At 38.9% G+C, this 54,657-nt stretch overlaps 1 long non-coding RNA gene across 1 annotated transcript; it reads right to left on the minus strand.

Annotated features, from left to right (window-relative positions):
• Window positions 1-10,005: 10,005 nt before the first annotated feature.
• On the minus strand, window positions 10,006-38,568 carry LOC120099626 (uncharacterized). The gene is made up of 3 exons (XR_015634458.1): window positions 38,363-38,568; window positions 37,077-37,125; window positions 10,006-10,347 (listed from the first exon to the last, which is right to left on the minus strand). It is a non-coding gene; the product is annotated as an uncharacterized LOC120099626 (long non-coding RNA).
• Between the last annotated feature and the right edge of the window lie 16,089 nt (window positions 38,569-54,657).

Here is a 54,657-nt window from a genome sequence, read left to right on the forward strand (position 1 = left end):
CAGAAAGATAAAATATTTGACTGGGTTTATCAATATGAAATTTCAACTTAAAAGTAAGTCACAACAGTTATGTATTTCAACGTTCAATGAACCTATGTTATAGGTAATGAATATCTAGTCCTTATGGAGACATCTGTTAACATCTTTGTATATATTAGTCTTTTTATTTGTTTACATTTTAAATGACATCCCCATAATTCGTCTCTCCACCGTGAACTCCCATGCCATCCTCATCCTCTTGTTTGTAAGAGAGTGCTTCTCCATCTACCTACCTATTTCCACTTCACTGCTCTAGCATTGCCCTTCTGTGGGACGTCAAGTTTCTACAGGACCAATTTCCATCCTTCCCAGAGATGGCAGATGAGTCAGTTATTTCTACACATGCTCTACTCTTTATTTAGCACGAGCTATGATCAGGAACATATATACTCTTTAGTTGGTAGTTTAATCCCTAGGAGCTCTGAGGGCTCTTGTTAATTGATACTGTTGATTTTCATATTGGGTTCCAATCCACTTCACCTGCTTCAGGCTTTTCCATAACTCTTTCAGTGAGATCCCCAGGCTTTGTCCAATGGTTGCCTGTGAATATCTGCATCTACGTCATGAAAAGGGGATCACGGGAGGCTTGAAGGAAGCCTTGGACTTAGAAGGTAGTAGGATGTAGTTCTTTATTTGTCCAGTAGATGGGAACATAGGACCGCATCCACACAACATTCTTTCCTCACTAACCTCTGTCCTGGCCCATAGTTCTGTGATCAGATAAGTACTGAGATGTGCCTTTGTGCCTCTCTGAACTAGAACCCCTGATTGGATTCCTATGGATTGGTGGGTCTGGGTTGGTGGATTCAATGACTCTGGGAAAATTCCTTCTCAGAGTGAAGGTATCCCCATAGGACTCTGGAATTGTATTTTGTCATGGACAGACCAGGGTTTTTAAGATACTTTTGGCCAATCATATTTGGTGTGCATACATTACTCCTTTGTGGAACATTCTTATCAGGTTCACACACAGAGAGCAATACCTTATACAAGGCATTTCTTAAATGTTACATTTTATATTTCATTGTATTCCTTACATTAGGGCTTATCCTTAGCTATTGTGGTCATACACACACACACACACACACACACACACACACACACACACTCACACACACACACACACACAAACACACACACACACACTTATACCTGTCCCTTATACAGGGCGCTTACTAAACGTTAAATATTATTTTTCAATGTATTACATACAATCCATACTCTGGAGCTTTGGTAAAACCAGAGCAATAATAGGTCTGGTTATTCCCAAAGGTTCCACAGGCCTATAAGGTGGGGATATGATAAAAGCAATGATGAAACAAAGTAAATAATCTGACTTCTAAATCAAATCTCAAAAAAAAACCAAACAAATAGAATATGGCCTTATACAAAACACACAGTCACTTGACTCATACAACTTAATTGTTGTTAATCTATCAAATCAAATTTCAAATAATAAAGCATTTGTAAAGAGTATATTTCTAATGAAATTATTGGTTTTGGCTACAGTTCCAAGATCATATTTCTGTCTGGAGCCTTTTCCTCTTGATTTTCTTCTATGTTCAATAATTGCTTTTAAAACAAACTAAAATATCTTTAGTAGTATAAAGAAAAAAATCATAAATACAAAGAACCAAAATGTTCTTTTTTTTAACCCAATATTCCCATGAGTACACTGGGGTACAAACAAAGTCTAGATGTGCTAATCTGCAGATGGTGTCCCACAGGTTACACTAGGTTTTGTTTGTTTCCATTTTTATTGATTATACTATTTCCTTCCAATAAGCCAGCTAGATTGTATACTATGCTCTGGTCCTTGCCCAGAACAATGAGCTCCTTCCTAATTTTGACTTCTAGAGATTTCAGGTTTTTTTCTCATTTTAAGTTTTAATCTCTAGGATTTAGTTCATCTTTTACATGAAATTGTTCCATTTTTAATTCAAAAGCAACTGGTCTGTCTGAAAGAAAATAATGTGTTTTCTATAAATCAAATAAATAGGGTCATAATACTGGTGTTATCCTTTGTAACTTGTGAGTCATACTTCATTAGGTAGCATCCCCCTGTTATGTTGAATTATGCCTAAGAAGTGTTCAAATCGGATTCATTTAGCCATCTGCATCTAGTTATCTTTGGTGTTGGTGCATAACATGAAATTATAGTTCCCCATGTCTTGTTGATTACCTGAACATGGCAAAAGATGTGTGTTGCATTTTGATGTCTTGTAAGTATGGGTAGACATATGTGTTTTCTCCTAGTTTTATGGTATCCTCAAGTGTTATGTAAATTAAGCCATTTGTAGTGCTGACAGCTGACCATAAAAAGTGGTTGACAGATATTATGAATTTATTGCATAGTTTTTGAGGTATAGCTTTGTTATGGTAATCTGGGTATACACTACCCAGCATTACATGTATTAAATGTACATCACATATGCATTCTGAGCAAAATGTTCCTTTTTCCTGGACTTACAGTGTTTGAAGTCTGTGGTTCTTCTCACAAGTCATGTGCTTTATAGTATGTCCAACTCTATTTCTTCAATCACAAGATTACTATGTACATTTGACACATTATCAGATTACGGTTTTATGTTATAAGATTTCGAGCTCAGTTATATTCTTGTTTAAATTGATTTCTGAAAACTTGCATTTCTGTATTCATGGTGTTTACTATAGTGTGGAGTGGGTCCAGGCTTCTTGAAAGTGTGTGGAGTGCCTGAACTGATGTATTATTATTTTTCTTTATATTAATCATTCTTGCTTTGATAGGGGCTGTGACTGTTTCTGCTACAGGTCCACCCATTAAACCTTGTATAATGGTGCCTTCCATAAATTCTCCTACTGCAAGTGCTTGTAAGGACTTTCTACTAAATTTATTTAGGCTGCTTTACTGATAATTAATATTATCTATTGCTCCACAATATAATTTTGGTGATTTAAATGCTTGTAATCATATAGAACTCCAGATTTTCTGAATTCTATTTCATAGTGTAATTTCTACTGGTAAAGTTGTATCTGGCACTACAAAAGGGGCTTCTTTTATTGTGGCTGATCCAAGTATTAGATTTAACCTTCCCAGTGGGTAATATGCTGTCATGATTATACTATTTTTATAGATTCCAGCATAATTTGTGGTAATATTAAATCCTTTATGTCAACTAAGCAAGGAGTGTTATGTGAGTGTTCTGATTTGTGGCAATCTTGTAATGGCATGTGTAGATATATGATCCTATTCCAGTCATCTGGTCATAACATCGGACTTGTTTTGTGTTTCTGTACTGTCCAGTCCTGTTATTGACATTTGCCAATCCTGGTATTGAAGATATGGCACTATGTAACTAACGTAATATGTTAGGCCTGAATGATGTATTGTCCTTGCACTATTTCCTGTAATTGCCCATGTGTTTCTCCATCACACCATAATTTCCAGTGCTTTGATGCAGTGTTTGGGTGACAGCCTGTCCAAAATATATGGGCAGAGTACTGCCATTGTTTGAGTTGCTGTCAGGTTGTGTTTTTCATATCTAATATTATTTAGCCCTGTGTAATTAAGCTAGGTATATTTATCCAATCACTCATGCAAGGGATACATGGTGGCATGGAGCTGAATCTTGCAGATATGTTCCTTGCTGGAAAGCTGACAGTGGTTTAATTTCCTGTTATCCAAGGGTACAGGGAATTCCATTCATGTGCCATTTACTGCTGTATCTCAAATGTATCTAATAGTTTAAATTCTACATTACATATCTTCTTGTAATGATGCTCATTATATTAAGTTATATTTTGCAATTTTAATGTAAAATATATTCCTATTGGTTCTAAGGTTATACTTTCTCTCTTAGATCCAAAGTTATTTGGTGACTGTTTTGCTAACATGGATATGTTTCTTCTAAATATTGTAATATTTAGAATTATGCATGCACTTATTAAACATAGCTCTAACACTTGAAATGTTGGGCCATACTTAATAACAGTGGCATTTCCTTGGGTTCTTTCATACATATTTGTATTATATCCATTCTTTTCATCTTACCTGTATGTCTCACTGGGGTGATAACATGCTAGTTGTTGTCTCCCATGTCTGTATCCTTTGTACCAATAGTAATTGAAGGAATGAGCATACTTCGTCCATAAGTTCTTAATTCTCAATTGAAATGTTGCCCATAATCTATCATCCATCCACCATCAAGGTATCCTATACAGTGGGTCTAAAATATTAGGTCTATTGGGAGGCCATGATAATTGTGGTCTAGGGATAATGGTGGTGGATTTTGAACCATGTGTAGCGGGGTTAATGATATTCCCAGTGCTGATGGCTATCACTAGTGACCCTGGGTGTACCAGCAGGAGTGTGATTGGAAACATGAGCATGAGTGTTGGCACTCCTGGTTGTACTGCTATTCTTTTCCCCATTACTGGAATTTTGAAACAGGTAATTCCGGATAAGTAAATACATAATATGTACTTATTTCATAAATTCAGCAATATAATATAACCAACAATTCACAATTTAACAAGCAAAAAGATAGTAGAAATTACTAATAAATGTAGAAGCAGAAGAGTAATGATAAACTCTTGATCTGTACCTCTGTATGTAACCAGCAAATTATATAATTGGCAATAAGCCTCGTAGCATCATTAATGTTATATAATTTTGCAAAAATTTTAATTCCAGATTGATTACTGGAACAATTCCTAGGAAAATGATGGCATTCAGGGTTTTTCTATAAAAAAGTGCTCTCTCTCTCTCTCTTTCAACCCCCCCACACTCATACACACACACACACACACATACATACATACATGTACAGACACACACACACAAACACACATGCATGCCACCAACACTCTTTGCCTACTAGCATGTATTAAGTCCTCCAGTTTGGTTAGCTGTAATCTTCCCTTGGTGTCTGTGGTCCACACAGTGTTTCCAGTTCTGGGGGCTATGATTTCTGTGTGATTCAATTTGTTCTTTTGCCTGCAGATGCAAGTATAAGTTTGACTTATATTCCTGTGTTCTTCTGTTTAGGTAATCTATATCTGTTTGCATGCTGAGGACTTCTTCTTTTGGGCTTTTATTATCTATTCTAGGTATGTTGTTGAGTTCAAAGATAGCCTTTGTTAATGCTTCTGTCAATGGTCTGTCTTTATGCATCATTATTTTACCTTTAGTAATCCATTGAATCTCAATGCTGCCCGCTGCTGTGGGTTTGTATGTTAGGTTTTTAACTAGTCTCTGTACAATCTTAAATGTAAAACGGGTTCGCTGATCACTTTGGATTAGTTAAGGTATTCTACAGACTGAGATCCATGACCACAAAATTAAAATAATTCATTTTTGTTCTGGCTTGGATCCCGATTTGGCCGTACCTAATCCTGTGCAGATATCTACTATGGTGCAAACATATTGCTGTTTGAATTAATTAAATGGTCCTATGAAATCACTTTTCAGTGTGTGATGGACATGTAATCTGTGTGTTTCTATCCTTTTGTAGTTGTATGTAAAACTGGTTTTAGTACCAGGGCTTCCTTCACTTTCCTATATGGCATTTTTGATCTTATTCCAAATTACTGCAATGTTGATTTGAATGAACCACTGGTATGGTGCAGAGGTGCCTGTGTGTCCAAACAATTACTGTATCTGCCCTATTTCTTCTTTTGTAATGTTCTTTTGTGTATGAGAATGTTGTTTAACCAACTGTCTTTTGACCTTAAGTTCTGTGGGTCCTATATTTTCTCTTTGATATTGGGATTTGAGTTTCAGTACCAAGTTTGCTAAACCATCTACCTCATTTTTTATTTGGTTTGCAGGTCATCTCCATTTTGATCAGCATCTACCTAATATAGTGTTATTTTAATGTCTTTGACTATATGTGGTAATTCTTTTCTGGCATCTTTAGACCAAAGGTCTTTACCATGATTTTTCCAATTAGACAGTCTCCATTTCCCTGACCAAATTGTTATACCACTAGATAGACACTAAGGATCTGTGGAAAGGTGTATATCCTTTCCATGATCAAGGGGCTGTCCAGCTGTCAGAAAGGCTATTAATCCCATATGCTGGGCTGATATGCTTTTTCCTTCCTCTATTTTCACCATTTGTCTTCTAGCCTGAAAGATGCTACTTTTCAGCACACCAGGTTCTTTTTATTAGTGGCTGAGCCATCAACAAACAAGGCAATAACCAGGGAGGGGATGTATTGACCTGACACCTATTATCCTATGAATATCTGTTGCTGGGGAGAGGGGTTGTTGAGTGTGATGGGTATTCGGCTCTCATTGAGTGATGCCAGTATGTGCTCTGACACCATTGCTACCATCCCTTCTGCAGTCAGGTTTGCTCCTCGAAGGATCTCTGAAAGGTACCATTTCCACTGAAGGGTACCCTTCCATGGGTAGACATGTCCATCCTTTTTCTAGTGCCTTTCCCCATTCTAGAACGTGTACAGTGGATCAGAGAAATACTGGGTTTCCTCTTAGGATACTGCAGGAGCTTTGGAGTGCTTGATACACAGTGTTTACAAACAGTGAATACTTGGTATCTGACCAAGGGAAGGATTTGCAATAAAATCCAACTGGTTTGATTTGAGGCTGCTTTACAAAAACATTCCAATTTCCATGCCTTTCATAAACTGGATATGTATTACTACTGTATCACCTGTATTAATAGTTTAAATTACTATACTGCTCTATGTATTCTAATATGGTCTTTACTGTGGTGGTCCCCAAGTGAAGCCAGATGTATTTTTCACTATGTTATATAGTGGCTGGAGCAACAATTATAAATAGTTTGTGTATTGTCTCCAATATCCAAATAGGACTATGAGATGTTGTGTTTCTGTTTTATTTAGTGGTCTTTGTAAATGTTTTATTTTATTAATTACTTCAGGTGGTAGGATTGTCCCTTAGTGGATCCTGAGGTATTTTACTTCCTCTGCTGTTTCCTTCACCTTATCCTTATTAATGGTCCATCCTTCATTTGTTAAGTCTGCTATTAAGTCAGCCATTGTTTTCTATAGTATCTGTATCTCATTTGATATTAGTAAGAGGTTATCTACATACGAAAAGATGCTGACTTACTGTGGTGTTCGAAATGACTCTAATGCCATCAAATTGCATTCATTATGTGCTATCATTGGATGGTTCTTATATCCTTATAGAACCCTTGTAAATTGGTATTATTTTCCTGCCCATGAAAATGTAGTTATTTCCCTAGAATTAGGGTGTAAAGGAATTCCAAAGTATTTGTCTGTTAAATCTACAGTGGCTAGTCATTTATGTTGCCTCTTATCTTATTCTTAGAAATATGTCTCCTACATCTGTTAATTGTCCTTGCATTTGTTGTGTAGGATTATTTATGTTTCTGTAGTCTATTCTTAATCTCCATTTGCCGTTTGGTTTTTTAACTGCCCAAATAGGGCTAGTATACTTGAAGCTATGTGTGGTTCTGTGAGATTTTCGTTCAGTAAAGATACTATGGTCTCTTCTACTCCCTCCATCTCCCCTTTTATGGGGTATTGTGATGTGAAGGAGGGTGGTGTTTTGGGAAATTCTATCTTTGAGATTTTAACTGTGGCTATCCTTGGTATTCTCTTGTAATCTAAAAAATTTGGTAACAATTTCTGTATTCCTAAAATACACAAATAATAATATGGTGTCAGCTCCCTTCTCTCACAGTTTTGCTATATAAGACACATCCTTCCTTACATTTTGTGCATAATATTTCCTTAGCTCATTTAATTCCTGTGAGTTGTATGCTCTAATTTTCATGTATTGCATCTTTAGGTTTGGTCTGCCCTGCTCCCCATATTGGTGTTTAGAATAGGGAAGTTGTTACTGGTAATGAGGTGACTATTCCTAAAATAGTAGTCCTAAAATATTCTTGGGGGAACTAGATAAAGTGAAGTCCAATTCATAATTTTTATCTTAAACTTGTAATGTTAATTTGGTTATGAAGGTTGTAACTCTTCCTCCAATTGTTTCTACTTCTATATGGCCTAACACTTTTCCTGTGCTTAAAATTTGTGCTTCACCTTAGGTATAAACATGTATTTCACTAACAGTGTCCAGTAGCCCATTTACCATCTTAGTGGCGCCATTGGTAAGCAGAATTGGTAGTGCTATTTTGGGTTTTGGATGTGGCAACCCTGAGACCTGAAGGGTTTGAATGTGGGATGGCATCTCAGCCTGTTCCTGAATGGGAGCTTGTTCCAAGGTCTTGGTCCTGTGTTCAGCTCTCGGTTTTTCTTTGTTTGTTTGTTTGTTTTTTGTTTTTTGTTTTTTGTTTTTTTTAATCTTATGTTTGTAGGTACTCAGCCATTTGGCCCTGTCAGCCCTAAAAAAAGACTTCTAGGAGTTTGTTCAAAGAGGCATCTTGTGGTATTAAATGATCTGTTTGATCCTGGTCTAATCTGGAGGTAGGTATTTGTTTTTCCAAACAGTCTAATATTTTTAACTCTCCTTATTCTATCCACCGTTCTACCCTTAATAGTTAGAGATACTACTTTCTCTGAGTCTAAGTCTCTGTTTGCTTTTAAGAGGCATATGATGTTTGCCATGGTCTGCCATCCTTGCAATGATCCAGACAGTGTCATTCTGAGATGTTTTGGAACTCCTTTTAACAGGATGTTCATAAACTGGGGCAACATTGGTGCTGCTTGAGTGGAAGACACCTGGTTATAGATATAATGAAGTACTCCTAGTTTTCTTGCTAATTTTATTGCTTCCTGCAGGATATGCCACTTAACTGACACCTCAAATTGAGGTAAATCTAAAGAAGGAAATACATCTCCAAGTTGCAGTTATCCAATCGTTCAGTGAGTGCATATCTCCTAGGGAGCTTTCCAATATGTGCTCCAGTCCTTTGAACATGATGGGATTTTCCACCATATTACTAATTTTACACATTTCCTTATCTGAAAATAATATGGTGTCTCCTCCCTCTCTCACAGTTTTGCTATATAAGACACATCCTTCCTGACATTTTGTGCATAATATTTCCTTAGCTCATTTAATTCCTGTGAGTTGTATGCTCTAATTTTCAAGTATTGCATCTGTAGGTTTGGTCTGCCCTGCTCCCCATATTGGTGTTTAGAATAGGGAAGTTGTTACTGGTAATGAGGTGACTATTCCTCTATCATGAGATTCCAGGGTATCTTTAAAGTGGTTAGAGTACTTCAATTTCTTGGTAATATTTATGGCTAGCTTTTTCCCATAGGTCTGTCTTTGTCTTAATTGACTATACTTTACATAAGTATACTGAGGACTTCATTTTGTGCTGCTCTTTCATTATAGGTTCCACCTGCTGTGGTGTTGTTAGGAGTATGTCCATTTTAACCTTCTTGCACTTAGTTTTCTTTTTAATTATATGGTTAGTATACTGCCAAGCCCTTTCCACTAAGTCAGAGGTTTCCTCATCCTCTATTTTTATCTTTTTAAAAACTATTGATGAGACTTTTAATTCAATTCATTAGGTCAGTATTTTGGCAGTGTGGTACAGACTTCCTCCTTTTTCAGATATCCAATAAAATTAATTTTGGATGTGCTTTTTTATATGTTTTTGAATAATTTATCTGCCTGTCTCACTCTCCTTTCTGTAGCCACTCTTTCATCAGGCAAGGGGTTTCTACCCTTATCCTTCTGAGCTATGTTGGCACCAATGACCTCTTCTTCCCAGGACCTAGGTCTATTGGTATCATGGTGTCATTCAGCCATGGGCTGTTGGATCTAGCTCTCCACTTCTCTTCATCTCAACTTTAGAGGCTCAAGAAATTTGGCCTACTGCTGCTCTATTGACCTACTCTCTTCCCGTGACTTAGGTTCAGGTTGGCTTCGTAGCATCCCTTAGACTCAAGTAATTCAAAATTCAAGATACACAAGAAAGTGCATGATGAATGAGAGTTCTAAGTCACAAGTAAGAGAATATCCAAATTATATTGCCACTAATATGATAGACCACGTTTAGCAGTATATGTTTAGCCAGGCTCCAGTTTAATTTTCTACTTTCTGTCTTAGGAACTATGAAGACCGATCCAGCAGGCTTCCCCAACTGTCATGAGGTAGGGCACATGAGATGCCTCCTACCCAAAGTAAGGTAAAAGGATGTAGTTCTTTATTTGCCCAGTTGATGAGGACATATAATCACATTCACACAATACTCATTCCTTAGGAACCTCTGGTCTGGTCCATAGTCATTTTGGCATATTTGTTAAGTTCTGTGACCAAACTGTGCTTCTGCTTGCTGAAATTCAATCTGGTCTATGGATTCCTCTTGTTCACCAATGGGCAGCTGGGTTGGTAGACTCAGTGTCACTGTAAATGAGATGGATTCCAGGAGTTAATGTTTTGCAGTGACGAGAGGTGATTCTTTAAGGTTCTTTTGGCCAATCCTATTTAGGTCACATACATTATTTCCTAAGGGCATATTACTATCGGGCTCTCACATATACTTACAGCAGTCCTTTACACAAGGTGTTTCTTAACAGTTGAACTTCATTTTTCATTGTATTCCTTAGATTAAGGCCTATACTTACCTATCAGTCACACACAAACACACACACACACACACACACACACACACACACACACACACACACACCCTGGTCCCTTATGCAGGGCGTTTCTTAAATGTTCCATTAATTTTTTTGATTCTTATTGTTTTGTCCATCTTTATTAAATTGTATATTTCTTATTTACATTTCAAATGTTATTCCCTTTCCCAGTTTCCAGGCCAATATCCCAATAACCTCTCACCCTCCCCTTCCATGTGTGTGGTCCCCTCCCAATCGTGCCCCTATTACCGCCATCCACCCAACAATCACATTCACTGGGGGGTCCAGCATTCGCATGTCCAAGGGCTTCCCCTTCCACTGGTGCCTCTACTAGGATATTCATTGCTACCTATGAATTTGGAGGCCAGGGTCAGTCCATGGGTAGTGGATTAGTCCCTGGAAACTCTGGTTGGTTGACATTGTTGTTCATATGGGGTCTCAAGCCCCTTCATCTCTTTCAGTCCTTTCCATGATTCCTTCAACAGGGGTCCCATTCACAGTTCAGTGGTTTGTGGCTGGCATTTGCCTATGTGACAAGTTATGACTGGGTATCTCAGGAGAGATAAACATCTTGTCCCTGTCAGGCTGCACCTCTTTGATACATGCATCTTATCAGGTTTGGTGGCTGTATATATATGGGCCACATGTAGGGCAGGCTCTGAATGGGTGTTCCTTCAGTCTCTGTTCTAAACTTTGCCTCTTTATCCCCTCCTAAGGGTATTCTTGTTACCCTTTTAAAGAAGAAATTTTGTCCTCCTTCTTGAGGTTCATGTGTTCTGTGCATCTTGGGTAATTCAAGCATTTGGGCTTATATCTACTTTTCAATGAGTGCATACGATGTGTGGTTTACTATAATTGGGTTACGTCACTAAGGATGATATATCCAGAAGAAGAAGAAGAAGAAGAAGAAGAAGAAGAAGAAGAAGAAGAAGAAGAAGAAGAAGAAGAAGAAGAGGAGGAGGAGGAGGAGGAGGAGGAGGAGGAGGAGGAGGAGGAGGAGGAGGGAGGAGGAGGAGGAGGAGGAGGAGGAGGAGGAACAGGAACAGGAACAGGAAGAAGAAGAAAAAGAACAAGAAGAAAAACAAGAAGAAAAAGAAAAAGAAGGGGATAGGGGAAGGGCGAGGAAGGAGAAAAGGAAGGGGAACGGAGTAAAGATTGAGATGGAGAGTGGGAGTAATAGGAGGAAGAGGAAGAGAAGATGGAAAAGGAGGAAGGAGGAGAAGGAGAAGAAGACGAAGAAGAAAAAGAAAAGAAAAGGAAGAAGAGAAGAAGAAGAAGAAGAAGAAGAAGAAGAAGAAGAAGAAGAAGAAAAAGAACAACAACAACAGAACAAAAAGAACAAGAAAAAGAACAAAAGGATAAGAGAAAGACAAAGAAAAAGAGGAGGAGGAGGAGAAGAAGAAGTAGGAGAAGAAGGACAAGAAGGAGGAAGGGAGGAGGAGAACAAGAAGAAGAAGGAGGAAGGAGAAGGAGGAAGAGGAAGAGGAAGAAGTAGAACAACAAGAAGAAGAAGAACAAGAACAAGAAGAACAAGAAGAAGAAGAATTAAAGGAAACACAAGAAAAGAACAAGACCTAGCACAAGACCAAAACCAAGAAGAACCATAAAAAGAAGAAGAAGAAGAAGAAGAAGAAGAAGAAGAAGAAGAAGAAGAAGAAGAAGAAGAAGAAGAAGAAGAAGAAGAAGAAGAAGAAGAAGAAGAAAAGTAGAAGAAAGGGAAGAAAAGGAAGAAAAAATAGAAGAGGAAGAAATCAGGAAGGTTGAGAAAAGAAGAAAAAGAAGAACAAGAAAAGGAGGAGGAAGAAAAACAAGAAGAAGGAGGAGGAGGAAAAGAAGAAGTAGAAAAGAAGAAGCAGAAGCAGATGAAGAAGAAGAAGAAGAAGAAGAACAACAACAACAACAACAACAACATCAACAATGAGAACAAGAACAAGAAGAAGAGCAAGAACAAGAACAAGAACAATTAAAAGACACTCCACTTCTGGGGTGACTGCTTGACCCTGGGGACAAGGAGATGGGATCAAAAAGCCAAAATCTTCTGCCTGCTCCACCCCTAGCAAGGCCAACCATCATTAGGTCTGCTGTGGCCACTCTGGACTCTTCCAGGAAACACTGGTCAACACAATCCTAAATATATAAAGCCAACAGCAACCACCCTCCCCCACTTCCCAACCCATTCCTATGCACTGAATTTCCTGCTGCTTTCTAGGACAGAACGAGCATGCTTTCATCAGGACTGCCAGAGCACAGCTATTTTTCTATTACAACCCTCAGTAGTCTAAAACACTTGAATAACAACAACTACAACAATATAAAAATTAAATCTAATCTTATGAAACTAATAAAGGTTTCTAAGTGGAGAGAAATAATTTTTTAATTAAATTCAGGAAACTATAACCGAACATGGGTAGACTTTTAAAGTGAAATGAATAGATATAAGAAAGTATAATAAAAACAATCAAAGATGTAAAATAAATGAACAAAGTTATTCAAGACCTGAAAATGTAGTGAGAAGTAATAGAGAAAACAAAAACTGAGCCAATTCTGGATATAAAATGGAAAACCTATAATAAAGAAGAGCAAATACATACACAAGCAATACAAACATAGTGCAAGGGAGAAAAAGAGAGAATCTTGGGCATATGAGACATAATAGAAGAAATTGAAAAATTTGACATAGAAAATGCTGAATCTGAAATGTTTCTACCACAACTCATCCAGGAAATTGAACACTATAAGAAGACCAAACCTGCCTTTCATCCTGCATCTCTGCTGGGCTTAGATCTCATGCTCCAGCTCCCACTGTCCAAGATTGTTGGCCTTGCTAGGGGCTGAGAAGGCAGTGGATTTGGCTTCTTTATCTCATTTGGCTCTCCCTGATAACAACAGGCCTCCCGGGAGTCATCCCTGAGAGACAGGATGACTCCCAGGAGGACCATCATGATGAAGCTAACAGGTGAGATCACCCTGCCCAACACAATATCTAACCTTATTGGTACCCTCACAGAGCCCTGTAAATGCAGGACTTATTGCCCTCGCAGAAACAGATCATCCTTCCAGTCTACAACTGTGCCTGGACTCAAATTCGGTACTGTAACCACTATTCTCCCCAATAATACCCAGCAAGAGGATGACACTCTGGAGGTCATAAACAGAGGCAGACTGCCTCTGGGAGGTCCATTATACGGAGGATCACTGAATGGACAGTCAGAGCCAACATGCTAGTTATATCCAGTTGGAACCTGATGGCAAGGGGCAAGCAAAAGAACATAAACATCAGATACCAATTTCACCAGTTCCCCTATCCAGTATCCCTGGATGAGCAAAAGCATGTGGAAAGTAAGATTCTTACCTGAAATATCATTTCCTAAAGATGATAGAGGACATTAAGGAGATCATAAATGATTCCACTAAAGAAATATAGGAAAAAATAGGTGTACATGTAGAAGTCCTTATACAGGAAATGTATAAATCACTTTTAAAATGTAGGGAAATATGATCCAACAGGGTAAGAAACTGAACAAAATATCCAGGATCTAAAAATGAAAATAGAAACCATGAAGAAATAAAGAAGGGTGACAACCCACAAGATGAAAAGCATAGAAAAGAAATTAGCAGTTATAGATGCAAGCAATATTGACAGAATACAAGAGATACAGGAAAGAATCTAAGGAATAGAAGATTCCATAGAAAATATTGACACAATAGTCCAAGAAAATAGAAAGTGCAAAAAGCTCCTAATTCAAATATCCAGGATATGCAGGACACAATGAACAAAACAGTATCTAAGAATAGTAGTAATAGAAGAGAGTGAGGATTCTAAATTTAAAGAGACAGAAAACATCTGAAATAAAATCATAGAAGAAAACTTTCCTAACCTGAGAAAGCAGTGGCCATAAACTTAAAAGAAGCATAAAAAATACCAGATACATTGGACCAGAAAAGAAATTACTCCTATGTTATAATAATCAAAACACTAAATGCGCAGAACAAAGAAAGAATATTAAATGACTTAAGGGAACAAGGCCAAATAACGTATAAAGTCAACCTATAAAATGATACCAGGATTCTCAAAAAGCCAGAACTTTCACAGGTATCAGGAAGTCTATAAACAAACACAAGTGCCAGGCTATGATGCTTAGCAAATCTCTCAATTGCTATAGATGGAGAAAGCAATATATGACATTTCATAACCAATTATAAACAATTTATATCCATTAAGCCAACCCTGCAGATGATAATAGAAGAAAAACTCTAACCCAAGGCAGAAAATGTCACACAAGAAAAACCAAGAAATTAATATTCTCACAACAAACCCAAAAGAAGAGAACCACACAAACATTATTCCACCTCTCACCACAAAAATGAAAACAAAACAAAACAAAACAAAAACAATCATTGATCTTTAATATCTCTCAAAATCAGTGAACACAATTCCTCAATGAAAGGACATAGACTACCAGAGTGAATATGTAAATAGAACCCAACAGATTTCCGCATATAAGAAACACACCTCAGTGACAAAAACTCATATTACTTCACAGCTAATGTCTGAAAAATACTTCCAAGGAAGTGGTCCCAAGGAAAAAACTGGAGTAGCCACTCTAATATCAAATAAAATTGAATTTCAACCAAAAGTTTTAAAAAATGATGAAGAAATTCACTTCATACTACTCAAAGAAAAATTTTACCATGAACTCTCAATTCTGAATATCTATGACCCAAATGCAAGGGCACCCCATTCTCAGCATTTCAAAGTATTTTATCAAAAATGAACCATATAATCAGATGCAAAATAAGCCTCAATACATAAAAATATATCGAAACTATCCAATGCATTGTATTGGATCTTCACTGACTAAAGCTGGTCATATATAATAACCAAAAGAACAAGAACAACAACAACAATAACAACATCCACAACAACAGAATTAAATTTCACATATGCACAGAAGGTAAGCCTCAACTCGACGAAGAAATAAATTATTTTTTTTACAATTTATAACACAATTAAAACAAAATGTAAGCAGAGCCAAGAGGAAAACCCATCTCTGTCTGCTTCCATAAAGAAATTTGAGAAATCATACACTAGTAGCTTAAAAGCATATCTGAAAGTTCTAGAAACAAAAGAAACAAATATACTCAAGAAGAGTAGATTGCAGGAAATATTCAAACTCAGGAATGGAATCAAACAAGTAGAAACAAAGAGATTTTTTATAATCAACAAAACTAGTAGCTGGTTCTTTGAGAAAATAAAGAAGATAAAGAAACCCTTTGCTAAGCTAAATAGAGAGCACAAAGACACTATCCAAATAACATATTTAGAAAAGAAAAGAGGAAATTCAAATAAGACCTTACAACAGAAGTCTAAACTCAACAAAACTAAAAATTTAGGATGAATGCACAATTTCTAGATAAATAAAAGGTATCAAAGTTAAATCAGGATCAGATAAGCCATCTAAACTTTCCCATAACCCCTAGACAAAAAGAAGCTGTCATAAAAGTCTCTCAACCAAAAAAAAAAAAAAAAATCCTAGGGCCAGAAGGTTTTAGTGCAGGATTCTCAAAGACTTTCAAAGAACATCTTATATCAATACTTCTGAAATCATTCCACAAAATAGAAAGGAAGGAACACTGCCCAGAAGCTAATGCCTAAACCACACCAAGATCCAAGAAAGACAACTTCACACTAATTTCCCTTATGAGTATTGATGTGAAAATAATTATTTTTTTTCAATCAAATCTAAAAACACATCAAAACAATCATTCACCCTGTAAACTTCATCCCAGGGATCAATAGTTGTTTCAATATGTGGAAATATGGCAAATTAATTTGCTTTATAAAGAAATACAAAGAAAAATATATGAACAACTCATTAGATTCTGAAAAAGCCTTTGACAAAAATGCCTTTTCATATTAAAATTCTTCAAAAGATAAGAAATTAAAGGTTTATACCTAAGTAAAACCAATATGCAGCCAACAAAGAGTCAACATTAAATTAAATGGATAAAATTTGTAACAATCCCACTGCAATCAGAAACAAGAAAGGATGCTCATTCTTTTCCTATTTATTCAATATTGTACTCAAAAGTCTAGCCTTACCAAGTATATAACAAAAGGCAGTCACAGCAATACAAGTTGTAAAGCTCGAAGACACAATATTAATATTTGTGGTTGATATAATAATATGTGACTACAAAAATTCCACCTGAAAACTCCAACTGCTGATAAACAGCTTCAGCAAACTGTCTGGATATAAAATTAACTCAAACAAGTCAGCAGCCTTCTTCTCTTCAAAAGAAAAATGTGCAGAGAAAGAAGTTAGGGAAATAACACACAGACCAAAATAGTCATACATAATATAAACTGTTTTGGTGTAACTCTAGCCAAGAAAGTGAAAGATCTGTATGACAAGAACTTCAAGTCTCTAAAAGAGAAATCAAAGAAGTTTTGAGAAGAAAGATCGATCACCCATGTCCATGAATTGGCATAATTAACATATTAAAAGTGGACAATTTAACAAAAACAATCAACAGATTAAATATAATCCCCATCAAAATGCCAACTCAATTCTTCACAGAGATAGAAAGCCAATTATTGAAATTAATTGGTAATCCAAAAAACCCAGCACAGCTAAAACCATTCTCAACAATAAAAAAAAAAAGAAAAAGAAAAAGGCTGGAGAGATGGCTCAGCGGCTAAGAGCACCCAACTACTCTTCCAGAGGTCCTGAGTTCAATTCCCAGCAACCACATGGTGGCTCACAACCATCTGTAAAGAGATCCGATGCCCTCTTCTGGTGTATCTGAAGACAGCTACAGTGTACTTATATATAATAAATGAATAAATCTTAAAAAAAAATCTGTGGGAATTGCTATCTCTGACTTCAAGCTCTACTACAGAACTATAGTGAGGGAAACCAAATGGCACTGGTACAGAAAAAAGCAGTTAAATTACATGGAATAGAATTGAAGACACAGAAATGAACCCACACACCTATGGTCACTTGATTTTGATAAAGAAGCTAAAACCGTCCAGTGGAAAAAAGAAATAATTTTCAACAAATAGTGCTGTTTCAACTGGTGGTCATCATCTAGAAGAATGCAAACTGATCTACATATCACCTTGTACAAAGCACAAATACAACTGAATCAAGGACCTCCACATAAAACCAGATACAGCCAGACTACTAAAAGAGAAAGTGGAGAACAGCCTAGAACACATGGGCACTGGGGAATTTTTCCCAAAGAGAAGAGCAATGGCTTATACTCTAAGATCAAGAATGTACAAAGGGAACCTCATAAAAATGAAAACTAAAACTAAAGACACATTCAAGAGCTCAAAACAGCAGCCAACAAATTGGGAAATGATCTTCACCAATCCTACATCCAATATAATGCTAATTTCTAATATATACAAAGAACTCAAGAATTTTTTTCTGGAGAAACAATTAACCCAATTAAAATTGGATTTCAGAGCTATACAGAGAATGCTCAAATGATGTATATTTGAGAAGGGCCTAAAGAAATGTTCAACATCGTTATTCATCAGGGAAATGCAAATCAAAACAACCTTGTGATTCCACTTCACACCTGTCTGAATGGCTAAGACCAAAAACTCAGGTAACAGTAGCTGCTCTACAGGATGTGCAGAAAAAGAAACACTCCTCCATGTTTTTGTGGAATTGCAAGCTGCTACAGCTCATTTAAAAATCAGTCTGGATTTTCCTCAGAAAATTGTACCTAGTTCTACCTGAGGACCCAACTGTACTAGTTCTGGGCATATACCCAAAAGATGTTCTATTGTATAACAAGGACACATGCACCACTATGTTCATAGCAGCCTTATTTATAATAGTCAGAAGCTGGAAAGAACTGAGATGTCCTGAGCAAAGGAATGGATATAGAAAATGTTGTATATTTACACAAATGAGTACTACTCAGCTAATAAAAGCAATGACTACATAAAAATTTTAGATCAATCAACGAAACTAGAAAATATCATGCTAAGTGAGGTAACAAAGTCACAAAAGAGCACACATGGGGATGCATTCACTTATAAGGGGATATTAACCCAAAAGCTCAAATTATCCAAGATACAATCCACAGACCACATGAAGCTAAAGAAAAAATACCACAATGTGGATGCTTCAGTTCTTCTTAGAAGGGTGACCAAATTACTCATGGGAAAATTTACATTGACACAGACTGTAGCAGGGGCTGAAATAAAGTTCCTTCGGAGATTGCCCCACTTGGGGATCCATGCCATACGCAGTCACTATATTCAGTCACTATTGCTGATGCCTAGAAGTGTTTGCTGAAAGGAGCCTGATATGGCTATCTCCTGAGAGGCTCTGCCAGAGCCTTACTGATACATATGAGTGTAAACGATGGGTATTGGGTGTACCTGGAAGAGAATGAGGGACAAAAGACGCGAAGAAGGATGCCAAGGCAAGAGTCTGATCAAGGCGACAACTTTATTTTTCCCCAAGGCTGAATTTATACCATAACATGGGTAACAGAGGGAAGGTGGAAGTAAGAACATTTATGCAGGCCAAGGACACAGTATTCGTGTGGTCAGGGAATTGGCTGATGTTGACAGGATGTCAGAAAGGTCACAGGTTTATCATATTATTAGTCAGCAGGACAACTTTATCATATGATTATTTTTCTTGACCACCAGATTTGTATTAGTCTTCTGGAGCTGGCTGGGGATTTTCCATGAACCTAGTCATACTTAATTCTAACATCAACAATGGAGGGCTTCAAGGGCATCGCAATCAACAGACGAGGATGCTCAGAGCTAAACTTTGTACTGGACATGGCGACTACAATGGAAGAGTTAGAGAAAGAACTGATTAGCTGAAAGGGTTTGCAACTCCTTATGAATAATAAAACTATCAACCAACAGACCCTCTTCAGACGTCCCATGGTGAAAATTACCAACAAATGAGTACAAAATGATAAACCAAGGACTCCTTCTGCATATGTAGTAGAGCATGGCCTTGTCTTCAATGAATAGAAGGAAAAACCCTTGGTTCTGCGAAGGCTTCATTTCCTCATGTATTGGAATGCTAGAGCATTGAGTTGGGAGTGGGTGGTGGATAGTGGGAACATCTTGATAAAAGCAGGCCAAAAGGGGTGAGGAGGTTTGGGGGAGGCTGAAAACAGAATTATACTTGGAAGGTAAATACATAAAATATTCAATAAAAAAGAAATATTCAAATCCCGTGGGAGGGAGAGGTAAACCTTTAGAGAGGCAGACACGCCCGGGAAACCAGAAGAGACTGCACTCTGCACACACATCTCGGACGCCAGAGGAAAACACCAAACGCCATCTGGAACCCTGGTGCACTGAAGCTCCTGGAAACGGCAGCGCAGATCTTTCTGCTTGCTGCCTCCGCAGACAGCTCATGGGCAGCACCCCGAGAGCGAACTTGAGCCTCGGGACCACAGGTAAGACCAACTTTTCTGCTGCCAGTGACCTGCCTGGTGAACTCAAAACACAGGCCCACAGGAAGAGCTGAAGACCTGTAGAGAGGAAAAACTACACGCCCGAAAGCAGAACACTCTGTCCCCATAACAGGCTGAAAGAAAACAGGAAAACAGGTCTACAGCACTCCTGCCACACAGGCTTATAGGGCAGTCTAGCCACTGTCAGAAATAGCAGAACAAAGTAACACTAGAGATAATCTGATGGCGAGAGGCAAGCGCAGGCATCCAAGCAACAGAAACCAAGACTACATGGCACCATTGGAGCCCAAATCTCCCAACAAAACAAACATGGAATATCCAAACACACCAGAAAAGCAAGATCTAGTTTCAGAATCATATTTGATCATGATGCTGGAGGACTTCAAGAAAGACGTGAAGAACTCCCTTAGAGAACAAGTAGAAGCCTACAGAGAGGAATCGCAAAAATGCCTGAAAGAATTCCAGGAAAACATAAATAAACAAGTAGAAGCCCATAGAAAGGAGACACAAAAATCCCTGAAAGAATTCCAGGAAAACATAAATAAACAAGTAGAAGCCCATAGAGAGGGGACACAAAAATCCCTGAAAGAATTCCAGCAAAACACAATCAAACAGTTGAAGGAATTAAAAATGGAAATAGAAGCAATCAAGAAAGAACACATGGAAACAACCCTGGATATAGAAAACCAAAAGAAGAGACAAGGAGCTGTAGATACGAGCTTCACCAACAGAATACAAGAGATGGAAGAGAGAATCTCAGGAGCAGAAGATTCCATAGAAATCATTGACTCAACTGTCAAAGATAATGTAAAGCAGAAAAAGCTACTGGTCCAAAACATACAGGAAATCCAGGACTCAATGAGAAGATCAAACCTAAGGATAATAGGTATAGAAGAGAGTGAAGACTCCCAGCTCAAAGGACCAGTAAATATCTTCAACAAAATCATAGAAGAAAACTTCCCTAACCTAAAAAAAGAGATACCCATAGGCATACAAGAAGCCTACAGAACTCCAAATAGATTGGACCAGAAAAGAAACACCTCCCGTCACATAATAGTCAAAACACCAAACGCACAAAATAAAGAAAGAATATTAAAAGCAGTAAGGGAAAAAGGTCAAGTACCATATAAAGGCAGACCTTTCAGAATCACACCAGACTTCTCGCCAGAAACTATGAAGGACAGAAGATCCTGGACTGATGTCATACAGACCCTAAGACAACACAAATGCCAGCCCAGGTTACTATTTCCTGCAAAACTCTCAATTAACATAGATGGAGAAACCAAGATATTCCATGACAAAACCAAATTTACACAATATCTTTCTACAAATCCAGCACTACAAAAGATAATAAATGGTAAAGCCAAACATAAGGAGGCAAGCTATACCCTAGAAGCAGCAAGAAACTAATCATCTTGGCAACAAAACAAAGAGAAGAAAAGCACAGAAACATAACCTCACATCCAAATATGAATATAACAGGAAGCAATAATCACTATTCCTTAATATCTCTCAACATCAATGGCCTCAACTCCCCAATACAAAGACATAGATTAACAAACTGGATACGCAACGAGGACCATGTATTCTGCTGCCTACAGGAAACACACCTCAGAGAAAAAGACAGACACTACCTCAGAGTGAAAGGCTGGAAAACAATTTTCCAAGCAAATGGTCAGAAGAAGCAAGCTGGAGTAGCCATTCTAATATCAAATAAAATCAATTTTGAACTAAAAGTCATCAAAAAAGATAAGGAAGGACACTTCTTATTCATCAAAGGAAAAATCCACCAAGATGAACTCTCAATCCTAAATATCTATGCCCCAAATGGAAGGGCACCTACATATGTAAAAGAAACCTTACTAAAGCTCAAAACACACATTGCACCTCACACAATAATAGTAGGAGATTTCAACACCCCATTCTCATCAATGGACAGATCATCGAAACAGAAATTAAACAGAGACGTAGACAGACTAAGAGAAGTCATGAGCCAAATGGACTTAACGGATATTTATAGATCATTTATCCTAAAGCAAAAGGATATACCTTCTTCTCAGCTCCTCATGGTACTTTCTCCAAAATTGACCATATAATTGGTCCAAAAACGGGCCTCAACAGGAGCAGAAAAATAGAAATAATCCCACGCGTGCTATCAGACCACCACGGCCTAAAACTGGTCTTCAATAACAATAAGGGAAGAATGCCCACATACACATGGAAATTGAACAATACCCTACTCAATGATAACCTGGTCAAGGAAGAAATAAAGAAAGAAATTAAAAACTGCTTAGAATTTAATGAAAATGAAGGTACAACATACCCAAACTTATGGGACACAATGAAAGCTGTGCTAAGAGGAAAACCCATAGCGCTGAGTGCTTGCAGAAAGAAACAGGAAAGAGCATATGTCAGCAGCTTGCCAGCACACCTAAAAGCTCTAGAACAAAAAGAAGCAAATAAACCCAGGAGGAGCAGAAGGCAGGAAATAATCAAACTCAGAGTTGAAATCAACCAAGTAGAAACAAAAAGGACCATAGAAAGAATCAACAGAACCAAAAGTTGGTTCTTTGAGAAAATCAACAAGATAGATAAACCCTTAGCCAGACTAACGAGAGGACACAGAGAGTGTGTCCAAATAAACAAAATCAGAAATGAAAAGGGAGACATAACTACAGAATCAGAGGAAATTCAAAAAATCATCAGATCTTACTATAAAAGCCTATATTCAACAAAACTTGAAAATCTGGAGGAAATGGACAATTTCCTAGACAGATACCAGGTACCGAAGTTAAATCAGGAACAGATAAACCAGTTAAACAACCCCATAACTCCTAAGGAAATAGAAGCAGTCATTAAATGTCTCCCAACCAAAAAGGGCCAGGTCCAGACGGGTTCAGTGCAGAATTCTATCAGTCCTTCATAGAAGACCTCATACCAATACTATCCAAACTATTCCACAAAATTGAAACAGATGGAGCACTACCAAATTCCTTCTATGAAGCCACAATTACTCTTATACCTAAACCACAAAAAGACACAACAAAGAAAGAGAACTTCAGACCAATTTCCCTTATGAATATCGATGCAAATATACTCAATAAAATTCTGTCAAACTGAATCCAAGAGAACATCAAAACAATCATCCACCATGATCAAGTAGGCTTCATCCAAGGCATGCAGGGATGGTTTAATATATGGAAAACCATCAACGTAATCCATTATATAAACAAACTGAAAGAACAAAACCACATGATCATTTCATTAGATGCTGAGAAAGCATTTGACAAAATTCAACACCCCTTCATGACAAAAGTCCTAGAAAGAATAGGAATTCAAGGGCCATACCTAAACATAGTAAAAGCCATATATAGCAAACCAGTCGCTAACATTAAACTAAATGGAGAGAAACTTGAAGCAATACCACTAAAATCAGGAACTAGACAAGGCTGCCTACTCTCTCCCTACTTAATCAATATAGTTTTAAGTTCTAGGCAGAACAATCAAACAACACAAGGAGATCAAGGGGATACAGATTGGAAAAGAAGAAGTCAAAATATCAGTATTTGCAGATGATATGATAGTATATTTAAGTGAACCCAAAAGTTCCACCAGACAACTACTAAAACTGATAAACAACTTCAGCAGAGTGGCTGGGTATAAAATTAACTCAAATAAATCTGTAGCCTTCCTCTACACAAAAGAGAAACAAGCCGAGAAAGAAATTAGGGAAATGATACCCTACATAATAGTCCCAAATAATATAAAGTACCTCGGTCTGACTTTAACCCAGCAAGTAAAAGATATGTACAATAAGATCTTCAAGACTCTGAAGAAAGAAATTGAAGAAGACATCAGAAAATGGACAGATCTCCCATGCTCATAGATTGGCAGGATTAGTATAGTAAAATGGCCATTTTACCAAAAGCGATCAATAGATTCAATGCAATCCCCATCAAAATACCAATTCAATTCTTCAAAGAGTTAGACAGAACAATTTGCAAATTCATCTGGAATAACAAAAAACCCAGGATAGCTAAAACTATCCTCAACAATAAAAGGGCTTCAGGGGGAGTCACTATCCCTGAACTCAAGCAGTATTACAGAGTAATAGTGATAAAAACTGCATGGTATTGTTACAGAGACAGGAAGATAGACCAATGGAATAGAATTGAAGATGCAGAAATGAACCCACACACCTATGGACACTTGATTTTTGACAAAGGAGCCAAAACCATCCAATGGAAAAAAGATAGCATTTTCAGCAAATGGTGCTGGTTTACTGGAGGTCAACATGTAGAAGAATGCAGATCGATCCATGCTTATCACCCTGTACAAAGCTTAAGTCCAAGTGGATCAAGGACCTCCACATCAAGCCAGATACACTCAAACTAATAGAAAAAAATTTTCCTGAACAAAACACCAATGGATTATGCTCTAAGATCAAGAATCGAGAAATGGGATCTCATAAAACTGCAAAGTTTATGTAAGGCAAAGGACACTGTGGTTAGGACAAAATGGCAACCAACACATTGGGAAAAGATCTTTACCAATCCTACAACAGATAGAGGGCTTATATCCAAAATATACAAAGAACTCAAGAAGTTAGACCGCAGAGAGACAAATAACCCTATTAAAAAATGGGGTCAGAGCTACACAAAGAATTCACAGCTGAGGAATGCCAAATGGCTGAGAAACACCTAAAGAAATGTTCAACATCTTTAGTCATAAGGGAAATCCAAATCAAAACAAGCCTGAGATTTCACCTCATACCAGTGAGAATGGCTAAGATCAAAAACTCAGGTGACGGGGTTGGGGATTCAGCTCAGCGGTAGAGCACTTGCCTAGCAAGTGCAAGGCCCTGGGTTCGGTCCCCAACTCCGAAAAAAAGAAAAAAAAAAACTCAGGCGACAGCAAATGCTGGTGAGGATGTGGAGAAAGAGGAACACTCCTCCCTTGTTGGTGGGATGGCAGACTGGTACAACCATTCTGGAAATCAGTCTGGAGGTTCCTCAGAAAATTGGACATTGAACTGCCTGAGGATACAACTATACCACTCTTGGGCATATACCCAAAAGATGCCCCAACATATAAAATAGACTCATGTTCCACTATGTTCATAGCAGTCTTATTTATAATAGCCAGAAGCTGGGAAGAACCCAGATGCCCTTCAACAGAGGAATGGATACAGAAAATATGGTATATCTGCACAATGGAATATTACTCAGCTATCAAAAACAATGACTTTATGAAATTCATAGGCAAATGGAGGGAACTGGAAAATGTCACCCTGAGTGAGGTAACCCAATCACAGAAAGACATACATGGTATGCACTCATTGATAAGTGGCTATTAGCCCAAATGCTCGAATTACCCTAGATGCACAGAACACATGAAACTCAAGACAGATGATCAAAATGTGAATGCTTCACTCCTTCTTTATAAGGTGAACAAGAATACCCTTGGCAGGGAATAGGGAGGCAAAGATTAAAACAGAGACAGAAGGAACACCCATTCAGAGCCTGCCCCACATGTTGCCCATACATATACAGCCACCCAATTAGACAAGATGGATGAAGCAAAGAAGCGCAGGCTGTCAGGAACCGGATGTAGATCTCTCCTGAGAGACACAGCCAGAATACAGCAAATACAAAGGCGAATGCCAGCAAACCACTGAACTGAGAACAGGACCCCCATAGAAGGAATCAGAGAAAGGACTGGAACAGCTTGAAGGGGCTGGAGACCCCATATGAACAACAATGCCAACTTCCAGGGACTAAGCCACTACCCAAAGACTATACATGGACTGACCCTGGACTCTCACCTCATAGGTAGCAATAAATAGCCTAGTAAGAGCATCAGTGGAAGAAGAAGCCCTTAGTCTTGCCAAGACTGAACCCCCAGTGAACTAGACTGTTGGGGGGAGGGCGGTAATTGGGGGGAGGATGGGGAGCGGGAGGGGTTAGGGTGATGTTGGCCCAGAAACTGGGAAAGGGAATAACATTCGAAATGTAAATAAGAAATACTCAAGTTAATAAAGAAAAAAACGGAAAAAAATGTTCCACCATATAACATGAGCATACAGTACATTATGTTCATAGCAGCCTTATTTTTAATAGCCAGAATGTAAAAAGAGCCCAGATGCCCTTCAACAGAGAAATGGATACAGAAAGTGTTGTCCTTTTATACCACACAGTTCTTTTCAGCTATTATAAACAGACTTCTTGAAATTCTTGTGCAAATGGATGGAACTAGAAAATATCATAAGCAAGGAAACCAGTCACCAAAGAACATACATGGTATGTACTACGGATAAGTGGTTATTGGCCTAAAAGCTCTGTAATACCCATTATATAATCCACAGACCACATGAAGCTCAAGAGGAGGAAGACCACAGTGTGGATGTTTCTGTTCTTCTTTGCAAATGGAGCAACATCTTTACAGAAGATAGAGGGTAGAAAGGATTTGGGAGAAAGAAAGGAGGGAATGGGGAAAAATGGGGCCAGAATCAGGTATGTGAATAGATGAGAATAATATACAGAGGGTTAGGAATTTAAACAAATGTGTGTAGCAATGGGTGAAGAGTAATGGGCAGTGGCCACCAACAAGTCCCAGATTTCACGAAAGCAATTGGCTCTGAGGACCCGAAGCAGATCAAATTTGTTAAAATGCTCAACAAATATAAGGAAAAACTTCTAGAAACCATAAAAAGAGGTTAGGCAAGGCCCCAAGTTGGGGGATTGGGACACCTCTCATCTCCAAATTTTTAGCTTAGAATGGCTCCTATTGAAAAGAAGTATGGCTACAAAGAGTGGAGCACATACTGAAGAACACATCATCCAAAGTCTGCCCCCCCCCTTGGGTCCTTCTTCCATTTAAAGAAACCAAATGCAAACACTATTGCTGATGCCAAGAAATGCTTGCAGATAGGAGCCTAGTATAACTGTCTCCTGAAAGGCTCTGTCAGAGGCTAACAAATACAGATGTGGGTGCTCCTCGCCAAACATTAGACTGAGCTTGGGTACCCAGCGCAGCTATTCAGGAAAGGACTGAAGGAGCTAAAGGGGTTTTCAACTACACTGGAATAACTACAATATCAACCAACCAGGCCTACTGTGGTTGTACACAAAGAAAGTGGAGGGACGCTGGGCAGGAAGCTTTTACTGGAGTTTTGGTGACTAGTGTGGCCTTTTGACTATGGGGACTTTCTCCCTGAGCTACAAACTAGGACAAAGCATCAAAAGAGGAGTTGTTGAGGAGAGAGTGTGAAAAAAATCTGAGAGTGGAGGAAATCTTTTGGCAGGAGCAGACTTGGAATTCTGTTTGGTAGCATGTATTTCGGTGACAGCAGGGTTTATCTGTAATCTGAGTTGGAAACTTGGACATGAGTGAAGAAGAGGGAGGGAAGAATGTCTTTAGGGCTGAGGAACTAGAGAAAAAATAGATTACCTTAAGCAAAGAAGACTCCATGTCTTCTGGTAGACATAGTCAAGCTTGTGCCATAGGTTTCCGCTTGAGATGTATGGAGAATTTAGCAGCAAGGTGGGAAGGCAAGCTAACTATTGTATTAGTTAGAGAGTGAGGAAAGTACACAAGCATGCAGTCTACCTTGCTTTCTGGCAGGCATATTCTGCATTTTGGCTGCTGTTGTCTGCTAGAAGGAACCTAGAAACAGGAAAGGAGACATTTTTCTCACCTTTCTTCGCTACAATACTCTAAAAAAAGGTTTAGTTTTTCTGTGCAATATATCAATACCTGTTATGAATTTCTTTACATTTCTTAGAAGAACGATTGCTCCTAGTTTTTGATAAATTTCTCTAGATTTTATATTGATCATAGGAATTTACATTTGTACCAAACATGTTTATGTGCAAAAGTTCTTCGAATCACATCAAAATTATGTGTGTATACCTATAGCAACCATAACTGCAAACATCAACTAGCAATCAACATACAAAATGTTTTTGATCAAGTAAGACCATGTTATTGGTGTATTGCGGTTCTAGACCTTGTCCCATAACCGCACGCATATGATCCAAAGTGCTGAGAAAAAAATAACTTTCCTTGTTGTATGTTATACACTTTAATTTAGAATTTCAATCAACTAATCAAACAAACTTTGTGGTACCTTGTAAATTTCTAGGCCTCAACCACATACTCAAGATAAAAGTCATTAATACTTTGCATTATTTCTATCTCTGGTGGATAGTGTTACCCCCAGACTTCACATACTACTTTGTGTTTGTTTGATTTTTTGTTTTTGTTTTCATTGCCTTTCAAGGAATTCTTCAGTTAGGGGGATTTTGAGATACTTTTTCTAAACACTACTGACTATCCTAAAACTAACTGTTGAATCTAAAGGCCTCTAACCCTCTGGGGATTGGTCCAGGTATAATATTCTGTAGATAAAGAAAGAAAATCAGCCTAAGTTTGAAGACTCTACTGCTAGGTTTTGTAATTCCTCTTACTTATAGTGAACATTAACTTCAGTGAAAGAGCAAGACAGGGTGCATCCCATCAATAACAGGATTCCTTAACATACTGATTAGGGAAGCCATCCTTCATTATAGGAATGGTGAAACATCCATTGCATAAATAAAAAGAAACTAGAATCACATAATAATAATCCTCAGAATGTAAGATATATAAGAAAATATTTAGATCCCATGACAAATTTATATTTAAAAATAAAGAGTAGACCTACAAAAATACTTAAGGACAATATTCTAAAGTATTACACAAAATAGAAGCAAAAGGAACACTACCAAATCATTAAATGAAGCCACAATTACACTTGTACTCAAACCACAGAAACATGCAACCAAGTTAGAGAACTTCAGAACAGTTTCCCTTATGAATATTGATGTAAAAGTACTCTATATAATTTTTCAAGACTGAATTCAAGAACACATTAAAGCAATCATTCACGATGATCAAGTAGGCTTCATCTCAGGGATGCAGGGATGGTTCAGTATATGGAAATCCATCAACATAATCCCTTATTGAAACAAACTCAAAGAAAAACCACATGGTCATTTCATTAGATGCTGAGAAAGCATTTGACAAAATTCAACACCCCTTCATGATAAAAGTCCTGGAAAGAATAGGAATTCAAGGCCCATAGCTCAACATAGTAAAAGTAATGCCCAGCAAACCAGTAGCCAACATCAAACTAAATGGAGAAAACTTGAAGCAATCCCACTAAACTCAGGGACTAGACAAGGCTTCCACTCTTTCCCTACTCATTCAATATAGTCCTCGAAGTCCTAGCCAGAGCAATCAGAAAGGGAAAGGAGTTCAAACGGACACAAATTGGAATTGAAGTAGTCAAAATATCACAATTTGCAGAAGATATGATAGTATACCTAAGTGACCAAAAATATTTCACTAAAGAACAACTATATCTGACAAATAAGTTCAGCAAAGTTGTTGGATATAAAATTAATTCAAACAAACCTGCAGCCTTCCTATACTCAATGAATAACAAGACTGAGGAAGCAATTAGGGAAACAACATCCTTCACAATAGTCACAAATAATGTAAAATACTTTAGTGGGACACTAACCAAGTAAGTGAAAGTCTGTATGACAAGAATTTCAAGTCTCTGAAGAAATAAATTGAAGATCTCAGAGCTGGAAAGATCTCCCATGCTCGTGTATTTGCAGGATTAATATAGTGAAAGTGGCCATCTTTCCAAAATCAATGCACAGATTCAGTGGAATTCCCATCAAATGTCCAACTCAATTCTTTATAGAGCTAGAAAGAGCAATTTGCAAATTCATTTGGAATAACCAAAACCCAGGATACTGAAAAATATTCTCGATAATAAAAGAATTCTGCAGGAATCACCATCCCTGTCCTAGCATTGTAGAGCAATCCTGGTAAAAACTGCATGGCGTTGGTATAGAAAGGAGATGGTAGATCAATGGAATATACATGAAGACCCAGAAATGAACCCACAAACCTATGGTCACTTAAACTTTGACAAATAAGCTAAAACCATCCAGTGGAAAAAAGACATAGTTTCAAAAAGTGGTGCTGATTTAACAGTAGGTCAGCCTGTAGAAGAATACAATTTGACACATTCTTATCTCTTTATACAAAGCCCGACATAAGTGGATCAAAGACCTCCATCTAAAACCAGATAAACTGATACTAACAGAAGAGAAAGTGGCAAGACTCTTGAACACATATGTAAAGGGGAAATTTTTCTGAACAAACACAAATGGCTCACGCCCTTAGATTAAGAATCAAAAGTGGGACCTCATAAAACTGCCAAGTTCTGTAAGGCAAAGGACACTGTAATAGAACCAAACAGGAACCAGCAGATTAGGAAAAGATCTTTACCATCCCTGCATTTAATAGACGGTAATATCCAGTATACATAAATTTGTCAAGAAGGTACACTCCATAGAATCATATAACCCTATTACAAAATGGTGTACAGAGCTAAACAAAGACTGAGAGTCAAATGAAAATTGATCAACATCCATAGTCATCTGCGAAATGCAATTCCAAAGAACTGTGAGATTCCACCAGTCAGAATGGCTAAGATCAAAATCTCAGGTGACAGCAGATGCTGAGAAGGATGTCAAGAAAGAGAAACTCTCCTCCATTGTTGGTGGGATTGCAAGCTGGTACAACCTCTTTGGAAGTCATTCTGGCAGTTCCTTGGAAAATTAGACTTAGTATTACCTGAGGACCCAGCTAAACCACTACTGTGCATATACCCAAAAGATGCTCCAACATATAACAAGGACATATGCTCCACTGAGTTCATAGCAGCCTTATTTATAATAGCCCAAAGCTGGAAAGAGCACAGATGCCCTTCAACAGAAGAATGTATACAGAAAATGTGGTGGATATACACAATGGAATACTACTCAGCTATCAAAAACAATGACTTCATGAAATTCACAGGAAATGGATGGAACTAGAAAATATCATCCTGAGTGTCGTAACCCAATCAGAGAAAAGCACACATGGTATGCACTAAATGACAGGTGGGTATTATCCCAAAAGCTCGAAATACCCAAGATCCAATCTACAGACCACATGAAGCTCAAGAAAAAGGATGACCAATACTCACATACGTCCACCACTTCTTTAAACTGGCAGCAAGAATACGCATAGGAGGTGATAGGGCAGCAAAGTTTAGAGCAGAGACTGAAGGGATGGCCACTCAGAGACTGCCCCTCCTGGGGCCCGTATATAGACAGCCAGCAAATCTAGGTAAGATGGATAAAGCTAGGAAGTGCATGCTCACAGGAACCAGATATAGATTTCTCCTGAGAGACACAAACAGAGCATGTCAGAAACAGAGGAGAATGCTAGCAGCAAACCACTGAACTGAGAATGGGGTTCTTGGTGGAGGAATTAGAAAAAAGAATTGAGAGAGCTGAAGGGTCTTGCAGCTTCATAAGAACAGAAATACCAACCAAACAGCTGCCAAGGAGTAAACCACTAACAAAAGACTACAGATGGGCTGACCATGGGCTCCAACTGCATATGTAGCAGAGAATAGCCTTGTTGGGGCACCAATGGAAGAAGCCCTTTGTCCTGCCAAGGTTGGGACAACCAGTATTGGGCAATGTTCGGTAGGGCAGGAAGGGGGAGGTGTACGGGGAAGGGAACACCCTTACAGAAGAAGAGGAGGGGAATGGCATAGGGGGCTTATGTCTGGGAAACCAAGAAAAAGAATGATATTTGAAATGTAAATTTCAAACATTACATTAAAAAACTAAAAAAAGAAAACAAAAAGCAAAAAAACAAAAAACCAAAAAAGGATACTTTTAAAAATGAAGAAATTTTAATTTAAAATCTATGAAGTTCAAACTGAAGTATGAACTTCAAAAGTTATGTATTTGAATGTTTGCGTTAATTCAGAAATGCTTTACTAAAAACGGTTTTACAGAATTGTTCTATTGTTAGTAAGTTTAAAAACTGTTCTGGATATCTAATTACTCTTCTGGATGTTTAATTTGACACAAAATTCTTACTAGATCCTATAAATATCAAATATAAGACTGTAAATTGATGATGTCCACACTTCGGTCTTCAATCTTCTTTTTCATATTGTCTGTGAGTTGTATTTTGGGCATTCTGAGCTTTTTGCCTAACACAACTTATCAATGAGTACATACCATTTGTGTTCTTTTGTGAATTGGTCACCTCATTCAGGTATGATATTTTCTCATTCCATTTATCTGTCTGCAACATTTACACAGTCATTGCTTTTAATATCTAGGTAGTATTCCATTGTGTACCACCTTTTTTGTATCCATTCCTTCAGTGCAGAACTCATGAGTTGTTTCCAATTTCTGGCTGTAGTAAATAATGTTATGAACATAGTGAAATATTTGTCCTGGTTTTATGTTGGAGCATCTTTTGGTATATGCCCAGAAGTGGTATAGCTGGGTCTTCAGAAAGTCCTATGTCCAGTATTCTGAGGAACCAGCAGACTGTTTTTGATCGTGGTTGTACCAGATTGAAAATTTTTACCTACAATGGAGAAATGTTCCTTTCTCCACATCCTCTCCAGCATCTACTTTCACCTGAATTTTTCATTCTATCTCATATGTTGTGCTTCCATTTTCATTAAACTCTAGAAGTCTTTCCAATTCTCTCCCTTTCTTTCTTTCTTTCTTTCTTTCTTTCTTTCTTTCTTTCTTTCTCTCTCTCTCTCTCTCTCTTTCTTTCTTCCTTCCTTTCTTTCTTTCCTTCTTTCTTTTTTCTTTCTTTCTTTCTTTCTTTCTTTCTTTCTTTCTTTCTTTCTTTCGTTCTTCTCTGACCAAGCAAACATTAAATAGATAGTTGTTCAGCTTCCTTGTACATGTGGGCTTTTTGGTATTTTTGTTATTCCGAAAAACATCCTTAGCCTATGCTGGTCCAATAGAATCCATGGGATTAATTCAATGTTTTGTATCTGTTGAGGTTTGTTTTATGTCTGATTACAAGGTCAGTTTTTGTATAGTAGTAGGAGGTGATGAGAACATGGTGTAAGCTTTTGTTTTAGGGCAAAATGTTTTGTAAGATATCTGATAAATCAATGTTTATCAGAGTACAGCAAATACAGAGGCGAATGCCAGCAGCAAACCACTGAACTGAGAACAGTACTCCCGTTGAAGGAATCAAAAAAAGAACTGGAAGAGCTTGTAGGGTCTCGATACCCCATATGAACAAAAATGCCAAGCAACCAGAGCTTCCAGGGACTAAGTCACTACCTAAAGACTACACATGGACTGACCCTGGACTCTGACCTCATAGGTAGCAATGAATACCCTAGTAAGAGCACCAGTGGAAGGGGAAGCCCTTGGTCCTGCTAAGATTAAACCCACAGTGAACGTGATTGTTGGGGGGAGGGCGGCAATGGGGAGGGGAACACCCATAAAGAAGGGAAGGGGGGGCTTAGGTGGAGATTGGCTCGGAAACCGGGAAAGGGAATAACACTCGAAATGTAAATAAGAAATACTCAAGTTAATTTAAAAAAAAATACTCAAGTTAGTAAAGATAAAAAAAAAATCAGTGACCCATGTTAATCTGGATTGCACAAGAGCTGTCACTTCCTCTGACCATATAAATGACTATAATTGATCAAAAAAATACATTCTACATTTAAAACATGTTTTATTTGCCTTTATAATAATTCAGTTGTGGTATTTACACAATGGATATAATTTCATTATCTGTTACGTAACTTTTTAAAACTTATTTTACATAGTATGGGTAAACGCCTCCAAGGTGATTGGCGTACAAACTACTGTACTCCAATCAACTTGGCCATTTTTCACAAAATTGGAAACAATTCTACCTCAATACCTACATACCAAGCTATATCTCTTCTGGATATATGAATATTAATATATACATATATGTGGATATATGTTTATATTATGTTTGTATATATACATATATATACATATATATATATATATATACAAATATATATATATGTTTATTTATGATGGCCAGGAGCTGGAAACACCCCAGATGTCTCTCAGCTGATAAATGGATAAAGAAAATTTGGTCTATATATAAAATGCAATCGTATAAAGTGTTTAGAAACAAAGATGTTATGAAATTCAAAAGCAAATTGATGGACTAGGAAATATGCTTCTTAGTGCATGGTGTGTTCTTGCTTATAAGGGAATATTAGCCATAAAGGGCAGGATAACCACACTGCAATTACAGACTCAAAGAAGCCAAAATAAAAAGTCAGAGGAGCATGCTTGAATATTTAACAGAAGGGGAAATAAACTGAAATTGGGGGTGGAGGAGTAGGGGCAACTCAGTGGGAGAGGGTGTGGGAAGGGTAACAGAATAGGTACATCAAACGAAGGGAAAGAAGGGGAGAGAGAATAAAAATTGGCAATGGGCAAGGGTGGAGGGCAGTGTCTATGAAGTGACACTAGCAGATTTCCTATCAGTGAGCGGTATGTATCTTGACATGGCCACATCCTATAGGCAGACAGGACTTCCACTTTAGGGATAAGGACACTTACCCACCTAGAAAAAAGTTACATCCTGAAAGTGTCTTACCTACATTGTATACAGAAACAGTGGTGGAGCAGAGACTGATGTAATGGCCAACCATTGACTAACCCAAATCAGACGTACCCCATGGGCAAGAATCAATTCCTGACATTATGATACTCTCTTATGCTTGCAGAGAGGATCATAGCTTAACTGTCTTCTGACAGGATCCACCTAGCAGCTGATGGAAATAGTTAAAGCAACTCACTCCCAACCATTAGATACTCACAGAGTCTTGTAGAAAAGTTTGAGGAGAGATTGAGATACCTGAGTGGGTAGAAACTCCACAGGAAGTTCAGCAGCATCAACATACCTCTACCTATGGAGACTCAAAAACGTAAACTCCAACTAAAGATCATACATGGACAGAACCTGGGCCACTGCCATAAATGTAGTAGACATGCATTTTGGTCTTTATTTGGGTCCCAAGTGAAGTGGAAAGTCTCCCTGATTCTGTAGACTGCCTGTAGATCCTATACCTTTAAATAGGCTTCCTTGTCTGGTATCAGTGGTAGAGGATGTGTGCAATCCTCTGCTGATTTGACATGTCAGGGTGGGGAGATAATAAGGTGGCTCTTTCTTCTCAGAGGTCGAATGGAGCGAATGGGTAGAAGAGAGCGGGTATTGAGTAAAAAACAGTGTGAGATGGGGACTAGGAAGAAGGGGTTGATGTTGAATTTTTAATAGAATGGTGGAATTTATATATGAATGACTACATAAACAAATAAATAACTAATGTAAAAAAATAAATTTCCCCACAATGCATGTCATTTCCTTTCATTAGTGATGTTGTTTACAGTACCTCATGATGGTAGATTTCTAGGTCTAATGTTTGCTCTTCATTAACTAAATCATCCAAATTACTGAACATGTCTATAGTGGGAAATAGTGAAAAAATGCATGCAATATCCCAGTTTGCTTTTCTCTGGCCCCATGTAGCACCTTGTAGAAACCACAATCCTAGGGCTCTCTTGTCTCAGACGCTGTTCATATTTCTAGCCAGGCTTGGCATATTCTCTTGCCCAGAGCTCTTGAAATATCTTCCCTGAACTTGCTAAGTTCCCTTGGTACGTCACTATCACAGCAGCCCCACACATCTAAATTCTGCATGGCCCTTACCACCCTCTTCAAAACAGTTGGATTCCATACCAATGTAGAAAAACACTATACAAAATTAGTTTAGAAAGAACAGGCAACTCAACCTTTGGCTGCAATTACAAACATCCTAAAAATTAAATCCTATGGTGGCTCATCTAAGGCCTCCAGTTAGTGACATCTTTAACCCTAAACTCTCTCTCCATCCCAAAAGCATCAAATCCCATTTGTCCCACTCTCTTCTTCCCCATTTGACTTGAAAGTCCCCTCTGCTTACTCAGTGATTGGTACTCTTAAATCATTATTCATTAAGGAAAGGTACTTGCCACACCTGTCTAACACAAATATTTCACAGTGCACATTTGTCTCCGTTACAACAGCTTGAATCTTCTCTCTATGTACAGAGGCCAGGCTGGTCAGATCATTGGCTTGGAATTCCTAAGAGTAGCCAAGACTTGGAAGTGAGAGTGTTCCTGTAGCTAGAAAATATATTTGACATTCAACAGAAAAAGTTCAACAGGGTGGGAAGTAGCAAGCTAAGTTCAATAAATAACATTGTGACAGTGATCTTGAGATATAGCATCATGGGTAAGGTAACCCAATCACAAAGACAAGAAAAGAAAAAAAATCACACATGATATATACTGAGTGATATGTTATTAGCCCAATATCTCAGACTCCCCAGGCTAGAATCCACAGACCACATTAAGATCAAGGAGAAGGAAGACCAAAGTGGAGATGCTGTAGTCCTCTTTAAGAGAGGAAATAAAGATATTCATAGGAAGGTAAGTGGACATAGCATTTTGAGAAGAGACTGAAGCAATGGCCATTCAGAGTCTGCCACATCTGGTGATCTGCCATACTTATATTTTACCAAGAAACTTGTTTTAATAGAATTATGCAATGTGAACCCATGAAATTTTACACAAAAGTCCCTCACAAACTTACATCTCAGTCTTACAGATCTCTCATTTCTCAAGTGAGTACCATTTTGCTTTCATTGTATCTATCCATGTGAATTGTTTATTTCACCACTATGAAAATAGTATTGCCCTGGAATACCCTGGTCAAATTCAACATCGTTCACAAGGCCTATTCAGATATATATCCCTAAACAATGATTTCCATTACACATCTCTTCTTTAATATTAATGTGCCATTTACAGTGACAATTTCTCAGATTCTTGTCTTACTCATTTAACTTAAATCACTAAAGGAAATAATTGATTCATAAATGTATCTTCAGACATTTTACAATATTATACTATATTATGTAATGTCCATAATTCATACATACTATGTGATTTCCCAAAATATGTCCAACTGAAATGAATGTAAATGAAAGTCATAATTAACTACTTGCCAGAATAAAATTTGTATTCTTTATACCTCCAATATTCTTGAGTATCAACTTCTGTTTATTTCTGTAGCCTCTTATCTGTAATTAAAGAGATATGAAATGGTAACTTCAATAAGTGTGAATGAAATTACCTGATTTAGGAAAGTCATTAAAAAAAAAACATTGTATAAAGATTGGTGCTATGGATATACCTATCTACAGTCCAGTGACTTACACAAACATCCACCACCGCAAAAACAGGACAAATATTCATTTTGATCCTATAGGTTTATTCCTATGTTTCCTGGCAGGCTGTTCTTTAATCTCTAGAGCAAGATTGTTCAGAATTAACATATATTCTCATTAATTTCATTAAAATTATACCAAAGGTTGTTTTTGCTATAATCAAGAGTGATTTTGATTAATACTTAGGAAATCAAACCCCTCGCCAGCAGTGGGAATGAGAACAACCTTTTCAGTCAGTCGTCCTTTCTCTTCCTTCTCTCCCCTTCTTGCAAAAGGCCAAAGATACAAATGCACCAGAGGGATTTTTAAGAGTCTGTTTGCTTTTGCAGGTAGTTCTAAAGAAATCACTCCAAAATGGGAGTCCATTTTCCTCTCTCTTGAGTGTGAAGAAAAAACACACAAGTGCACACCAGCCTGACTTGGCTGGCAACAAACAGTGCCTGGAGCACACACCCTCACTTACAGACTGACTGTTAAGTCAGCAGAGAATGCTGGGAAAATCTAGAAGATGAAGAAGGTAACATACCCATGTACACATGTAAAGAGGACATGAAAATTGCAGACAGGTATTAGATAAAAACTAAAGGATCAGTTGAAGGTGATCTATCTTTGCTTTTAGAAACCATAGCTATTGAGGCATCCCACATTATAACTTGCTCTGACTCCAAAGCATAGTTTGACACGTGTGTTTTTGTGCTTATGATCTGTTCATGAGCATTCATTAGTACACTGTGTACAGTGTGAGGTGGAACAGTTCATTGAGGGAGAAGAAGTTACTGGAAAGATAGTCATTTGACACGCTATAGTTTCTAATGTTTCAACCATACCCTCCTTCATTTTCCCACCCTTCTTTCCATTCTTTTGAGTACTGAGGCTGGTAACCATGACCTTGTGTGTGCTAGACAAACACTCTATCAATGATTCTCTGTTGCCTCCTTATTGATCTGTGTAATAATTTTTGATCACAGGGTAGGTGTAAAATAGTGTATCTTCACTATCTCCTCCTTCAAGGAGTGCTCAGTACTCTAATGTCTTTTTCCTTGCCAACCTCTATGGTTCCTGCTTTTAGGAAAAAGTGGGGCCAGCTTACAGGTTCAGAGGTTCAGTCCGTTATCTTCAGGGCGGGGGCAGGGCAGCATCTACACAGATGTGGGCCTGGAGAAACTGAGAGTTCACCATCTTCCGAGGGCAGATAGGAGAAGACTGGCTTCCAGTCAGCTTTTAGGAAGTCTTGTCAGACTATTTCTTATGTTTGGACACTGTAGGTTTCTGTGTTGCACTGCTTTCTTAGGGCTGCTGGGACACAGTGGAGTTAAAGTACTACATTAACAACTGGCCACACAGCAACATTTGATCCATTAAAGATTGAATACATGACAGTATGTATTATTTACGTCTTTATTGCTTTGAAAGACACCTTGGCCAAAGCACATTAAAAATAAAATTAGGATGATGTTTCCAGAAGTTTAGAGTCCATGATGGCAGAGAGAAGCCATGGTGTCAGGACCAGCTGAGAGCTTACATTTGGGTAATTTAGTGTGAGCATGAGTGAGTGTGTGTGTGTGTGTGTGTGTGTGTGTACATGTGCAAGAGTGTGTACATTTACGTGTATGTGTATGTATATGTGTAAGAAGAGAGAGAGAGACAGAGAGACAGAAAGACACACACACACACACACACACACACACACACAAAGAGAGATTGATATGTACCCTGGTGCCTGTGGAAGTCCAAGAAAAGATATGGAGTTGATATTCTCTCACCTCTATATCGGTTCAAGGAATCGAGTACAGGTTATAAGGGTTTCTGCTTTTTATGCAGAAGATAACTGTACAAGAAACAGGATAACTTAAAATTTGAAAAGAAATCATAATTTTTTTCCAATTCCCCAGAATAGAATTCCCCAGAGTTCAAAATATCAGCAGAGCCATGCTCCTGAGTGTTCCTGGATTTGAATGAAATCCTTCCTTCCTCCCCATGCCCCATTCTTAACTACTTTGTATCTCAGTAAAATATAAGAACAGCTAAACAGTTTCCTGTGGATAGATGTGGTGTCTTGGAAGCCTTTCTTCTGGATTTAGATTAGTGTGAGCAAAGGATGTGTCCCTAAGGTGAGTGGAATGCCATTCTTTGTCACCTCAGCTTTCACAAGTCCTTTGTAATCACAAGAATTGCAAGAAGCTGTGCAGATGACAGGGCCATGGTACAATGTTCACAAATGCCAATGTGTAGGAAAGGCCTAATAATACACTAGGTGTGAATGATGATCCTCAATTAAGGCCTTTGCCAGTCATATTGCCCAGTTAAAATATACATAATTGTAAGTAGGACTCTTTTTTTTTTACAAAAAGAATATTTGCTTGTAAAAAGTGTGACATTCAATAGTTAGCTTAATAGGATGTGGAGAGATTTCCCAATGAATACTGCAGACCTCAGAAGAACAAAGGCGAGCACCTGGTTTATTTTAAACAGATGTCACCTGCTGTGGAAACTTCTTTCAGGCAAAGAATACAATGTTCTTACTGTTCTCCAGGCCTGTGATGTTATATATATATATATATATATATATATATATATATATATATATATATATATATATATATATATATATAACCTGATTGTTATATAGATAGGAGAAAGGGGGGATAGTCTCTCTATTTCTGCTTTGAACCTAGATGCCTAAGCAACACAAATCCATCCATTTACATTTTGGTTATTAGGTGGCTGAAAGATTCCCACTAGAATAAAGTTCAGCTTTAGAAGCGTTGTCCTCCTCTGAAGGCTCTAGTTTCTTTGCCTTTCCTGAGTTTGATCTTATTGTTTGTTTTACAGTCCCCTTCCACTGGTTATCTTACTAGGATATTCATTGCTACCTATGAGGTGAGAGTCCAGGGTCAGTCCATGTATAGTCTTTAGATAGTGGCTTAGTCCCTGGAAGCTCTGGTTGCTTGGCATTGCTTTTCATATGGGGTCTTAAGCCCCTTCAAGCTCTTTCAGTTCTTTCTCTGATTCCTTAAACAGGGGTCCTATTCTCAGTTCAGTGGTTTGCTGCTGGCATTTGCCTCTGATTTGCTGTATTCTGGCTGTGTCTCTCAGGAGAGATCTACATCCGGCTCCTGTTGCCCTGCATTTCTTTGCTTTTTTTTGTCTAATTGGGTGGCTATATATGTATGGGCCACATGTGAGGAAGGCTCTGAATTGTTGTTCCTTCTGTCTCTGTTTTAATCTTTGATTCTCTATTCCCTACCAAGGGTATTCTTATTACCCTTTTAAAGAAGGAGTGAAGCATTTGCATTTTGATCATCTGTCTTGAGTGTCATGTGTTCTAGGCATCCAGGGTAATTCAAGCATTTGGGCTAATAGCCACATATCAATGAGTGCATACGATGTGTGTTTTTCTGTGATTGGGTTACCTCACTCAGGATGATATTTTCCAGTTCTAACCATTTGCCTATGAATTTCATAAAGTCATTGTTTTTGATAGCTGAGTAATATTCCATTGTGTAGATGTACCACATTTTCTGTATCCATTCCTCTGTTGAAGGGCATCTGGGTTATTTCCACCTTCTGGCTATTATAAATAAGGATGCTATGAACATAGTGGAGCATGTGTCTTTTTTGTATGTTGGGGCATCTTTTGGGTATATGCCCAAGAGAGGTATAGTTGGATCCTCAGGTAGTTCAAGGTCCAATTTTCTGAGGAACCTCCAGACTGATTTCCAGATTGGTTGTACCAGTCTGCAATCCCACAAACAATGGAGGAGGGTTCCTCTTTCTCCACATCCTCGCCAGCATTTGCTATCACCTGAGTATTTGATCTTAGCCATTCTCACTGGAGTGAGGTGAAATTGCAGGATTGTTTTGATTTGCATTTCCCTTATGACTAAAGATGTTGAACATTTCTTTAGGTGTTTCTCAGCCATTCGGCATTCCTCAGCTGTGAATTCTTTGTTTAGCTCTGAACCCCATTTTTTAATAGGGTTATTTATTCCCTGTGGTCTAACTTCTTGAGTTCTTTGTATATTTTGGATATAAGCCCTCTATCTGTTGTAGAATTGGTAAAGATCTTTTCCCAATCTGTTGGTTCCCATTTTGTCCTAACCACAGTGTCCTTTGCCTTACAGAAGCTTTGCAGTTTTATGAGATCCCATTTGTCGATTCTTGATCTTAGAGCATAAGCCATTGGTGTTTTGTTCAGGAAATTATTTCCAGTGCCCATGTGGTCGAGATGTTGCCCTAGTTTTTCTTCTATTAGTTTGAGTGTATCTGGTTTGATGTGGAGGTCCTTGATCCACTTGGACTTAAGCTTTGAACAGGGTGATAAGCATGGATCGATCTGCATTCTTCTACATGTTGACCTCCAGTTTAACCAACACCATTTGCTGAAAATGCTATCTTTATTCCATTGGATGGTTTAGGCTCCTTTGTGAAAAATCAAGTGCCCATAGGTGTGGGAGTTCATTTCTGGGTTTTCAATTTTGTTCCATTGGTTTATGTGTCTGTTTCTGTACCAATACCATGCAGTTTTTATCACGATTGCTCTGTAATACTGCTTGAGTTCAGGGGTAGTGATTCCCCCTGAAGCCCTTTTATTGTTGAGGATAGTTTTAGCTATCCTGGGTTTTTGTTATTCTAGATGAATGTGCAGATTGTTTTGTCTAACTCTTTGAAGAATTGGATTGGTATTTTGATGGGGATTGCATTGAATCTATAGATCGCTTTTGGTAAAATGGACATTTTTACTATATTAATTCTGCCAATCTATGAGCATGGGAGATCTTTCCATCTTCTGAGGTCTTCTTCAATTTCTTTCTTCAGAGTCTTGAAGTTCTAATTGTACAGATCTTTTACTTGCTTGGTTAAAGTCACACCAAGATAGGTTATATTATTTGGGTCTATTATGAAGGGTGTCATTTCCCTAATTTCTTTCTCAGCCTGTTTCTCTTTTGTGTAGAGGAAGGCTACTGATTTATTTGAGTTAATTTTATACCCAGCCACTTTGCTGAAGTTGATTATCAGCTTTAGTAGTTCTCTGTGGGAACTTTTGGGATCACTTATATATACTATCATATCATCTGCAAATCATGATATTTTGTCTTCTTCATTTCCTATCTGTATCCCCTTCACGTCCTTTTGTTGTCTGATTGCTCTGGCTAGAACTTCAAGAACTATATTGAATAAGTAGGCTGAGAGCAGGCAACCTTTTCTAGTCCCTGATTTTAGTGGGATTGCTTCAAGTTTCTCTCCATTTAGTTTAATGTTAGCAACTGGTTTGCTGTATATGGCTTTTACTATGTTTAGATATGGGCCTTGATTTCCTATTCTTTCCAGGACTTTTATCTTGAAGGGGTGTTGAATTTTGTCAAATGCTTTCTCAGAATCTGATGAAATGATCATGTGGTTTTGCTCTTTCAGTTTGTTTATATAATGGATGATGTGGATGGTTTTCCATATATTAAACCGTCCCTGCATGCCTGGGATGAAGCCTACTTGATCATCGTGGATGATGGTTTTGATGTGCTCTTGAATTCGGTTTGACAGAATTTTATTGAGTATTTTTGAGTCGATATTCATAAGGGAAATTGGTCTGAAGTTCTCTTTCTTTGTTGAGTCTTTTTGTGGTTTAGGTATAAGAGTAATTGTGGCTTCATAGAAGGAATTCGGTTGTGCTCCATCGGTTTCAATTTTATGGAATAGTTTGGATAGTATTGGTATGAGGTCTTCTATGAAGGTCTTATAGAATTCTGCACTAAACCCGTCTGGACCTAGGCTCTTTTTGGTTGGGAGAACTTTAATGACTACTTCTATTTCCTTAGGATTTATGGGGTTGTTTAACTGGTTTATCTGTTCCTGATTTAACTTCGGTACCTGGTATCTGTCTAGGACATTGTCCATTTCCTGCAGATTTTCAAGTTTTGTTGAATATAGGCTTTTATACTAAAATCTGATGATTTTTTAATTTCCTCTGATTCTTTAGTTATGTCTCCCTTTTCATTTTTGATTTTGTTAATTTGGACACACTCTCTGTGTCCTCTCGTTAGTCTGCCTAAGTGTTTGTCTTGTTGATTTTCTCAAAGCACCAACTTCTGGTTCTGTTGATTCTTTCTATGGTACTTTTTGTTTCTACTTGGTTGATTTCAGCTCTGAGTTTGATTGTGTCCTGCCATCTACTCCTCCTGGGTGTATTTGCTTCTTTTTGTTCTAGAGCTTTTAGGTGTGCTGTGAAGCTGGTGACATATGCTATCTCTTGTTCCTTTCTGCAGGCACTCAGAGTTATGAGTTTTCGTCTTAGCACAGCTTTCATTGTGTCCCATAAGTTTCGGTATGTTGTACCTTAATTTTCATTAAATTCTAAGAAGTCTTTAATTTCTTTCTTTATTTCTTCCTTGACAAGGTTATTGTTGATTAGAGCATTGTTCAACTTCCACGTATATGTGGGCGTTCTTCCCTTATTGTTATTGAAGACCAGCGTTACTCTGTGGTGGTATGATAGCACGCATGGGATTATTTCAATCTTTCTTTACCTGTTGAGCCCCGTTTTTTGACCAATTATATGGTCAATTTTGGAGAAAGCACCATGAGGAGCTGAGAAGAATGTATATCCTTTTGCTTTAGGATAGAATGTTCTATAAATATCTGTTAAGTCCATTTGGCTCATGACTTCTCTTAGTCTGTCTACATCTCTGTTCAAGTTCTGTTTCCATGATCTGTCCATTGAAGAGAGTGAGGTGCTGAAATCTCCTACTATTATTGTGTGAGGTGCAATGTGTGTTTTGAGCTTTAGTAAGGTTTCCTTTACGTATGTAGGTGTCCTTGTATTTGGGGCATAAACATTTAGGATTGAGAGTTCATCTTGGTGGGTTTTTCCTTTGATGAATATGAAGTGTCCCATAGACTGGGGGTCTCATCAGAGTAAGGGGAGCAAGGACAGCATGCCTAATCCCCTTTTTATTCTGTTCCTGTGTGCTGACATGGGCTGAGCTGTTGAAAAAAATGCCTGCAGCTAGATCCTTCCCAGTATCTCCAATAGGAGTCGGTTGCATGGCCAGCTATGTGACAAAGGTGTTTAATCCAGCAGCTGAATACTTTCATTATGACATCAGAAGCAGGAATAGCCATCGAGTCAACTGCCACAGGCTCCAACTTAGCCTGGAGTTCTTGTCTGTGCTTCAGTTTATATGAAGTCTCTGCCTAACTATTAACTTTTAGATCTGGTAATTCTTCATAGAGAGGACTGTCCTGTGCCTTGTGGGCTGTGTTTATCAATCTGGCCTAAGCACTCACCATGCATTAGAGCCTTCTAGAGACCCTCTGTCCAGAAGACATGAAGGAGCTCAGTGGAGTAGAGCAAGCCTGTGGATTGGGTGGGAGGTTATGGGGCTGGGGGAAGATAATGGGGCTTGGATTTTTTGGAACATTTATTTTATTTCTAGTTATGTCTGCATGTTTATGTGCGGATCCATGTATGTTAGTGCAGGTTCATAGAAGGTAGAGGCATCAAATCACCTGGAGTCAGAGTTATAGACAGTTGAGAGCCACCTGACATTAGTGCTAAGAATCAAATATGGGTCACCTGGAAGAGTCACAGATGCTCTTAACTGCTGTGCCATCTCTCCATCACCCTAGACTCCAGCTTTTATACTAAGGCAAATGACATTACAAGGAACACTCTCTGACTGACATTTTACAGGAGCTACTTTGACTGTTGTAATCGACTACTATGGAGCAACGCAAGGAGCAGGGAGATACTCAGGAAGCCATCACAGCTGAGGTCAGCTAATGAGGACCTTGTGGGGCTGAGCAAGAGCAGAGAGGGTGAAAAGTGGACGGAGGCACAGCACACTTGGATCACTGTGGACCGTGGTGCATTGCCTGGGACATGAGAGAAAGAAGGAGGGGGGGTCAGGTAAGACTTTGACCTAGTAAACAGGAGGCTGGACTTGTCATAGACTCAGAAGTAGAAGACACAGTCGTTCAAGTTTCAGGAATGTCCCTGGCTAGTTGGGGACAAGCTAAGTTTTGAGAGATCTACCAGACACTGGAATTCCCAGGGGATATGAGCAACTGGCTATGAGTCTGGGGACACTGCCTTTGGATTACACAGGGCAGCATGCCAGCATGTAGCTAAAGCCATGAAAATGCATGGGAAAGGGAGAAGAGAAGAGATGAAGAACAAGAGTCTGTGTGGCTCTTCAATCCAGGGAGAACAGTGGGGAAACTGAGGATTCCTCAGCAAAGCAGGGTTCCTGAAGACCAAATGGAGAGCAGATACAAGACAATGGAGCGGCCATTATCAAAACAGAAAACAGGACTAAGAGCCACTGGATTTCTGGATGTAGCAGTCACTGCTAATTTGAACAAAAGCAGTTTGTTACACAGTGAGTCAACTGAGAATTGCAAAAGGGGATAGGACACAGAAAGGGATCTTCCAGGGAGTTCTGCTCTAGAAGATAGGAGAAGAAGGGTTATTAGCTGTGGCAGTGGGGTTGACAGAGGTGTTTGTTTGTATAAGAAGGTAAGTAGCACATAGTGTTTAAAATGGGAATTGTGACGACTGCTCTTGCTTATGGAATTGATGGTATTAAGCACCTAGGAGATTAGTAAAGCATGCCTCTGAGTGGCTGGGATGCGGTCTTAGAAAGGAACAGCTCACCATGGAAGTGGGTGGCTCTCCAGAGGCTGTGGGTTCCAATTCAGATAAAGGATTTTGGGAGATAGGTCAAGATTACACTCTGGTTCCTGGCCCCCATGTCAATTGGCTGTTCCTCGATTGGAGCTTTCCTCCCACCCTAGCTTCCTCCCAGGATATTCTGCCTCTCCACAGGAACCAGCTGACCTGGACTGAAACCACAAGCAAGGAAACAAAAGCAAAAGATTTCCCTCCTTTACATGATTTCTAACAGACAGTTATTCCCACCAGTAAGTCTGACAAACACAAGACTAACCCTGGCACTCATGGGCTGGGAGTTTAACAGAAGAGAAAGAAATGGCTTCAGATAAAGGCAGCACTGTTCACAGATGGGGACACGAGGTCCATGGGACACTTGCCCGAAGGAGTTTGGAAAGCTTCTTTTCTGACCATTTCTGTTTTCTCTGAGAAATAGGCCAATGGCTGAAGGCACAGATTGGGAAGGAGACTGAGGAAGATGGAGAGCAGCCACTGTCATGTAGGAAAGTGTAGGATAGAGTCAGAATGTCTAGACTAGGGAACAACATATATACACTCGAAAGACAACTTAAAGGTCGTATGTATTGGTAAGTTTCCTCTGGCCATTTCTCCAGTAGCATGTATGCAGGTTTAGAGAGCACTCAGGGAGTCAGCTTTTGAAAAAGTATATCTTATGCATGTGTTAGTTCAGGGAGTAACCAGGTCAAGGACATGGCCCTGAGGCTTGGATAAAGTAGTCATCTACATTGTTGGAAGAACATATCTTTCAGAGCTGTGGTAACAGAGCACTGTTTACATTTCCTCACGTGATCCCCATTCCGCATGCTCTTCAAGTTATTGTGGAAATGAAATGCAAGATAGAAACAAGGACGGAATCTGCTCTTCATTATTGTGGAATTATGAAGTGCTGGGCTCCCCTACTGGTAGAGGAGAGCCTGATGGGGCGGGCTGGATTCCTTGATGCTATGAACTACAGTGATGACTTAGTATGTTCATAGTTTTAGCAAGAGCTGAGTGAAATGAAGGCTGTGAATATCATCTGTGCCCCCTTCCCAGAACCATAATGAGAGATTGGCATGTGGGTGGAAGTGTTTGTGCTGTAAAATTAGAGTCCCAATCCCCATCTCACTCTTCCATTTTTAATACGCTCAATAATTTAATGAATGACGTGGAATTCAGTTTTGCTTTGTGATTTGAATCCACCTAGTCTTTTGTGTGTGTACAGCATTGATGTGTACAAGAAGCAGTGTTGGCAAGAGATGCTCTTAAATGATCTTTCATCTATTTTAAGAATATCTGGGATCTTCGTGTGGGGAAGGAAGTGATATGGCACATGCGGCCTGTCCTTGGGACCACATAAACTTTTAGCATCTTGGGTCTACTGTTGCCAAGTAGTGCTCTTGGAACCTCACTTTCTGCATCTGGGAAATGGGGTGATGACAGCCTTAGGGGTTGTGCCCATGAGACTGATGATGACCATGCTTGCAGAGGAGCATGGGTATTATTTATTGTCATTGCTGTGGTTGGCAGCGAAGAGAGGAAAAGGGATGGGGATCTGCCCTGCCTTGCTTCAGAGTACTGACCATCTTGGTTTAATTAAAAGCTTTATGTCTGCTGATAATTTTATTCTCAACCAGTTATTTCTTCTGCAAAACCTTCACATATTCGAGATAGGAGGTGATTTTAACCGGTATCCTTGCACTTAAATAAGAAGGAGATTGTCGGCCAGTTTGTTAACAAAACAGCTTATATACAGTATTTAAGGATTGAGTTGCTCTCTCTCATGTATAAGCCATTAGCCATGCAGCCATTGAAATGCAAACCCATCACAGTGAAATAATATAAAAAAATTCTCCTTCTCACTTGCACGAGCTACATGGTGTATTCGAGTATTTGGTCACCACACATTGCCTGGTGGCTGCAGAACTCAAAAATGAGGACAAAGAACACATCTGTCACTTTACTGTTGCCCTCAGGCTAATGCCCTAAATAATATTCCTTAAACATACAGGAGAAAACCATAGACATCAGGGCACCTTGTCAAAAAAGACAAATTTTCCCACAAGATTGAATAAAATTGGCCATAAGTTTTTTTATGGAAGGTGTGGGGAAAAAATAAATATTTTTAAACTATTTTAGAAGTTTTAACAGTATACTTCATTTTTCATAGCAGAAATTCATGCAGTCAATAAATATTCATCAGGTTTATACCATGTACTATCCTCTAAGTGAGGGAATGGGTGTGGATAGATGAGAGAGGAGTGTTCAGGGACATGTGGGGGAAAGTAGACTGGATAACACTGGGAATAAAGAGAAGGAAGTAGACTTAGGAGAGCAGAATTAAGCAGGTCCCCTTAGATAGGAGTTTCGAGAAAACTATGATGAGTGGACATGGTGGGGCTCTCTGAAGAAGAGTGTCTTCACAGGGTATTATGTCCCTGAAACTGGAGTTAATGTGTTTGGAAGTCACCATGTGAGTCCTGGGTACCAAACCTGTGTTATTATAAAAAATAAAAATGGTTTCTTTTATTCCCCACTAGTATCAACACACGTGGAATCTGTGGGTTATTTTCATCTCAGTCAGCAAATATGTCACCTGCTAAGCTCCCTCCCATCTCACACTGCTGATGGCTACTCTCTGAGACCGGCAGCAATCTATCTACCCATTAAGTCCCCAAGGCAGGTTGTTTCCACACCAAGCATACACATCCAATTTCGTGGCAGGCTTGATGCTTCCTGCCATCACACCTTCTCCTGAACTCAATTAAGTCACCACATGAAAGAATACATTACATAATAACCTGTAATCCAATTGATAAGATGATTTGCCCATCTAGACAACACAAAGTCCTGTACATACCCATCCCTTGGAAATATTCACTATAACCTGTATCTATACACAGAAAAGAATCTTAACATCTGCTGCCATGTTCTCCCAGGTCCTTTCCCTCCCTCTGACTCCTTCTCCCCTGCTTCTCCTTCACTTCTAAAAAGAGTTCCCACTTCCCTTCCTTTTTGTCCAATGACAGGCCTTGTTTTTTTCTGGCCTACCTTCACCTGCATAATACCATCAACCTACAGACCTGTATCCTCTGTGATTGTACCAAGCATTCTTAACTACTTAGCCAACTCTCCTGTCCTGACTTGTGCAGTTTCGTGCTCAGTCTTTAGGAAGAGTGGTCTGTCATAGAGAAATAGCATTGGAGGCCAACTTTTAGAGTTGAGAGCTAAATTACCTAAACTGTTGTTCATAAATTACATAATCTATGGCTTTTTAGTACAAGGAAGAGATTAAGATTAAAAGAGTAGAGTGCTCTTTCCTGAGTACAGGAAAGTCGCCTCTTAAAATGAGGGTCATATTATCCGGTATGGAGAAGGAAAATGGGAAATCTAGGAAATTTTTCCTAGATGTTATACTTTGTGAAAGGAAGAAGGGAAGGTGAGAATTACTTTTCTTATGCTGCTGTTTTTACTAATGCTAAGGGGTCCTGTGTTGGATAGTGTGTTCTGAACCAACCCAAGAAGGCTGATGTGAAACAAAAACAGACATTTAAAGTTACAAGAGCTTTTCAAGGTAAAACTATCAAGATTGGGAGTGATGGCATCCACCTACAATCCCAGCACATGAGAGGCTTAGATAGGGAGTACAAGGTCAGCCTGGGCTATGGAAGGAAGGAAGGAAAAGCAGAGAAAGTCTTTCTTTGATATATATGTATATATATATATGGATATAGATATAGATATAGATATATATGGATATATATATGGATATATATATGGATATATATTAGTATTGGCTTTATTATATGGGTTGCACCTTTGCCTGGAGTTGTATACATGGTTGGATGCAAATGTATAGAGATCACTTCAAAAATAAGACATTTAAAATAGAATAGCATAAAAACAAGCAGACTAGCCAGGCCTGGTGGCACATGCATGCCCTGTAATACTAAAAGCACATTACAATACTTGCAAGCATGTAGAAGTTGGGCAGAAGCAGAAGTAGAAAGATCAGGAGTTCAAATCCAGCCATGGATTCCCCATGTCTTCTCTTACAAAAATTAAAAGAAAACCAAATAATATGAAAGACTAGTAAGTAGTATTTATATAAACCCTACAGACAGATAAATCACCCACTAAATTCTAAACACTGCTTTCAAAAATAGGAATAATTCAGATCAGGCTGCAAATTATCACCACCATCGTAGCTTCAGATGTTCTAAGGAGAGACATCATTTTGCCTTTTGCCCCTGGGACTAGAGGTTCCAAGGAATTGCATTTTTCCAAGGAGTCTCCTTGGGGAACAAAGAAGAAGGAGGAAAGAAAGGAACTTGTTCCCTAGAAAGAAATTTCACAAGGAGAGAATGCCACTGAGACAGTGCCAGGATCAACAATGGGTGGGATGGACCACATCCTGACCACTTTGTATTCAAGCCTAATCCTGTGCAGGAGTCTGAAGATGGACTTGGCTAGATGAGTCAGTGTGTCTCATTATTTGGTTTGTTCCTAATGTGGCTAGTTGTATATGTACACACACACACACACACACACACACACACACACACACACGCACACGCACACGCACACGCACACGCATAGGCACAGGCACACCCACATTTGGTGGTCATTTATCCAAACTTGTTAGAGTGCCCAGGGCCCAGACATTGACTGTAGGACTTGGGTTAAGGGACGACTCTGTACTCAAGGTGTTTGCTATTTACTTGAGCAAAAGCTGAAGTAATGTGGAACTACATGTCATGCTCCTAGAAATCCTGGATCTTGTTCTTAAGAGCTGAGTAAAGCAATGTGTTGGAACTCAGAAAACACAAATACTTCAAAGTGAAGCCTGGTGTTTTTGTTTGTTTGTCTGTTTTTTGCTTGTTTTTTAAATTAACAAACCAGCTTCAGAAGTTCTGGCTTGCAGGCAGTCCTCCTTTGCACCTGAAATAAAAACTAGGTATCATTTCTGAAGCTCCTTTATCTGTGTAAAGCTCCTAAGGATAATCTTCCTGAAGGATAACAAGCAGGAGACAAGAAGAGAACTCGCACCCATAGATCCCAGGCAGACTGTGTTCCCAGATGCTGTCACTTCTATGTGCCTGGCCCATGTCCCCTATAAATCACTGACTTCTCCTCTGAAATTGGTGTGGCCTCACTTCTGTCCTCCTCATAAAGAATCCTTAAGCCACAATCGTCAGGGCTCGTCTCTGAGTTTCATGCTCAGCGTGACAGCTGTCTACTTGCACATTAGTAATTCTGTTCCTTTATTTCTGCCAATCGTTGATTTGTTTCTGCAAACTCAATTACCAAAGTCCCAAAGAGTGGAAGGAAGGAAGGAAGGTCAGTTTCTGGAGATGCACACCTGCAAGTACCTTAATCGGCATCTGTTTCTGCTCTGTCTCAGCACAACAGGAGCCACTGTAGAGCATAAGCCACATCTGAGTTAAAGATCACAGTCTGATTAGAACGTGGAAATTGTAAAGCAATGAAATGTTCTAGATCTTGTCCTATATTTACTTCCTTCATAGCAACTTATTACCAATGCATATATGTTCCCTGATATCACTGTTGAGTAAGGTAGGCTGATTCCACAACAGGCTTCAACTTAGCAGTTAAGGAGACTAGGCCTAAATATCTGTTTCCATGAACTGGGCAATTCCAGGCAATTCCAGGCCTCAGAAGTTAGCCGGAGGCAAGGACTAAGGGTCACCAGCAGTTTTCAGACCTGCCTGACAAGTTTCCAGCCCTGACACTCCCATAAAGCTGAGATGGACCTGACATTAACATAGAGGTCACTCTCTTAGTCAGATTCCTATTCCTGCACAAACATCAAGACCAAGAAGCAAGTTGGGGAGGAAAGGGTTTATTCGGCTTAAACTTCCACATTGCTGTTCATCACCAATGGAAGCCAGGACTGAAACTCAAGCAGGTTAGGAAACAGGAGCTGGTGCAGAGGTCATGGAGGGATGTTACTTACTGCCTTGCCTCCCCTGGCTTGCTCAGCTTGCTCTCTTACCCAAGAACTCCTGCTGAGGGACAGCACCACCCACAATGGGCTGGAACCTCCCCTCTTGATCACTAGTTGAGATCACTGCCCTGCATATTGGTCTCATGGAGACATTTCCTCAACTGATTCTCCTTTCTCTGTGATAACTTCAGCTTGTGTCAAGTTGACACACAAACCAGCTAGTACAGTCACCTACCCCAGAATTCCCTAATGTACTTTAAATCATGCCTGCAAACTCATTGGTAGTCTCTCTGACTTGCTAATGGGGGACTCCAGCATGCTGGATTTCTGCAGAATAAAACACTCAATGAGTCCGGGTATCATTCTTTGGCAAGCCATGGGCCCTCATTCTTGTGACTATTATGTAAAATGTTTGAGATGTTGTAACTTAGATCACAACAACCCTAAAGGTGCAAAGGTCATCTGACAGCATCTGAAACCTGTACCAGAGATTTCCCTTCTGGGGTATTAGCCGACTTATCCTATATTTCCCTATTAATTCACTTAGTAAATTGATTCTAGACTATCTTTTTTTTATTATTATAAAAGATCATGTTACTATCCCCCTGGTGTCAGGTCCATAGGAAACTTCAGTTCCCTGAATCCCGAGGGGAAGTCCAATGAGCTCAGCTTGTGGCAATTAGGTAAGAGTCAGCATTCCTCTGGAACTTGTGAAACTAGCTTCTGTTCCTCTTACCCAGGAGAAGGGACACATGGGTACCTGTTGTTCTCATTACCCTGTGAGAGATCCAGGCTTCTTCAATATTACAGGTATCCAGGTATTAGTGCACATTTCAGAGTCCATGCCAGCAACCCAGCTTCCTGCGTTCACAGGCTCCCTGCCCCCAGCCAGTCAAATTCCTTACAACCTTGCTATTCTCCCTCTTTTCTCTGTTCTCTATGCTCCTGCAGAGAGTCTGGCCCTGTCCAGTCTGTTGGCAATGTTCAGTTTATAGCTTTCTTTTTCTGCTCTGGACTCTTCTAGATTCCTCTGTCTCTCTCTCTCTCTCTCTCTCTCTCTCTCTCTCTCTCTCTCTCTCTCTCATCTTATATCAAGCAAGTTGAGTCCACCTTTATGGTCACATTTATTTGATTCTTAGCCCCTTGGATGCAAGAGCTTTGTTTTGTGCCAACATGTGTAAAATGCATATCTGAATACAGAGCTTAATACAAAATACACCAGTGTTAATAAAGTCATTGGTAATGTCTATACTGATCATATGTTAAATGATAAAGCATTGACTAGAACCATGACGTATTCCTCAAATTTTGCTCATTTCTTTTTACCTATTATGTTTAAAATATAGGACTATTAGAAAATTTGAAATCACAAATGTGATTTGTATTTTATTTCCATTATGTGTTGCTGGTCTAATTTTTTCTTTTTCTTAACTTTTAAAAAAATGCCATTTCACAGAAGAAAGTTATGTTCTCCCCAGTGTCTTTCCGTTGTGGAGGAAAGTGATCCATGAAGCCCTGGTGACATGGTTCCTTCCTCCAGTAGGCTTCTCTGCTTTAACAAGTGGCTCACAAGCTTGTCCTGTTGCAGAGCCCTAGTCATAAGGTTTTTGACTGGAGACTTACCCTAAGGCCACCAGCTAGCTAGCACACTGAATTAGTGTCTCCATCTCCTGGCTCAGTGTTGCTGATGCATGCCATTTCTGCTGACTCTGGAGAGCAGAACCTCCTGCTGGGCTCCCTGAAGGGACAATGAAGGTAGAGACAGAGGCTTCCCATCCCTCCCTCAACTCCAACTGGAGAATGAAAAGAAAGAAATGTTCTAAGGAGCCCCTGGGAAGTGTGGGGGACACCTGCTACTCTGTAAAAGGCAATTTAAGGAAAATACTTCACATAGAACTGATTATTACCTCTTAAGAACTTTCACTTAACCTATATTGCATTGTTCTGTTCTTTCTTTCTTTATTCTTAGAGAGGAAAAAAGCAGTGTCTGATAAATTGTAAATTCTTCTTGTGGTGCCCTTGGAAGCAGCCCAGTGAGTTCATGCACTCTCAGAGAGAATGATTACCACTGAAATCCTTCCAGGGCAGAGTGGTATGGGTTCAGGAAAATGGAAAGGAATGTGAAGGAAGGGCAGCTGAACCTACACACAAGAATCCTGTCAGCTTACAAAGCTCCTGAAAGAGCTTCCTAGGTCCTCTCTGATTCCTCCTTGCTTCAGGCTTCTTTCTGTTGCCCAGGGGAATCAAGACCCAGCTTTCCTGTGGACAGTCCAGGTCTGCTAATTCCTGCTTTTTGCCATTTTGTGCTGTCTGCCTCTTTCCATATTCCTTATCTTTGAGTTGAAAGTTTTATACACAGTGGTTAATTTTATCCCAGAATTCTATGTGGTTAAGAACATGGATTCTATAACCACAAGTCTGAGGTAACAATAAAGGCTGTACTGACCTAAACTGTTTTAGTCAGGGTCACCACTGCCTTACAGAAACCACAAGGAGAGCAATCTGGGGAGGAAAGGGATTTCACCTCATAGTATCACTGAAGGAAGCCAGGACAGGGTCTCAACAGGGGAGGAACCTGGAGGAAGAAGCTGCTGCAGAGGCCACAGAGGGTTGGTGCTTACTGACTTGCTCCTCATGGCTTGCTAAGCCTGCTTCCTTTTAGTTCCCAAGAACCACCAGCCCTGGGATGGTCCCAGCCACAATGGGCTGGGCCCTACCATATCTGTCATTGAGAAAATACCTTACAGTC

Source organism: Rattus norvegicus, chromosome 12, assembly GCF_021556685.1.
Source record: "Rattus norvegicus strain SHRSP/BbbUtx chromosome 12, alternate assembly SHRSP_T2T, whole genome shotgun sequence".
Taxonomy (NCBI): Eukaryota; Metazoa; Chordata; class Mammalia; order Rodentia; family Muridae; genus Rattus; species Rattus norvegicus.